We start from the raw sequence: 72,089 nt of genomic DNA on the forward strand, positions 1-72,089 counted from the left end.
GAAGGTTCAATAAACTACCAAAAATAGATAGAAGACCAGTCAATAACCCCAACAACAAAGCCGATCTACAAATGCGATAGGTGTCAAGGGTCAAAAATCGAAGAAAACCAAAAGGAAAGCTAAAACATGAGAGCCCTAAAGTTAGTGAAAATTGAGTTTTCTAACTATAATTAGTTATTGATAAAAGATCCAAGACTTGTGTTTGTTTGAATTTTCTTTTACCTTTTTTTTTATTTTTCTAAGAGGAGGTAGGGAATAGGGTCTCAAGAAAGTTAAAGGTTCAAAGCCCAAGAAGGTGAGACAGACGTCAGATGCTTTTACCAGTCTTATATTCCCAATAGTTATAACCCCTATCATCCATTCATTTCCCATCTAGATGATCCTTTGGTTTGTTCATCTTGTCATTATTGTAGCAATCATGACCTATCTTCGAGAGTAAAATGACCTTTTTCTATCATTTTTCTCCCCATTTTGGGACTTTTAGTTGTTTTACATAATTCCTTTTCACGGACTATTATCCCCCGCGGTCCTCAAATTGACAATGGGATTGCAAATGAATAGATTTTTCTTATTGAGACAATCTCGCCTTTATTTCTAATTGTACTAGTAATGTGTTTCTCTCTTTGTATTTTAGTAGTCTTTTAATTGGATGTTAACTCAGTCCTATTTTTTTTTTGTTTATCTTTCTTGCTTGTCTAGCTTAAGTCAATTGTTGTTGGTTTTTTCTACATCCTTCGAATCCTTTGGTTTACAACTCCAAGGATCTAGTTTTTGTAAAGTTGCTAGCTAGGGTACCTAGTTTAATATTTGTTTTGTTACTTAGCAAAAAGGGAAAAAGTGAGGTGAACATAACTTCAAATGCTAAAAGGAGTATGTAAATGGAAATTTCATAGATGTAGAATTAATTTAGGAGTACATGAAAATGACAATTTGGATATGTCGACAACTTGATGAATTTAAGTTATTGGATTTTAGAACAAAAACTTGATATATCTGTTAGTTGAATGAATCAAAATTGGTTGAGTTCGTTAATCATTGGAATTAGTTTTGGTCGTTGGAGAACACAACTCCAACGGCTAACTCCTAACTATAACCAACTCCTAGAAATTAACGAAGCCAAGATTATTTCTATAAATAGGAACAGATCATGTAAGAGAAAACTATGAAGAAGCTATTGTATCCTACTCTCTAGTGTGAATTGTTGGTTGTTGAGAGTTTTCAAGAGAGTTATGAGTGATTGGATTACTCGGGTTGAGCTTATACTCTGCAAGTTCTTGGAGAGATACTATGAGTCTTCTTGTAGGTGTAATTCTATGATTGATTTGTTCATATTCGAGTGGATTGACTAGGGGAAAAACCCTGCCGTGATGTAGGATTCCATTGAAGGAATCTGAACACATAAATCATTCTATCGTGTGTGTGTGTGAGTGGTTTTCTTGGTTGTCTATGAATGCTATTGATCTTGTTGTTGTCTTCCTAAAAACTCTAACAAGTGGTACCAGGGCCATGCAGGCCTTAAGAATCAAAAGGGTTCTACAAAAGTTCAAGTGAGATCAAGAACAGATAGGAAATGGGCTCTACAAGGATAGAGATTGAGAAGTTTGATGGTGGTACTGACTTCAACATGTGGCGCAAGTAAATGAGGGCTATTCTTATCCAATAGAAATGTGAAAAAGCCTTGAATAGGGAAAAGGGATTTTCTTTGCCACCATGACTGCATAAGAAAGCAAGACACGTTGGACAGAGCGTACATCCTACTGATCTTGAACTTAGCCAAAATTTCCTTCACCAAATTGATGAAGAGTACACAACAACAAAGGTATTATTGAAATTGGAATCCCTTTATATGACTAACACTCTGTCAAATAAAATCTACTTAAAGGGGTAACTTTTTAGTTTTAAGATGGATCCCTCAAAGTCATTAAAAGAGAATCCTGGTGACTTTAAGGTTATCACCATTGGCCTAGCAAACATAGATGGAAAGATCTCGAATGAAAACCAAGCTATACTCCTCCTAAACTCACTGTTAGAATCCCATAAGGACTTAAAGACAACAATCAAGTATGGCAGAGAGTCCCTCACCTTGGAGGATGTTTTAGTAGCCCTAAGATCTAGGGATTTTGAGATCAAGAAAGATAAGAAATCAACACCTATAAAAGGGTTGCAAGTGAAATGGAGACCAGATAAAAGAAGTCAGTTAAGGGGAAGAAGTAGTACTAGATCATAGTCAAGAGGAAGAGGCAACCCAAGAACTATGACCTGTTAGTTTTGTAAAAAGGAAGGCCATCTCCGAAAGCACTATCCATTAAGAAGGAAAGGCTATGAGAATCGAAATGAAAAGGTTGATGTAGCCAATGTCTTAGATGGTTATGAAAGTGGGGAAGGATTAACCATCTTTGAATAAATTTCATGCAAGGAATGGATCATGGACTCTGAATGCACCTTCCATTTGACTCCGAGAAGAGATTGGCTACTCAATTTGAATCCAATTGAAGAAGGTAAAGTGCTGATGGGAAATGACTAATCTTGTTGCATTACAGGTACAGGATCAGTAAGGTTCAAGTATTGGGATGGCACTCAAAAGGTCCTTGATAATATAAGATTAATACCTAATTTAAGAAGAAATCTGATATGATTAGGCATGCTGGATATGAATGGAAGTTCCTACAAGTCTGATAATGGTATAGTAAGAGAGTAATGAAGGGGTCTATGATGGTGTTGGAAGGGATCTTGAAGCAAGGATTATATATCTTTCATGGAGAAGCCATCTCTGGTGCTACTACAATCTCATCTTTTGTTAATGATGAGACTATAATTTGGCACAAGAGATTGGGTCACATAGGTATGAAAGGGCTTCAAGAACTATGTAAGCAAGGTATTTTAGACTCTAAAAGGATCAACACTTTGGATTTTTTATGAAATGTGTAATGGGAAAATCACACGGGTTACAGTTTGTTGCCTCAACACACTAAACCAAAGGTATTCTGGAGTATATACCTCTAATTTGTGGGGCTATCCAAAGGTACCCTATTCTATCTCTGGTGCTCAATATTTTATTTCCTTTGTTGATGATTTTTCAAGGAAGATCTGGGTTTATTTCTTAAAACAGAAAAGTAAAGCCTTTGAAAGATTTCAGGAATGGAAGATCTTATAAGTGGAATATCAAACTGGAAAAGAAATAAAGAACTTAAGGATTGACAACGTCCTAGAGTTTTGTAGTAATGAGTTTACAAATTATTACAAGCAAATTGGCATTGTTAGGCATAGGACTTGTAGTGATGCTCAACAGCAAAATGGAATTGCTGAAAGAATGAATAGAACCATCCTAGACAAGGTAAGATGCATGCTAAATGAATTAGGTTTAACTAAGAAGTTTTTGGTTGAGGTTGTTGCAACTATATGCTACATAATCAACATATCACCATCTTTGTCAATACAATTTAAGACACCAAAACACTTATGGATAGGAAAACCAGCCAAGATTGCTCACTTAAAACCTTTTGGGTGTGTAGGGTATGTCCATAGGAAGGAATGGAAACTTGATCCATGAGCTAAGAAGACAATTTTTCTAGGATATCCTAAGGGAGTAAAAGGTTATAAACTTTGGTTGATTGATGATAAGAAGGTTGTCATAAGCAAAGATGTGGTGTTTTATGAGCTTGAGTTTTTCTAAGACTAATCTGTTGGAATCAGATTCAAATAAGAAGGCTGATAATTTTCAATTTAAGGTGAAAAGAGACAAGTTGAATACCCTTCCAGGTGGAAATTCAAATGGTTCAAACTTTTAAAATTCTCATAATAGTGGTTCTGGTGATCCCACTGAAAACTTAAATGATGATACTGAAAATGCTTTATCGGATGCTACTATTGATCACAGTGATATAGCTGGTGGTTTACCTCTTACTTAGATGACCACTGATGGTCAAGATTTAAGGAATTACCTATTGTCTAGAGATAGAGTAAGAAGAGAAGTTAGGCCACTAGCAAAATATGCTTATGCTAACATTATTGCATATGCACTAAACATTAGAGACTCAATTGAGTTAAATAAGCCTATTAGCTTTAGTGATGCTTATAACAATAAGGATAAGGCACATTAGTTTAAGGCAATGTAGGAAGAGATGGACTCTCTAATTAAGAACAAGACCTGGATCCAAGTAAAGAAACTTGTTAATCAAAAGGTAATAGGTTGTAAGTGGATTTTTAAGAGAAAACTAGGAACACCAGGTGTGGAACCAGCATGGTTCAAAGCAAGAGTAGTTTCCAAAAGGTATTCACATGTTTGGGAATTGATTATTATGAGGTTTTTTCTCCTATTGTAAAACACACCTCAACTAGATTGGTTTTGGCTATGATAGCTCTATATGATTTAGAGCTAAAACAACTTGATGTCAAAATAACATTCCTACATGGAAATTTGGATGAGAGAATATATATGGAGTAGCCTATTGGTTTTGTGAAAAAGGGGACAAAGGAGATGGTGTGTCTACTACAAAGGTAAATGGCCTAAAACAAACCCCAAGGTAATAGTACAAAAGATTTGATGAATTCATGCTTAGGAAAGATTACAGAAAATGTAGTTATAATCATTGTGTACTATAAGCAACTAAGGGAGAATCAATTCATATATCTACTAATCTCTGTTGATGACATGCTTATTGCATGTAAGGACAAATGTGAGATTGGGAAGTTGACAATGACTCTTAAATCGGAATTTGAAATGGAAAACCTAAGTGTAGCCAAAAGGATACTTGGAATTGATATTGTCAGAGATAGGAAGAGAGTTACTTTAACCTTGTCTCAAACCGATTATCTCAAGAAGGTTATAGAATTGTTTGGGATGTGTGACTACAAATCAGTGATGACTTATATACCTCCTCATTTTAAGCTATGTGCTGTAAAAGGAGATTTGTCTAAGGATGAGGAACCTTATATAAAGAAGGTTCCCTATTCCAATCCTGTGGGAAGCCTTATGTATGCAATGATTGGAACTGGGCCTGGCATTACTTATGGAGTTGGCTTAGTAAATAGATTTATGTGTAAGCCTTTCAAGCATCATTGGAATGTTGTCAAATGGCTGTTAAGGTACCTAGAAGGCTATGTGGATATTAACTAGACTAATGTATAGATCTAATAAAGTAGGTGGAAACTAGATTGAAGGCTATTGCGACTCAGATTATGCAATAGATCTTGACAAGATAAGATCGTTAACCGACTATGCCTTCACCACTAAAGGCAATTTGGTAAGGTAGAAATCAAACCTCTAGCATATTGTGGCACTTTCCACAATATAGGCAGAATATGTGGCTCTCACTGAAGACATCAAATAAGCCATTTGGTTGCATAGCATCACTCAAGAGCTTGGAATGAAAGAACTAGTACCTAAGGTGTACTGTGATTCTCAAAGTGTAATACACTTGTCAAAGAACATTGCATTCCATGAGAGAACCAATCATATAGATGTCTGACTACATTTTTTGAGGGACACCATAGCTCTAGGCAGGTCAGAGTCGAGAAGATCTCTATTGAAGTCAATCTAGCTGATATGCTAACCAAATCTATTTCAGTGGCTAAGTTTGAGCACCCATTGGCCTTACTCAATGTGATTCCTACGTAGCCTGATGAGTAATGCAGATCCTCTGGTCAGATCCAACATCGATTTTGAATCAAGGTAAAATTTGTTAGTTGAAGGACTTAAAATTGGTTGAGTCTATTAACTGTTGGAACTGATTTTGGTTATTGGAGATTGCAGCTCCAACGGCTAACTCTTAACTATAACTAACTTCTAGAAACTAACAAAGCCAAGATTATTTCTTTAAATAGGGACAAAGCGTGTAAGAGAAAACTACAAAGAAGCTATTGTATCCAACTCTCTAGTGTGAATTGTTGGGTGTTGAGAGTTTTTAAGGGAGTTATGAGTGCGGGGATTGCTCAGATTGAGCTTGTACTTTGTAAGTTCTTGGAGAGATACTGTGAATCTTCTTGTAAGTGTAATTTTGTGATTGATTTGTTTATATTCAAGTGGATTGACTAGGGAAAAACCTCTATCGTGATGTAGGATTCCTTTAAAGGAATCTGAACATGTAAATCATTATCTCTCGTGTGTGTGTGGTTTTCTTGGTTGTCTATGAATGCTATTGATCCTGTTGTTGGCTAGCTTCCTAAAAACTCTAAAAATATCATTGTTACATATATACAATAGAAAGATGTATATATGACATGTGACATAAAATTTTATAAATGATATGCAACAAGGAGGCAAAAAATATCATGCAACCACCATTGACATACTACCTAATGCACTCAAATAATAAAGTAAATACATGATTGATTGTGATCAATTTCATTTGACGGAAGAGTATCTACTAAGTAGAGGAATGAACAACGATGACGTGTGGTTGGTGAAGGTAGATGACAAGCGAAACTTTGTGGATGGATGATGTTGTAGGACAATAGTGGCATCCATTGTTCTATGTAGGGTTTCTTTGTTAATTCTTGGGTTAAAGATATTGTTGGGCCTTTTGTGGTTTTTTTGGGCCCCTAGTTTATGCTTGCCTTTGATTTACCTTTTTGTCCTGTTTTTTAGTTTTAGATTTGATTTATTTGTTTCTACATGTTAGCCATTAATTTGTTATGACCTTGTTTCCTAGCTTGAGAGAAATCTCAATGCATCTACCGTTTATAGGTTAATAAGATCTATGTAATGATTTAGCAAAAAATAAATAAACAAATAAAGTTCATATGAGTTAACATGTATACTTGCTAAAGGATTAAGATAATGTTGCATTCACATTGATCTTACTTTATCCCATTTCAGGGGAAGCCACTTATGGTGGTTTTTACAATTAGCTATTTGCAATTTTGAGAGCTATCTTTGCTACTTTGTACAACTACTTAATTTGTTTCTCCCATCTTGAATTAATTTCCTAGGAGAGGGTAAACTTAGCATTTCTCTTAGAACCCTAACTATCTTGAATTAATTTCCTTCTTTGGCAATGTGGACAAATTGTGCACAAATTTGAACTTTTGAAATATATTTAGTAGATTTTTTATACCATTGAAATGGTTTTTCAACTTCCAAAGTCCATTGTCATCAATGGAAAGCCAAGTGATAGTATTTGTCAAGTCAAATCTATCATCATATATATTAAAAGCATAGACCTTAGGATTTTCCACGCTAATCTCTAGAACTTTTTTGAGCTAAAATTTTTGGGGCATTCCCAATCATGGCATCCTATTGAAGATAAGAACATACATTTAAAAATAACTAGACCATCACAACAAACTCCACCAACCCTTACAAGTCCTAGTTTGTCATATGTTGAATTGTTAGTATTCCATTTCAAATTGGATTCAATGGGAGGCCAATGTATCATGTCATGTTGACATGACCAATTTAACCAAGGCATCTCGTATTATTTGTTATGTGCCATGTGGCACCAACTCCCTAAAGGGATCGACTTGGCTTTGACCATAGCCCATGGTAAGCTAGGTCGAATGTCATAATGGCCCACAAGCCAAGCGGGCTACGCATGTCAGGCCTATCTTTTTTTTTTTTTTTTTGAATTTTTTTTAATGTGGTTTTGTATATATGCAACATTTATAAATATCAAAATGCATGCCTTTATATATATATATATATATATGTTGATGGTGAAATTGGTGTAGTGGCCAAGCCATGGGTCTCAAGGCTCTACCCCTAGCACGTCCCAACGTCGTGGAGAGAGACATGTCAAACATGATTGAGTTATAGATTAAAATTTATATCTGCCCCACAAGTCGCTATTCAAATACACTCTAATCAATGATACTTTTCCTTAATCAATTTAGATTTGAGTTCGAGTTTAGGGAAAACTCAAAGTGCAAAAAGTGGGCTTGGGTGACGGTGGGGATAGTACTCCATGCCCCAAACCCATGTTTGTTAAGTTAATTTGTAAAGTGTATTAAAAGTATATTATTTTGATTTTTTAATTTTTAATTTTTGTTATCGATCTTAGTTTTTGTTGAATGTTTTAATCTTAATGATAGATATATTTTTTTATTAATTTAGTATTAGTTTGATTTTGTTCACATGTTTGGGGATGGGTTAAGTGCCAATATGGGGTTTTTTCTATATGATTTGTTAAAGTGATTCGACCACCAAGGATCCATAAACCCCATTAGAATGGGATTTGGGTTGTTTTTTCCTCCACAATTGAGTTTAGGCACAAGTTTGGGGATGAGGATGGACACACACCCCATTGACATTCCTAGGACTAGTTCATATCTCTAACTATAAGAGAATTTAATTTTATGACCCTGTCCCTTAGATGATTTTGTTGAAGAAAATAATTGATTTGGCCATGTTGACTTCTTGCCCTGATCAATTTGTTGAATAGCCCTAATTTTAATTAAAAAAATCAGATAAAAAGATTTATGGCATTTCTATTATTAAATGAGGTGCAAAAATATAGCCTAAATAACCTAACCTCACATTTGACACCATTGCAAGAAGATAAATAAAAAGGGAATTAGGAAATGAAGTAAAAAAATTAAATATAGAGAAGTAAAGAAAATGCCAAGTTGTATGAATAGTTTTAGGTCCTCTAATTGATCACTTTGGCAGGGATTTAATTCAGCATGTTCAAAACAAAATAATAAGTATAGGCCAAAAAGTTATTCTTCAAGAAAGAAAAGAAGAAATTGAATGGACCATATATAGCCCATTTGAATTTATTAAACAAATAAGAATATAAAGAAAAGGGGGGGAACTAACAATTTGGTCCACCAAGTTGATCTATAGCTTCGATAAAGCTTTTATGCAACCTAGATGTCCAAAGAAGCCTAGGTCTAGGCTCGTGGTTCAGACGAGGCTGCTTCTCTTCAACTTGATGGTGGTGGCGCTGATGAGTCGGGGTTTGTTGAACGATCTTCTCTTGCTCGTTGGGTTGGTCAGCCATGATTCACCTACTTAATATAACGATTGTCAATTAGAACCATAAATAGTAGAACCACAACTTGAAAGCTGATAAAAAAAAAAAAAAAAAAAAACTAAAACTGATGAGGTAGCTAGAAAGGTTCTTATGAAACATTGAATTGAAATTGAAAAAAAAAATTGAAATGTAACAAAAGATGAGAGAAGCAAAGATAGCATGGTAACATAAAGTTAGTGAACATAACAAATTACAAAAAGGTGAATTATTGGTAAATGCAAGGGTAAAAGGTGTAGCATATATATTGAAGTTGTTGGTGAGAAATTAATCTCAATAGTCTGATACACTTTAAAAATATGCAAATAAAGAACTTAATTTTTGATAATAAATAAAAATTTTACTAATGAGAAATCAATAATATCATTTAAAGATAGGACTTCTTTATCTTGTGCCCTTAGAACACAAGTTAAGATGCATTAACTACACCTCAATTAATGTACCTCAACTAATTAGTCAATAACATACAATTGAGTTATATTTTTACATCTATTAGATACAACTCAATTATGTGTTGTTCTCAACTAATTAGTCAATAACATACAATTGAGTTATATTTTTACATCTATTAGATACAACTCAATTATGTGTTGTTGCCTAATTACTTGAAATGCACTAATTAAGATATATTTAGTACAACTTATCTTATAATCCAAAGAGACAGATAGAGCCCCCTAAAAATTATACAGAAAAGGAAGTTGATTTTGGTAATAAATAAAGATTTGACTGATATAACACTAATAATAAGGATATCTCAATGTTAACTTCTCACCTTTTCCAAAAAATGTTAACTTCTAACAAGGACAATGCGAAGAGAAAGTGCCAAGTTAAAAGTGCAATTTCAGGACCCACAAATGGATCTTTTAGACAGGAATTCAACATGTTCCCTAAAACCCATCTAGGTTTTAAGTACATTTCCAAGAAAAGCCCAGAAAAAGAAGTAAACATGTATGCATATATATTTATATATGGACTTAAGGGTACCAGCTCCTGGATAAATAAGAATCGCGCCCCTGATGAAGAAAGAAGATAGAAAATGGTTAGAAGTGGCAAAGAAACGGGTGTCTGTAGCCGATCTTCGCAGCCTGATGAAAATGGTGATGATCATACATATACAAGTGATCAAAGGCGTAGCTAAACGATCAACAGAATTATACCAAATTTGATGCATTACATATGTAGAATGCTGAATTGAACTTACCCTAGCAATTAAGGGTCGATTGAAGAACTTGTCCAGCCTAAAAGGAAGGGCGGGATAGCCTAAAAGGAAGGGCGGGATACCACTCAAATGCCTCCCCAAGTTTGGGCCGGCTGTCTGAAAAATTGGGGAAGCTCTGAAACCCTAAGTCTGGGCGATCAGTCCTGTCTAGATGGGACTCAACCTGCAATCTCTGTCACTATCAGAAAAAGCTGCAATTTATCCGATTATCGAAGAAAGCTGCACGATCTCTCTCTCACTCAGTCACTTTCTCCGCTCTCTCTCCGATATGTCTCTCACTCAGACTCTGAGTGTTCTCAACCCCCAACTGTCTCTTCTCTCTCTCTCTATCTCTCTCCGTCTCTCCCCCCCTATATGTCTCTCACTCAGACTCCCAGTGTTCTCAACCCCCAACTGTCTCTTCTCTATCTCCCTCTCGTTCTCACTTTCTCCGATCCCTCACTCTCTCTCTCTCAATTTCTCCAATCTCTCTCTCTCTCACAATCTCAATCTCAATCTCAATCTTTCTCTATCTCACTCTCCCGCCCCCCCTTTTTCTCTGATCTCTGCCACTCTCTCTCACTATGTGTCTCTTTATCACTGGATTTTTATTTCTCTCTCCTCTCCTCTCTCTAGGACAGCTGATTCATGGACAAAAAAGGATACATTTTGAATATACGGATTAGAAAGAATTCCAAAGTGGGGCCCACACATACTAAAAACGTGCGTGCACAAGCCCCCAGGTGGTTTTCTGGAGAACGTAAGTGGTTTGGTTTTTTAAGGTAGCTGGCCGCCAGTACTAATGTATTTTAGCTTTTCTTGAAATTAAAAATGCTTCTAATGTAGATTTTTTTTTTCTGGTAATGCAAATTTATTTTTAGAGGAACTAATTTGATATGTTATTTAGTATATAACATTAATTTAATATATTATTTTGAGGTATTATTTTAAAATTTTAAATTAAAAAATATGTATATATTTGTATGCCTTTCTGCATATCCATTTTATTAAAATTTGGGCATGCCACAAAACCCACATCTAATTTGACACCTCTAATTTTTTTTAAAATTAAAAAAATTTATATTCTTATTTTAGGCCTTTTGTTTTGCTAAGTAATAATCTAAATATGCTCTTAATCATCTCATATGTGCACATAGTTTTAGAAGGAGAGTATGACTCAAACACCAACTATACCTAAATTTTTGAAATTATTTATAGAATATAATAGCATCATAGAAAATACGATCGTAGCTAAAAATAATTGGAAGTTCAGAAATTACATAGCCAACTAGAGATTCAAACTTATGATTATTGTTATTGGTTATATATTGTAAATTATAACCCTTTATTTGTCAACACTTTGGAGGAAATAAAAACATTTTGAAGTACTATTTAGTACATATCATTTTGGGGTATTATTTTGAAATTTAAAATTTGAAAAGAAAAATTAATTCTTAGGCCTTCCAGCCCAAGTGGATCAGCCCACCAACACCAAGACACAAGAAGACCCCACTACAGAAAAATTATTGTTTTGTGGCGATTCAATAGACTATAGTAGACACTAGAACGAAAATATTGACAGTTGCTGGCAATTGGTAGTGGCATTTGAACAATTGCCACTAAAAATACAAATATAATGGGTTAATATATAGGATGGCCCGCAACAAATAAAAAATACACCGTTGGTCTCTGAAGCACAAACATTAAAATTTGATATTTTAATTATTAAATTATTAGTTTAAGTCTTTACCAAACTGAAAGTAACAGAACTATTATCTACGCCACAAAGATTCCATATTACATAAAAAAAAAAAAACCACGTTAAGGAAACACATCAAATTAAACTTAATACATATATAAATATGACATTTAGTCCATCAATAATTAAAAAAATTGACATTTGACCCTTGATATGAAAAAAAAAAAAAAGGACCAAGTTTGATTAAAAAAACCTAAATTTCATAATTAAAAATAACTTAAATTTCATAAAACAAGACCTAAAAATATTTTTAAAAAACTTAAATTTTATAAAAAGAACTAAAAATTTCATAAAACATACCTAAAATATTTAATGGATTTATATATATAGTTTCGATGCTATATATATAAATTATCTTTTTATAGTTATCAAATTTACAAATAGTAAGTTGTTCTTTTTTCTATTTGCAAAAGGCTCCCAATGTTCATAGTGTTCATCAAGCAAATTCATAAGACATAGATGCTTTAGCCATTCAAGTAAAAAAGTTTATTATTGTATAAAACCCCAAGACCCAAATGCTTTACCATTCAAGTTAAAAGTTATAACTGTTAACTGAGGCAGCCACTAAATACTATCAATCCTATGGGCGGTGCTATCACCAGCGCACGAGCCTCGTGGACTAACTCTAGGTCAATTTTCGAGTAGCCAAACCAGGCCAGGGCCATATCTCCCAGGGACTTCCATAACCCAACAATCCACCTCCCCAAAATTGTGTTTGTGCATACTCGAACCCGTGACATACTTTGATACCAATAGAACCCCAAGAACCAAGCACTTACCTCTCCAGCTAAAAACTATAGCTGTTAATCGAGACAACCTTAATCCTATAAGTGCTACAGGCAACGCCATTACCAAGCACGAGCCCCGCGGACCAATTCTAGATCAATTTTGGAGTAGCCAAAATAGGCCAAGGCCATCTACCAGAGACTACCATAACCCAACAATCCCCCCCCCCTCGAATTGCATCCTCGTAGACTCAAACCCGTGACCTACTCAAATACTAGTAGAATCTCAGGACCCAAGCATTAACCGAGGCAGCCACTTAATTCTATAAGCACTACAAATAGGCCATCACTAGTCCACGAGTCCTGCAGAGCAACTCTGGGTCAATTTTTGAATAGCCAAAGTCCAGGGCCATTTCCCAAGGAGTGCCATAACCCAACACTATCTTTAGGAATATTTGAAATAGAGTCAATATAAGGATTAGTTTTGGTGGATATTGTAATAGAAGTGACAATGTAAGTCCTTATCTTGATGTTAAATCTCAATGTCATTTGCTTGATCTTATCTCCCAGGTGTTGTGTAATAGGTTTGTCTTTAAGATCAAGTTGTCATCAGATGTTCGTGTTTAGCTAATCAATGACCTAGCTAATACTGAGTATGTATCCATATTTTTCTTTATTTTTCTAAATCATGTCTATTGTGCAAGAGTGTGATCTTTTTAACCACAGTTTCGTTATAGTTTTGATTCTATAAAAGGTACGCAGTTAAGTTAGGATGTAGGTACATCATTTTAGAATGCATATACAAACATAGGTAGAGATACATTTATTCTTTGTTAGAGATGATTTATTTAGAGATATGTTGCATTGATCATGCCATTATCTTTTGATTTGAATTTGAATTTCTTATTTTTTTTTCACAGGTCACACTTTGTGAGGGATTAACACAAAGATTTTGGGAATTGTTATTGTAGTTTGTTATTAAAATGATTTTGTAATTTTTGAATGGAAAATGCTGCTTGAGTTACTCACACACACAAAATGATTCTTTTTGAATTCATACATGCATTAGGAATTTATGTTTCATAATTGCGATTGTACTTTATTTGAATATTATATCCATTTGAATATTGTTGTTTGAATATTATATGAATATTAAATTTTACTCCAACTAATTGTTTATGGCAATATAATGTGGCTTTATTATTTTCCTTATAAAGACTATATGTACTTTTATTTGTCATTGCTTATCCTAAAACATAACACTATAATATCTACATATACGTGCATTTATACATTGATGGAAGCATAGGCAAGAAGTCATTATAATGACCCATGTTGATATTTAAAATTACTGATAAATGATATTTCAAAAAAATGGGACAAATGGAAACTATATTGTTAATTACAAATGCCGCTAAAAGTTATTGAAATTATGTTATGGCTAAAATTTTGTGACTTATAAATTCCAGCATAGGTCATTAGAATTATTTTATAACCAAAAGTTTTTTGAAATTTATAAATGCCACTATAGGTCATTAAAATTATTATATGGCCAAAAGTTTTTGGCATTTATAAATCCCATAGTAAGTCATTTAAATTTTTTTGTCAAGAATTTTTGACGTTTTTAATCACTAATCATACACTATAAATGCCACAAAAGAATCAGTCTTTTAGTGGTATTTGTTTGAATCTACCCTAGAAATTGTTGTTTTGCCGCTAATACACATTGCCGACATAATTGACTCTAGCCTCCAAACCACAAATGCCGGTAAATTTCTTAGCGACAATTACAAATGCTGCTAAAAACCAAAACAAATGCTGCTAAAAACCGATCATGTTGTAGTGAGATATCACAATCATAAGCTATTTTGCAATAGTTTTGAGTAATTGCTGGAGTAATCATCACAAAATAAGTATCTTGTCATGGTTGCTAAACTGCTACAAAATTGCTCATTTTGTGACGGTTTAAAGAGATTTAGTAGTAATTCATGACCTCTGTAAAATTTAAAATGGAATTTTAGACATTATTTTATTTTATTTTTTGTGGTAGTTTACAAACCATCGCTATTTATTTTTCATATTAAATTTATTTTTGGTGATGAATTTTCTGCCATTGCTAATTTAAAATATTATTTTTATTTTTTGGGTGATGGTTAAAGTACTGTCGGTATGTTTTTAATTTTTAACTTTTAGCGGTGGTTTTCTAGCTATATTAAATTAATTAATTTTTATTTATTTTTAGTTGTGATTTATAACCTCCAAATATTTTATATTAATTAAATTTTAAAATTGGTACTAATGTTTAGCAGTGATTATAAATTAAAAGTAAAATTAATTAACTTATTTAGCGAAGGTTGAAAATCACCACTAAATTTTGAGAATTTTCATGGTCCTATTTGTTTGATGTTGTTCACATGTTTGGGTAAGGTTTGGGGATGAGTTAAGTACAAGTTCGAGGTTTCGTCGATATGATTTGTTTAGATGATTCGGCTGGCGAGGATCTATAAACCCTGAGGAAACAGGGTTTGGGTTTATTTTCTCTCTGCAATTGAGTTTTAATTCAAGCTTAGGGAAGAGGATATGGCACTTCCCACTCCCAACACACGACCCATTGCCTTTCCTAAGACTAGTTCATATCTATAGCTATAAGAGACTTTGACTTCTTTGATCTTCTCCATGGATATGTTTTTGTTAACGAAAAAAGTTGATTTGGCCATGTTGAGCTCTTGCCCCGAATAGCCCTAATTTTAATTAATAAAATTAGCTAAAAAGACTAATGCCATTTATATCATTAAATGAGGTAAAGAAAAATAGCAGCCTAAACAACCTAACCCCATATTTGACACCATTAATTGCAAGAAGATAAATTAAAAGGGAGTTAAAGAAATAATGTAAAGAAATTAAATATAGAGAAGTAAAGAAAATACCAAGTTATATGATTATAGCATTAGGCACTAATTGATCACTTTGGCCGGGATTTAACTCAGCATGTTCACAACAAAACAAAAGGTGTGGGACTAAAAGTTATTTTTCAAGAATCAAAGAAGAAATTTAATGGACAAATAACTAAGAACATAAAAAAAATGGAGACTAACAATTTGGTCTGCATGCCAAGTTGATCCATAGCTTTGAGAAATCTTGCATGCAACTCGAATGTCCAAAGAAACCTAGGTTTAGGCTCATGATTTAGACAAGATTGCTTCTCTTCGACTTGACGATGGTGGCACTGATGAGTTAGGGCTTGTTCAATGGTCCTTTCTCGCTCATTGAGTTTCTCAAGCGCAATTCGCTTCCTTAACTGATTAAAAAAAGATTAAAACTAATTATGACATATTGAATTGAAATTGCAAAAATAAAACTTAAAATGTAAAAGAAGAGAGCCTATAGATAAGCAAAGATAGCATGGTAAAACAAAGTTATTGAAGATAACAAATTACCAAGGAGAGAATTGTTAATAAATCCAAGGGCAAATTAAAGGAATAGCATATATATTGAAGTTGTTGATGAGAAATGAATATAATCTGATACTGTAATGACCTAAATTTAATTATTTAATTTTGTGTCATGCTTTGAGGATTGAGTTGGTTAGTCTTGATGTTTAATATGTGTGTTTTTTGTGACTATTAATTAAGTGTTGGGTCTAAGTTTGGATTATCCAATGATATATAATGTCATATTCTAGTTTGGAGTCTTGTATTCGAATGGGGTGAGTCATATTCGAATGTGCCTTTGAAATTTTGAGTCTTGCATTCGAATAGATGGTATAGCATTCGGATATGCTAGATTGGGAAGGTTATCCAGATTACTAGAGGCTTATTTGGATGATCTCTTTGAGATTTTGTGAGTGTCATTCGGATGCTACAGTGATCCATCTAGATAAGGTGTGGTGCATTCGGATAGGAGCATAGTTATTCAGATGACCCATGTTTCAACATTGTGGTTACTACATTGTAGTCCAATTTTGACCTCAATGTATTCCAAATCTCAAAAAACTTAAAACATTAAAGTTGTAGATCTTTTTCTTTTCGTTCCATAGCATCTTCAATCACCTCAATCAGAGCTCAGACAAGAGATTTATACCCAAAATACGAAGATGTGTCAAATCTGTCCAGAATGCCCATTTTCATTTAATTTCTCTCATTCGAATTATCTATTGTAGCATCCAAATGGGTCTTTCTAAGACCAAATTTCCAGGCCATATTCTCGATTCAGAAGCTACTTTTCAAGAGACAAATCAGGAATTAATTTATTCTCCTTTCTTGCCACGTATTTGCACCCATTACCATTTGTCTCTCACCTATATCTATATATTGAGTGTTTGTTAAGAGAAGAAATTATTTACAGAGAGGTGTTGGCCGAGTGTAGATCGAGAAGAAGAAGAAGAGGAAGGGGATTTAATTCTCGGTGCAGGCAAGTTTTTTCCTCTCTCTTGCAAGTTATTTATTTCCTCAAAATTTCCTTGCATTTTGTAAGCTTCAACACCTCCCTTCAATTGATTCAACTCTTCATTTTCGTTGTGAGATGTTGGCTTATTTAGTTATAAAAAAAAAAATCAGTTAATTCTCTTTCATACTCCTCGAAGTAAACTTCTTGAGTTTTTCCTTATTCTTGGCAAGCTCTCCTTCTTTCTTTCTCTTGCATGTGCAAGATCTTACTCTCCTCTTACTTCTATCATCTTCGTTGTTGGCATGTGAAACTCTACCACTCTTCAATAACAATTTATTTTTCTTATTGTTGAATTGCATATGCTATGCCTTGAGGATTTTATGCTTATTTTTGTTAGTTTCCTTTAATTTTGGTTATATCCTTGCCAGATAATGGGTCTCTTCTTGTAATCTTTGAAGGGCTCATTTCTCCCTTTTTTTTGTTTGATGGAATGAAGCTAAGATGATATATAGGTTAGTTCTAGTTGGGTAATAGAGGCATGTGATGTGGCCGAGAGTACACATGTGGTCTCTGTAATTTTATTTCCATATTTTATTATTCCAAATGCATGCAAGGGCTTGGGATTATGCATTTGGGGGTTTCCATGTAATTTGGTGCTTGGACATGGGCATGCTTGGTAGATTTAATACCTAGGGTGACACAAACATTTCATTCGGCATGTGATTTCCTATATGGGCTAGGCTTGGCATGATGCATAGCTTATGGGGGCTTTGTATCACGTTATGGCCTATTACGCTGCCACCCTTATCTGTTATACATTTGCATGGCTCTTGACGTTGATTCTAGTATTACAGTTGTACAGTGTCGGTTAAGCCAAACCAAGTTTATGTTCACAAACGCTTTTATGTGCCAAGCAAGCTTCAACTCAAGTACGGGTATTGGTCACTTCCACCCGAGCGAGCTTCGGCTCGAGTTACAAGTACAGTTTGCCTTCAGGGCAGCAACAGGTTTGTAATATGGACTTCGGTGCTAGTACATTTTATTTGGGCCCCAAGATCCGGTATGTGCATATCTTTGTTATGCAGTTGGTACCTGTTATTTCATATATGATTGGTTGACATGCTCTGCATGAATTTTGTGGCACTTGGGTGTGGGTATTCTTTAACTCTTTATTCTTGTCAGTCTTTCTGTAATACCCCGAGAGCCCAGAGAGGTTAGAATATATTGAGGATAGTGTAAGAAAGGAAACAACACCAGCTGGATACCTTTTGGGTTGAATGTTGGCAAAGAACTCCCAAGTTAAGCGTGCTTGACCTGGGGTAATCCAAGGATGGGTGACCCCCCTGGGAAGTTCGCGTAGGCCCATCAGGGTAAGTTGTTCCGGTTCTTCCTATCGCTCGAGCGGGATGTTACAGGTGGTATCAGAGCCGACCCTTGGCGAAAGCGGTCCGATGAGGGCGGGGAGTGGCGCCGGGGCTTAAGGGCCTGTACAAGGAGCGGCTTCTAGCAGGCTTCTAGGATGGCAGCCCCCAAGGGGAGAAGGTCTGGAACCAGTTGTAAGGTCGCATGACGAGGACGTCATGTGCTCAAGGGGGGGAGAATGTAATACCCCGAGAGCCCAGAGAAGTTAGAATATATTGAGGATAGTGTAAGAAAGGAAACAACACCAGCTGGATACCTTTTGGGTTGAATGTTGGCAAAGAACTCCCAAGTTAAGCGTGCTTGACCTGGGGTAATCCAGGGATGGGTGACCCCCCTGGGAAGTTCGCGTAGGCCCATCAAGGTAAGTTGTTCCGGTTCTTCCTATCGCTCGAGCGGGATGTTACACTTTCCTTCTTGTATACTTGCTAAATCTTGTGACTCACTCTTACTTCTCTTCATTCCAGGTAAGGGCAAGGCCAAAGTTGAGGGTGAGTCTAGTGGTGTCGAACTTACACGAGTAAACGGTGTACAGGGTAGTCCATGTTGACCTTACCATAGGGCAATGTTGTATGACAGGGTCGTTGTTTCTTTTGAGTTGTTTGAGTTGGCTTGTATATATGTAAACCCTGTAGCCCTGTGGAGCAACTGTGTTTTGAAATGCATGCCGAAGATGTGGTGTTTGTTTCTATTGTCTGATTTATTATCAGGTATAGGTGAATCCAACTGTGCATGCATGGCGGGTCTATCATTCCCTTGGCTTTCTCTTTCTTCTAGGCCACCTGCTAGGGTTCTTCAACTTGGCTAGAGGATCCAGGTGGGGGTCCCACAGATACAATTTAAAAATTTGCAAATAATATTAAGTTAATTTTGGCAATGAATAAAAATTTTACCAATTTGTATTTCATAATATAAATAACTGGTCAGTGTAACACAACTCGAACTACCCACCCTCAGCTTTCTAATGAGAAATCAATAATATGATTGAAATATGGGATTTTTCTGTCTTGTGCTCTTAAGATACAAGATAAGACGCAATAGCTTTCAAGACACATGTCAAGTGGTTGGGCCATGATAAATTGAGATTTGTACTAATAGGTCATGGGTTTAACTCCTTGCCATGCGCAGTGAGGCAAAGCTTTCACCTGCGATTTACTTCATCTACTGAAATTGAGAGCACGAGCGGCAGGGGACCTCGCAAGGGCAGTAATCCCAAGATAAGATGCAATAATTGTATGTCAATTAAGGCACCTCAACTAATTAGCAGATGACATACAATTAAGATATATGTATACATTTGTGCTAAATAAAACTCAATTATTTTTGTCGCCTAATTAATCAAGATGCGTTAATTAAGATATATTTGATACAAGAGAAAACCTTAAAGAAACAAGTATTTTAGCATTTCTTGAAATAAAAAATGCTTATAATGTAGATTTGTTTTTATTCTTTTGCTTGGTAATGCAAATTTACTTTGAGAGGAACTAGTTTGAACTGCTATTTAGTATATATATAACATTAATTTAGTATATTATTTTGAGGTATTATTTTAAAATTTTAAATTAAAAAAAAAAAGAAGAAGAAGATATTTTCAGGCCTTCTAGCATTGTGGACACCAATAAACAATACGATCCATATAACCTTGTGTGTCTCTGTCTTTGAGTCAAGCCTAACCGTTTTCTTAAAATTTGGGCACAACACAAGACATATATCTACACCTAGTTTGGCACCTCTGATTTTCTTAAAACATATTAGATTGCGTTTCATTTGTTGTTTTCAAGCCAGTTTTAGTTTTTAGTTTTCTAAAATAATAAAAATGCTTTTATTTTGTCATTTTCAAAAACAAGAAAAAAATTTGTAAAGAAAACCCGAAACAACAAAATGTTGTTTTGGTTGTTTTCAACCAAAATAATCTCTAAATTCAAAACATGAAAAACACAATCCATTTTCTATGTTTTGACTCTAAAAAAGAAAAGTAAAAAAAAAGAAAAATTTATTCTTAAATTTTAAAAATAAAATTATATATTTATTTAAAATTTAAAAATATATAGTATATATATTATAATCAAAAATATAAAGATAACATATAGTATATTATTAAGTATATTACACATATTATGTATAATAATATTTAATATAAATTATCACTAGATGTCAACAATTTATTAATCAAATTTATTATTTTATTTTAATAATAAAATTTTATTAAAAAGAGTAAATTTTATCATTTAATAATAAAATTCATTAAATAAAATATTTTTTCTCAAAATTCTAAAATAAACGCGTTTTCTAATTTTCTGTTTTAAGAAACAGTTTTTTAAAATGACAAAAAGAATACATTTTCAATTTTTTGAAAATAGACTATCAAATCAGAAAATTAAAAATAAATTTAAAACTTAAAACTAAAAATTAAAATACAAAGAGAACGCAACCTTAGTTATTTATTAATATCATTTATTGCAAAATTCAATGATGACTAGTGCTAACTTCAACAAGTCCAATAGTTAAAAATAAGAATCTTTAATAATACTAAACAGAAAACTTATGTAAAATTGTTATATTGAATAGCAATATCGATTCTTTTAATCTCTTTGTATTCAAATATGAAAATATACTCTTCTCCTAGTTTTTCCGTTTTGCTAAGTAATCTAAATATGCTTTTCATTATCTCATATGTTCACATAGTTTTAGAACGAGAGTACCGACTCAAACACCAACTATACCTAAATTTTTCAAATTATATATAAGATATAATGGCATCAAAGAAAATATGATCATAAGTCGAAATAATTGAAAGTTTACAAATTATGTAATCAACGTCTGCAAACTTATCTACAAATCTACTAAATCTTTCTTGCTTCTAATTCTCGTCCTCCTTTTCAGTTCTTGAACGAATTAGTGGCGAATATAGAATTTGTTTTCTCCTTTTTTTTCTTTAACTATTTATCTTATAGTTCCCCTTAACGCACTTCCAATAAACCAAGGAAGACTAGTTTGGGCCCTTATAATGATCGCAAGGTTCAGTTCTCCTTTTCTCTATACCTTGATTGATGGATGGAAGTATCATCAAGTCTGGTAAGCAGTGTTGAAAATCTCATAAATAGAAAATCAATACTCAAAGACTCACATACCTTTCTTGGTTGGACTAACCTAAATGGCGATTCTCTAGAGGATCCACCAAAAGCGTCGTATTTGGGTCTCTTTTTTCACTAGTCTAGGTGAAACTCTGTTGAAAGGCTTATGATTATTGTTATGTCTTAAATTGAGTCGTGTTTAACCAATTTATTAAAAGTTGGGCATGCCACAAAACCCACATCTAGTTTGACACCTCTAATTTTTCTAAAATTAGAAAAAAATTATATTCTTCTTTTAGTTTTTTTGTTTTGCTATATAATCTAAATATACTCTTAATCATCTCATATGTGCAAATAGTTTTAAAAGGAGAGTGTGACTCAAACACCAACTATACCTAAATTTTTGAAATTATTTATAGAATATAATGGTATCATAGAAAATATGATCATAGCTAAAAATAATTGGAAGTTCAGAAATTCCATAGCCAACGAGAGATTCAAACTTATGATTATTGTTATTGGTTATATATTGTAAATTATAACCCTTTATTTGTCAACACTTTAGAGGAAATAAAAATATTTTGAAGTATTATTTAGAACATACCATTTTGGGGTATTATTTTAAAATTTAAAATTTAAAAAGAAAAATTAATTCTTAGGCCTTCCAGCCCAAGTGGGTCAGCCCACCAACACCAAGACACAAGAAGACCCCACTACAGACAAATTATTGTTTTTGGCGATTCAAAAAACTACACTAGACACTACAACGAAAGTATTAATATTTGCTGGCAATTGGTAGTGGCATTTGTACAATTGCCACTAAAAATACAAATATAACGGCTTAATATATAGGACGGCCCCTCATCAGTTAAAAAATCTAGCGTTGATCCCTAAAGTGCAAAACATTAAAATTTGATATTTCAACTATTAAAAATTGTTACTTTAAGTTTTTACTGTGACTAAGAATAAATGAAGTCGTTGTCTACACCATGTAAGATGCCACACACATGTAAGATACCACGTTACATAAAAAAAAAATCATATTAGCAAGACACATCAAATTAGACTTAATACATAAATATGACATTTGATCCCTCCACAATTAAAAAAATTGACATGTGGTCCCTGATATGAGAAAAAAGACCTAGTTTGATTTAAAAAACCTGAATTTCATAAAAAAAAAGACCTAAAAATTTCATAAGACAAGATCTAAAAATATTCAAAAAAAGACCTAAAAATTTCATAAAAAATACCTAAAATATTTAATGGATTTATAAATATAGTTTCTATGCTATATATAAATTATCTTTTAATTATAGTTATCAAATTTACAGATAGAAATTAAATTGTTCTTTTTTCTGTTTGCAAAAGGCTCCCACTGTTCATAGTGTTCATCAAGCAAACTCATAAGACATAGATGCTTTAGCCATTCAGGTAAAAAAGTTTATTACTGTTCTTTTTGTTCTCATCTTTTAGCTATGAACTGTCTTTTAGGAATATTTGCAAGATAAGGATTAGTTTTGGTGGATATTGTAAGAGAAGTGACAATGTAAGTCCTCATCTTGATGTTAACTATGCATGTCATTTGCTTGATCTTATCTCCAAGGTGTTGTGTAACAAGTTTGTCTTTAAGATCAACATGTCATCAGATGTTAGTGTTTAGCTAATCAATGATGTGGCTAATATTGAGTATGTATCCATATTTTTCTCTATTTTTCTACATCATGTGTATTGTTTGAGAGAGTGTGCTATTAGAGTGTTTAGCTAATCAGTGTCATTTTCATTTATAGTTTTGATTCTATAAAAGGTGCATAGTTAAGTTAGGATGTAAGATAATTTAACACCAACTATACCTAAATTTTTCAAATTATATATAAGATATAATGGCATCAAAGAGAATATGATCATAAGTTGAAATAATTGAAAGTTTACAAATTATGTAACCAACGTCTTCAAACTCTATCTGCAAATCTACTAAATCTTCCTTGCTTCTAATTCTCGTCCTCCTTTTCAGTTCTTGAATGACTTAGGCGTTTTCTTTACTTTTTAATTTTGGTAGTCTATTTTTAGAAAATTGAAAGTGCATTCTTTTTGTCATTTTGAAAAATTATTTCTCAAAACAGAAAATTAGAAAACGCGTTCTCTTTAAAATTTTGAAAATAATTTTTTAATAATATTTTATTCAATAAATTCGATTATTCAGTAAATTAGAAATATTTAATGTTAATATATTATTAAAAAAATATATACATTTTAAAGTTAATGAATTTAGTAATATTTTTTTCCATTATAATAATAAAATAAGAATAAATAAATAAATATATTTTGAGTTTAGAGTTTGTTTTGGATGAAAATACTCAAAATAACTTTTTGTTATTTTGAGTTTTCTTTATAATTTTTTTTATTTTTAAAAATACATTTTTAAAAACAGCAAAGAGAAAATGTTTTATTATTTTAGAAAATTAAAAACTAAAAATGACTTGAAAACAACAAAGAGAACATAGTCTTAGTTGTGAATATAGAATTTTTTTTCTTTTTTTTCTTTAACTCTTTATCTTAATTATATTTCACCGTAACGCACATCCAGTAAACTAAGGAAGACTCGCTTGGGCCCTTATAATCATCGCAAGGTTCAGTTCCCCTTTTCTCTACACCTTGATTGACGGATGGAAGTATCAAGTCTGATAAGCAAAATTGAAAATCTCATACATAATCAACAGCCAAAGACTCCCATTCCTTTCTTCGTTGGACAAACCCAAATGGCAATTCTCTAGGAAGATCCATCAAAGAGCGTCATATTTGGGTCTCTTTTTTCACAAGTCTAGGTGAAACTCTGTTGAAAGGCTTATAATTGTTGTTGTTGGTTATATATTATAAATTGTAAACTTTCATTTGTCAACACTTTCAAATAAATAAAAAAAATTTGAAGTATGATTTGATATATTGTTTTTGGGTATTATTTTGAAATTTTAAATTTAAAAACAAAAATTAATTTGTAGGCCTTCCACCCCAAGTGGGCCAACCCACCAACACCAGGGCACAAGAAGACCCACTGCCACAATAGATATGGCCGTCGTAAGTTATTTTGTGATGGTTTTGAGAGTAACCATTAGAGTAACTGCGAAATTGCTCATTTTACAACGGTTTAAAAGATTTAGCGGCGGGTCACATCCCAATAAAATTTAAAATGGTACTTCAGACATTATTTTCTTTTATTTTTAACGGTGGTTTGCAAATTGCCGCTAATTTAAAATATTATTTTTTATTTCTTTTGGTGGTGGCAAAAGTAACTTTTAGCAGTGACTTCCTAGCTATATTAAAAATTAATTAATTAATTTCATAATTTTTTTTTAATTTTAGCAGCAATTTCTAATCATCACTATATTAGAAATTAATTATTTTTTAAATTTTTATCTATTTTCAGTGGTGGTTTATAACTGCCTTTATATTTTATCTTAATTAGCTTTTAAAATTTGTACTGATTTTTAGAGCCAATTATAAATTAAAAGTAAAATCAATTGACTTATTATTTAGCGATGGTTCAAAATCCTCACTAAATTTTGAGAATCTTTCATGTTCCAACTTGTTTATTTGGGTCCCCAAAACAAATAAAATAAGGTCATATCACTCTTAGTAACCTATACACCCAACTCACAACACAATACCTCGACTTGTTTAACTATCAAACGACAAATATAAGGATATAAGTTAAATAGTAATTTGTTTGTCTAAAATCTTAACATTAAAGTATAATCAAACATACATTAAATATCCAATTAAGTTAAACATACACTATGCTACAATCAAAGGAGGTCTTGTCATATCCAAATATATTCATATCCAACCATTTCAAATGACAAATTAAGTACCTATTGGTTTGGAGATTGTTGTGACTCATGAAGGTGACTAGCACCAAAAGAGCATCTCGTACTTCCTGAGAATTTTCTATTATGCATGTTTGATGGTTGAAATTAAAAATATTAAAATGTATTAAATGTGCACCAAATCTAAGAGATATATCTAAAGACTATTTCTGAAGAAAAACATGAATAATTACTTAAAATCAAGTATCAAAATTCATACATTAAAAACTAACTATTAATTAACATACCACTAGATTTACTATAACAACAAATTCTAGTGGCATATTTCCCATAAAATTTCTATAAAGGAAAGTGATTGCCCCTTCTTAAATTTGCACCTTTTGATTACTTGTGCCTAATTTAAACATGGGTTTATCAAGGACCACACCACCCATGAATCATATGTTCCCTCTTTACATCAAATCAAATCCCAACTACATAGTAACAAAAGAAAAAGAAAAAAGAAAACAAATCACAATCTTCAAATCCCTTTTAGTTCATTATTATCATCACTACACCATCACCATCTTAATTAATTATTTCCAAGCTCTTTTTCTTTTCCTACTTCAAATCCCTCATAGCTCATTTGGTTGGGGATGATAAGAATATGGGTCTTCACTTCATATGCAAAGCATCCAGACACTTGGTGCTCTCCAAAAACATTTCGACTTTTAATTTTCAAAAAAGGTAATTCAAGAAGAGAGCAAAAATGTAACGCTTAAAATTTTGGAAAGAGGCAAATAAGAGGGGAAAAAAGCTTGAAGAGAAAATAGAATTTCTAAAATTATTGTGGATTATAATAATTTAAAGTTTCAAAAAAAAAATAGAATTGAGTTCAGATTTTTAATGGAAATTGAGATGATTCTAGAAGGATTTAATTGAGTTAGAAGTTTGAATTGTGGATAAACTTGATTTTATAAATTAAGTATCTTACAAATTAGGACAAATCAGAATGATGCATGTGTGTGTACGTACGTACGTATGTATGTATGTATGCATTATTAGAAGAGAAATTGAGAAGGATTGGGATTTATTAAAGAATTGGAAAGAAACCAATTCCTTGTTGTTAAAGAGGGATTAAGATCAAAGATATAGATTTTGAGGGTAAATGAAAAGAAAGACCTATGTTATTATCTTATTAGGGTTTAATAAGAAATATCATTAATTGTTGAATTAGAAGTTACAAAAGAGTAAATTAAATCCAAAATTAAAAAAAGAAACTACAGATTGTTACTCTGCTCCACCTCTAGTATTGAGACTGCCTTGATCGTTAGAGATTATTCTGGGAGATCAAGCCCTACCCTTGCAGGTTGGGTAGATCTTAGACAAGCTCAAGATTGAGAAAAGCTACTAAATGTACTCAGTTTTAGACATACTTGATGGTGACTGACCCCAACTATCATCAATTAATGCTATTTCAACAACTGTTATACCTAGTATGCAACGACCGCTATTGGGTCTATGGCATTAATGATATTTTTATTTTATTTTGATGCATATATAAATTGGCATTATAAAGAAAATTAAGGGATTATAAATTTACTAAAATGGGTTGAGTTTAATGTATAGAGTTGGGCCAATGTGAAAAGCCCAAAGACTTGGGATAGCTAAAAATTAAATAAAACTCATTTTTAATGAATTGGGCCTGAGCTATGTGGGTTGTGGATTTAGTTAAATTCAAATGTAATGAATTGGGCCAATTTAGAAAATAAATTCTTTGGGCTTATGTGAGTTGGGCTTAATTAATAAAAGTTGAATTAATGGGTTGGGTTTGACCCATTTGCAAAATGATGAGACAAATTTAAATGGAAATGAAATTAATTGTGAAATGTCCAAGAGGGGCATGAGAATAATTGTGGTTGTGTGTGCAAGTGAAGGGCAAAAGGATCATTTGGTGAGAGACATATGGCCCTTTCTTTTCCCTATTTTCCTCTCATTTGTCTCTCAATCATTCTTCTCTCTCTCCTTTCCCTCTTCCGAGAAGTCTTCTTCTTCTTGATTTTCTTCTTCTTCTTCTTCTTCATTTCCATCTCCTTCATTTGGAGTTTCAAGGGTGAATTCTCAAGTTTGAAAGACAAGTTCTCCTTGGTTTCTCTCCATCAAAAGAAAGGTAAGTTCTCCTTGCATCTCTTCTTGATATGCAAGTTCTCTTCTTCTTCTTTATTTGTGCAAGTTCCCTTATTTCATTCTTGTTAATGCAAGTTCTTAAACCCCCTTCCTATTCTGGAAAATTTCTCCTTCCATCTATGATACTTAAAGCCCTTATTTTTGGATTTTGGAATGTCGTACATAGAACTCTTATTTTTGGCATATTTGCGCATGCTCTATTGTTTTGGGCATAACATTCAGTAAAAATATCCGATTCAATATCCGTTTATCGTGTTGTAAACTAGAATTCATGGGTTGGATTTGATATGGGGCTTGAATTTGTTTGCTTGGATTTGAGCCCCCAGTGGCCTTGTTAATTTCTGTCAAAAAAATTCATAACTTACTGCTCCATGTAATTCGACCTTGCTTGGGTTTTTGTAGTATAAATTTTTATGGTTATATTTGATTTGCAATCCATTTGTTTCTATGTAAACTAGACATCATAGGCTTCGTTTAAGTATAGGATTCGAATTTTTTGGTTATGATTTGAACCCATAAAAGCCTTGTTAAATTCTGTTCAGAATGCCAGTTCTGCCTTGCTTCAGTTTTTAGGCAATAACTCATTGTGATTATTTTCGATTATAAATCTGATTGTTGTTTCAAAAACTAGAGATCTAAATTTTTGATTTGATATATCTTTCATGAAATTTTACTGAGAAATGAGCCCAAAATAGGCCTTTGAAGTTACCCTTCAAAATCCAAAAATTTTCTAAAATTTTGTCTAATTAATCCTTTGTGTTGGATACTCCTTCTATGATTGAGATGATGTTAACCATTCTAATTTACATACATATTTTATGAATTTTATTCGAAAGCCTCAATAGGGGTTTCGATTCACCCTATATTTCTTAAGGAAATGACACAGTTCTTGATTAGGGTCTAGGGCATGCAAGATTTGGTGTTTCTTGCATATATAAATTTTGGCTTCTTGCAGTTGTTGTTGGGGTAAAAATATACCGTGAATATTGGCTGGGCATTTCTATAAGTATGAATGAGTAAATAAATGTATTAAAATTTACCATATGATCATGAGATAATGCACACCTTAATTTATGTAATTGTGCATGATAAGCATGATGTGGAATTTTTCCTAATCATTAAGGATTGACATGAAATTGAGATATGTATATGTAATACATTATTATATTGATTTGCACACCTATTATTTTGCACGGCGACTATGTCCACTAGTGAGAAAAATATATCCTATGAGTGTTTGACGTGGGTCGAGGTGGCCATAGCTCGGTAGGTAAGGCTCAAATTGTTATTGCTTATTGAAGTATTTTCATGATATATATATATATAAATTCATGTATGGATATATTGGTCGTGGGAGTCTTGGGAATTATGTGAAAAATTCCTTACTATAGATGCATGTGCATAATACATGGTATGTATAATAATCACGGCATGGGAAATAGTTGTAAATGAAAAACTTATGAGTTGTGTTTACTGATATCTTTTCATAGAATCGTTGTTTACTCTATCTTGATTATCCATACCTTTGATTCTATATCTCTATGCTTTATATATATATATATATACTTGTTGAGTCTTGTGGCTTATCTTGTACTCTCATGTCATTCCAGGTAAAGGTAAAGCAATGGTTGAGGGCGAGTCTAGTAAGGTTAGAGCCCAGGATTAGAAGTGTATAGAGACATCCGAGACTAGATGATCTATGTTAGTGGTTGATGAGGTCATGTTGTAAGGAAATTTTATGTTGTAAATTTCATTAGTGCCCTTGTATTTAATTTTGTGTAGGCCATGGTGCCAAGATGTTGTAAACCTTCATGTTGGCTTCTACTTAATTTATCTAAGGATAGTAACATGGTGTTGTATGTTATTATTCTATATCATCTTTGTGATGACCTTGTTTTAGATATCCTATGCTAGCGGAGACTATTTGGGAGTGGGCCACTACATAGTAAAAATAAGAATTTTGTATTTCCCTAGCAAAAAACAAATAATAATAATATGAATCTTTAGTAACACTAAATAAACAAAAACTTCAATATAAATGCTTATACTGAATAATAATATAGCCTCAAAGAGAGTATCCTCTCAACCTGCAACGACAACTAAATTTTTTAAATTATACAAAGGATACAATGGCCTCAAATAAAATATGATCATAAATGGAGACGAGGTTTAGAATTTATGTAGCCAACTGAAAATCTGGTGGAGTTAAGCCTTATGATGGTTGTTGTCGTTGGTTATAATCACAAATTGTAGCCCTTTCATTTGTCAACATTTTGAGAAAATAAAAGTGTTTTAAATTATTATTTAGTATATAGCATTTTTGGAATATATATTAGTTTGAAGTATTATTTTGTAATTTTAAATTCAAAATAATTGTTAAGCCTTTAAGCCCTAAAGGGTGTAACAAATGTGCAACAATGACTTGTGTCTTTACGTCGTGCCTAACCATTTCCTTAAAATTTGGGCACAACTCTAGCCTAGGCTATGTGACACCTCTAGTTCCCTGATATATTAGTAGCATTTCACAAGAATACTGAATGAGGCTTGCCGACAACATCAACCAAAGTGAGCATCCGACACTATAACAAAAACAGGTTTTAACGACTAGAAAATCAGTCGTTGAAAGTTGATTTTCGGTCGTTAAAAAGTTGTAACGATAGGAATTTTCCTGTCGTCGGTCGTCATTGCCTCCGAGGATAAAAGTCTTTAACGACAGGAATGATAAACCCGTCGTTAATTGTATTAGCGACCGTATGATTCCCATCGGTAAAAATAATTATTAACTATCAAATTATAACCCAATAACGACAATATTTCTCATTGCTAATAGTCTAAACAATTAGCGACCGTATGATTCATGTCGTTAAAAATAACTTTTTAATTATCAAAACACAAACCAATAACGACAATATTTCCTCTCGTTAATAATGTGAACAATTAGCGACGGTATGATTCCTATCGTTAAAAAAATATTTTTTTATTTTTTTATTTATTATTATTTTTTAATAGTATGAAAATAATTGCTAATCATCAATGACAAAAACATCTTGTTTTGATATAAACCATCAAACCTATATATCATTATCTATATCAAATTGGAATAACACTTATAAAATTAAACATGTCATTCAAATAACACCAAAGTAATTATTATCCATTAGCATTTACACACCAAAAGTAGTATATATATAAGTGTTAATTTGCCAACAAATTACACCAAAAAATATGTTCAACTAAAAATAACACTTTGACAATTGTATATATACTATTCAAAAATGTACACCAAAAAAGATATTCAACTAAAAGTAACACTTTAACAATCATATATACTATTCAAAACTAATGTACAAAAAAGCACTATATATAGACATAAAACTGTTCATGTACTCCAAGACAGTAGTTGCTTCCTTTAGAGTCTTGTTGTCTCATTACCCTATAAAAAAAATATGAAATTAGAGTCAAAAAAGTGTTCATGTTTTCTTTATAAAATGTTAGAAATAGAATTAACAAAGCCCAAAACGTCTCCATCACAAACTACATAACATACAATCACTAAAATATACCAAAACATAGAAACCCTTAAATATAGAGTAGATTGAGATGTAGATTAACAAAAACACCAAGCCTTAGTTTTATGGAATGAGGCCACCTATATGAATTCTAGTTTGTGAATTATCTTTATCCGTGACCATATCTTCTATAAGATCATTAGTCCTATGACCCAACATAAAATATTTGGAAGATGGCAAGTATATCATTTTTTGCATTCATGGCTAATCTCACAAATCAAAAAGCCATTTTCTCTTGATGCAACAACTTTCAAACATAAAATCTCCTTTCAACAATCCATGAATCCATATTGGAAGAATTGAGATCCTATATTTCAAAATTCTCTCTTTTTTTTTTTTTACAGCATTAGAAATCACTAAATCAAATCCTATATTAAAGTTTTAAAGGCTTTTTAGGTTTTATATAGATATATATGTATGAATCATGATTGACACATTAATTCTATCTCTACGAAGACTCAAAATTTTAGAAAAGAATGGAGCATGAGTTGTTTATTAAAGACATACCCTATGTAATATAATTAATCATTGGACAACAATTTGTGTTAGGATTTATGAAGAAGAATTTGAAACTTTTTTCAATAATAAGTGGATTACATCAATTATAAGTGGATTATATTATAAATACAAATATAATAAAGCAAACACCTTTCAAGTGTAGTATACCTGAAACTCAAGTGAGCTCAACCAATGCACGAAATATCTCCATTGCTATCTCTCAATGTCTACTAGACCCACTTGATTTCTCTCCTCATCTGTGGTGTACACGTCATAGTATTTTGCGCCATTTAACCTCTTATTCACCCATAACTTACTTTTGGCATCTAACAAGTCCAAATACAACACACTATATAAAAATATAATTAACATCTAAGGCTCACTAGACAAGTCGTTACATATTAAATCTTATTACTCACAGGATACATATAGTATTAAGCATTAAAAATTTAAAATAATGGGTAATTACCCACCACCCGGAGGGAGTGATTAAATCCTATCACTCACAGGATACATATAGTACTAAGCATTAATAATAAAAAATAATGGGTGATCACCCACCATCCGGAAGGAGTGATTAAATCTTATCACTCACAAGATACATATAATACTAAGCATTCAAAATTTTAAAAAATGGGTGATCACCCACCACCCGGAGGGAGTGATTAAATCCTATCACTCACAGGATACATACCTCAAACAATGTTGGTATCACAAATAATTATCAACTCCATTAACTGGTAAGAAAGTCTATCATCCAATTGCATCCAATTCCTATCCATCATACTAGATACAACAAAAATTGATAGTATTAGAGATAGATTAAATTACAGAGCACGAGAATATGGGATAAAAGCACTACCAATATTCATGTACATATATATATACATATACATATACATATACATATACATATATATATCTACCAACCTAAAAGAAACAAAGCTCTTATATTAGTATTCTCTACATATATATTAATAATTCAAAAAAGTTAAAACTTTTAGCATATAGCAGTTCTTCAATAAAATAAATTACTTACAACACTTCTTCAATAAATTAAAGATGAACATAGAAAAGCTTTTGAGCACTAATACTTCTCCTATTTTCTTTAACACATGAGATAACTAGTAAGCCAAAAATCTCATTTACTTCTATTAGTTTGATTTTGATAGTGTTTTGATGATAAATGTTTCAACACAAAACTTTAATAAATGATGACTAAATCTTAAATTACTCTGAATGATATTTAAAAATGGCTTTTAGAAATAATGAGCCAAGGATTAATATATTCAAACAGTAGCTAGTTATCTGCCGGGGATGTCAAAGGCTATATAAATACAAGACCCTTGACCTAGACCCATGACCTTTTGATCCCAGAGCAACCATACTGTTGCAACCAAGGCTCTGCCTCTCACATAAAATATATTAACAAAAATTAATTAATTGGCTACTAAAATTCTTTTAAAGGTTGTTATCAATAATATGCTTTATAATTATATTAAAATAACCTATTATTACAAGTGAACAATAGGGAGGTCAAAGCAACTAAAAAGGTAGTAAAACCAATTGTTTTGCAATGTTAGTCAAGAAAATATAAAAGCCATAATGGACTTGCCAACTTATATATCAAACATAGAAAATTCACTTGTTTCACATAAACTTGTTCCAGTATGAGGTAATAACAAAAGGCTTACATAGATGGGATCATGGGACTGCAACAAATACATAGGTATCATTTATCTGAATACAGTTTGACCTAAAAGCCAATAATTAAGACATAACTCACCTGCCCAGCTCCCTCTACCACATAGACAACAGTTGATCTCTTTGTCTCAATTAGGTACTTCAAATGCCTCAGGACACCATGCAATCCATGTAAAGTAAAAGGTACCTGAAGTGCATGCAAACATCAAGTAAATATCTAAGCTCAAGTAAAAGAAATTTTATTAAACATCCTGATTAAGTACCTCTGGGATCAAACATATATCAATTTGTCCACTAGCAAGCGCGACATGCATGGCTATAAATCCACTACTACACCCCATCAATTTGACTATGCCAATACCATGATAAGCACTATGTGTCTGTTGGAAGATTGAAAGAAAACTCAAAAATCAAGGTACTAATACTAGGAAGGATTGTAAACTATAGGTACATAACTCCAAAAAATGAAGGATGATTTAATAATTACACCAAATTCACAACAAACAAAATAAGGGCAGCTGTAAGAATTAAAAGCAACTTGCACCAATGCACAACAAACAAAATAAGAACTAAATGAAACTTGCACCTCAATGTACGTTGAATTTATCTCATAAAAGAATGACAAAATCTTATACTTCACCTAAACAATATAACAATAATATCGTTTAGCTAAGCCTTAAGAAATAAAGTTGGCAATTCATAACAAAATTTAGCTTCTCATTATCAGAGTTGGACTTTAAACTTGTATGAACTTTTAGAAAACTAAACTTTAAAAGCAAGTAAACAAAAGTTTAGGCCAACTTATTACTTGAACAATTAAAAGCTTGTTGAATCAATTAAAAGCTTGTGTGTGTGTGTGTGTGTGAAAATTATAATGTAACTTAACTTTTTGAGCATGTAAAAGTCAATCACTGTAAATTTGTTGAGGAGGTGGGGAGCTCTGAAATTAGAGAATTATTAGGCTTGGGAGAAGAAACAAATCATTTTTTTTAAAGTAATTATTGTAAAATTATCACATTTCAAAAATAATTCTTATAGTAGTATCAAAAATTTCAACTATATCAACTACGCATTTAATCTTATCACTAGTGAAGTGGCTCGCACTATATACATTTAAATAAAAAAAATTCAAATAAATGTTCACAAAGTGTCACTTAATATTTACAAGCAATGCAAACACTCCCTTACGTTTATACACTTTCCAATTGATGGAAAGGAAATGTCAAATGGGCTAAAACAGGATATAGATACAGTTGTGTTAAGAAAAGAAAAGGCAGCCACTACAAAAAAATCAACATATAGCGACGGTCTTTTTTGCATTTAGCGGTGGTTTTTAACCGCTGCTAAGTATTTTAGCGGCGGTTTTGAAAACTGCTGCCAAGTCAGTTGTCGCAGAGCGTTTAGCGGCGATTTTTTGCAACCGCTGGAATAACCACCGCTAATTTTAAATTTTACGGCAGTTTTAAAAACCGCCGCTAAATAAGTGATTTGGCAACGGTTTCTATAATATTTAGCGGCGGTTTTGAAACCGCCACTAAAATTAAAATTTTATTTTTTTTAATGTTTTTTAAAATTTTATTTTTAAAAATTAAAAAAAATATTTAATTTTAGCGACGGTTACAAAATCGCAGCGAAAATTAATAAAAAAAATAATTTTTTAATTTTAGCAGCGGTTTCAAAACCGCCGCTAAAATTAATAAAAAAATTAATTTTTTAATTTTAGCGGCGGTTTCAAAACCGCCGCAAAAATTAAAAATTTAAACCGCCACTAAAATTAATAAAAAAATTAAATTTTTAATTTTAGCAGCGATTTCAAAATCGTCGCTAAAATAAAAAAATTAATTTTTTAATTACCTACGCCGGCCAGCCCAGCCCGCACCCGACGGCTCGACCCGCGCCCGCGAACCCTGCTCTCGCCCAACCCTTGCACGCCACGTGGCCATCTGTGCGCACGCCACGTGGCGATGCTGGAAATTAAATCCTAGCACCATCCCCCTTCCCAAGTTTCAAACCCAGAACCCTTACTGTGCATGCGCGCTCGCGAACCACTTGATCTGCGAAACACCCATTGACACATGTGGACATATATATATTATATACATTAGCAAAATTATATTTTATATATTTTAAAAACAAATATATAAAAGAATAATAGAATAAATTAAAAATAGATTTTTAATTTATTAAAAATCTATATTAAAATTTCATAATTCTAAAAATAAGTTTCTAAAATCTAATTTTATATTTATTAAAATAAGTTTATTTAAATTTCAGAATTATATTTTAGAATTATATTTATAAATAGATTTTTAACATTTAATAAGTTTATTTATAAATAAATTTCAGAATTATATTTATTAAAATTTCAGAATTATATTTTATATTTTTTAATATATATTAAAAACATTTATTAATTGATTATTTTTTAAAAGAATAATAGAATAAATTAAAAATAAATTAATTGAGTTAAATTAAATAAATTATAAAAAAAATATTAAATTAGATTTTTAATTAATTTTGCTATTAATTTAAATGCAATTTTAAATTTATTTTTAAGATTTTTTATTTAATTTTATTAATTTAATTTTTAATTATTTTCTTAAGCTAAATTTAATTTTTTTAATGAAAAAAATGAATTTTAATATTTAAGATTTTTATTTAATTTTAATTATATGATAATTATAAATATAAATTAAAACTCTTAAATATGAGTAAGAATAAGTTTTTTCAATAATAACAAAATTTTAAAAAAATAATTTTGATTTCTTCCATAGTCTTAAAAATGTGATACCATAAATATTAATTAGCATTGAAAAACCGTAGCATTTGACAACCTTAAATAATTTTTTATAAATTTGTTAAGACATCACATTTTCAAAACTATAATATAATTATTAAAATAATTAATAATTAATTAATCACTATCTTTGATTTAATGCAAGTTCTTGATAATTATAAATATAAATTAAAACTCTTAAATATGAGTAAGAATAAGTTTTTTCAATAATAACAAAATTTTAAAAAAATAATTTTGATTTCTTCCATAGTCTTAAAAATGTGATACCATAAATATTAATTAGCATTGAAAAACCGTAGCATTGAAAAATCGTAGCATTTGACAACCTTAAATATTTTTTTATAAATTTGTTAAGACATCATATTTTCAAAACTATAATATAATTATTAAAGTAATTAATAATTAATTAATCACTACCTTTGATTTAATGCAAGTTCCTGATAATTATAAATATAAATTAAAACTCTTAAATATGAGTAAGAATAAGTTTTTTCAATAATAACAAAATTTTAAAAAAAATAATTTTGATTTCTTCCATAGTCTTAAAAATGTGATACCATAAATATTAATTAGCATTGAAAAACCGTAACATTGAAAAACCATAGCATTTGACAACCTTAAATAATTTTTTATAAATTTGTTAAGACATCACATTTTCAAAACTATAATATAATTATTAAAGTAATTAATAATTAATTAATCACTACCTTTGATTTAATGCAAGTTTTTGAGGGAAAAAATTCATCATTGATTGACACTTGGTAAAATACTTTATTTGACTATCATATTTTAATATTATATAAATATACATAGAATAAAGATATAAAAATAATATTTTAAATAAATGAATAATTTTCTATGACTTAATTAATAGTTTAAGTTGTCTATTAATATTTCTCATAAAACTCATGCAAATTTAATACAAAACAATTAGCATTGAAAAACTCGTATATTTAAAATTTATTATTAATTTTACAATAATTAGTATATATTATTTCAAAACAATTGAAAGATTTAAATTATTAATGCAAATTACAAAATATAAATTATTAATGTGATAAGTAGTAAACGCAAATCATTAATGTAAATTTTGGGGAAAAATTTTATTACTACTTATTATTTCAAAGCAATTGAAAGACTTAAATTATTAATGCAAATTACAAAATGCAAATTATTAATGCAAGTTTTGGAGGAAAATTTCTTTTTTCAAGACTATCCTATTTTTATATATATAAAGATGCAAATTACAAAATGTAAATTATTAATATAATAAGTACTAAATGCAAATCATTAATGCAAGTTTTGGGAGAAAATTTTATTACTACTTATTACTTCAAAGTAATTGAAAATTTTAAATTATTAATGCAAATTACAAAATGTAAATTATTAATATAATAAGTGTTAATTGCAAATCAATAATTAATGCAAGTTTTAGGAGAAATTTTTTTTTTTCAAGACTATCCTACTTTTATATATATAAAGATGCAAATTACAAAATATAAATTATTAATGCAATAAGTACTAAATGCAAATCATTAATGCAAGTTTGGGAGAAAATTTTATTACTACTTATTACTTCAAAGCAATTAAATATTTTAAATTATTAATGCAAATTACAAAATGTAAATTATTAATACAATAAGTATTAATTGCAAATCATTAATTAATGCAAGTTTTAGGAGGAAATTTCTTTTTTCAAGACTATCCTACTTTTATATGTATAAAGATTTTGTAATTAATTTAAATTAAAATTTTAATTTCTTTTTAAGATTTTATATTTCTTTTTATTAATTTAATTCAATTTAATTTTAATTTTGAATTATTTAATTATTTTTAAATTTAGCGGCGGTTAAAAACTGTCGCTAAATTAAAATTTTTAATGAATTTTGCGGTAGTTTTTAAAAATCGCCGTTAAATTAAATTATTTAATGAATTTATAATTTAATTTTAATTTTAAATTATTTAATTATTTTTGAATTTAGCGGCGGTTTTTCAAAACCGCCGTTAAATTAAATTTTTTGATGAATTTTGTGACGGTTTTCAAAATCGTCGCAAATATTAATTTAATTTTAATTATAAATTATTTAATTATTTTTGAATTTGAAAAACCGCCGCTAAATTAAATTTTTTAATTAATTTTGCGGCGGTTTCAAAAATCGCCGCAAATATTAATTTAATTTTAAATTTTAAATTATTTAATTATTTTTAATTTAGCGGCAGTTTCTCAAAAATCGCTGCTAAATTTAATTTTATTTTTTAATTATTTAATTATTTTCTAAATTTAGCAACGGTTTTTTGAAAACCGCCGCAAAATTGAATGTTTTAATGAATTTTGCGACGGTTTTTCAAAACTGTCGCAAAATGTTAAAAAAAACCGCCGCTAAAATAGTATTTTGCGGCAGTTTACAAATCGCTACAAAATTTCATTTTTTGCGACGGTTTTAAAAATCGCCGCTAAAAATCAATTTTTTTGTAGTGAGCGCCTTAATCCAATCCCAATACCAGCACAGAACAGGATCAGATTCAGAGTTGATAAATTGCATAATTTCATAATATATCGTGTAGATTGATAATTTGAATTATGCTTCCATTCAAGAACTAGTATTAGTATTAGATGCACTAAAAATTAAACCAGTATATTTTGCAAGTTATCAAGAAGAAGTCCATTATTCAGAAACAAACCCATGTAAATACGCCTGCAAAGCAGTATATTATGCAACATTGTACTGTGTTTGATGCTTAGGATGATGACTATATATGATGCTTAGGATGATGACTATATATGATGGAGCTCTCTTTAACTTACATATGCAATACAAATGCAAATGAAAATGTAGGTTAGATGAGGCAAGGCAGCCACTCTCAAGAAAAGTACCAATTGCATCCAGCAAGGTGAATCCTTATCGAAATGATTTTACTGTAAAATCATTAACTTACTGTAAAATCATTAAATGGAAAATAAATTCACAAAGCCCACAATGGACCCACGAATCACTTAAATACTCACACAGAATATATATACACATATATATACATATACATATACTCTGTAATATATTTAAAAGTACCATCATAAATAAATGTCAAATTTAAATGAAGCAACAACAATAGTATATCGCATTTAATGTAGTACATATCTTGTGTTGGATATATGTATAGAAGCAATTCATTACTGAAATCACAGGATATGAATGGTGCCCGGTAACTTTAGATTTCTCAACTCCAATAATGTATTAATGGCAACTGGATGACGGAACATTTGCATTGCATGGTCCTCAAGCTCCCACTTCTCCCTCCCTTATCTCCTCTCCTCTATATTAAACAAACATATCTACGTACTTTCTTTGTTTTTGAGTTAGATTCATCAAACATCACAAAAGGTTACCTGCAGTGTTCGTGCCAATTCATATATTTAAAAATTTAATTTAATGGACTTTGTAGTTTCGGCCCTGTTTAGTTCAGATTTTATTTATTTTTTTAACTCAATTGATATCAGGAAGGAAGGGCGCTCCCGTAGAGGGGAAAAAGTTTTCTGTGCACTTGACGTATTTTAATATTATTATGTACCAAATTAAATTAATTACACACTATTATTATGTGTTCGTTATTAAAATGTATTTATAATGATAATAATTTATAAATATACGTTTATAACTAACACGTAAAACTAATTTAGAACATAATGAGTGAGGATCTGGGGACACAAAATACTTTATCCAGAGAGAAGAGAAAGAGAGAGGCATCTTGAATGCTTGCAGATCTTCATACTCTGTAATACATATACACACAGAGTTACATATTCACACATATATATACATATACATATACTCACATAGAATATATATATACACGCAGACTACATACACACAGAATATATATATATATACATATACCTTCTTTGAGGCGGCGAAGGCGGAGGATAATTTGGCCGCTGTGAACGCGGAGGCAAAGCCCGATCGAGCTGGAGGCGACAGCAACTGGAGGCGGAGGCAGCGGCAATGGGTCAATTGCGAGAGTACTTCACAGATAGATTGAGACAGAGAGAAAAATTGGGGGGGGGGGTGAGTTAGGGTTAGATTTAGGGATTTGAGGAAGGAGGAGGGGAAAGGGAGAGAGAGAGATACGACGAGAGTGTTCTCACCCATCTTTTTAGTTTTTATTTTTTAATATTTATTTGTTAAATAAAAAATAATAATTTATACAAATAATATTATTAATAATTTAATTGATAGAAATAAAATAATTTATGAAAATAATTATTACTTATTTAATTGATAAAAATAAAATAATTTATGATTATGATAACTAATAAAATAATAATTTGAAATAATAATCTAAAATATAAAATAATAATAATTTATGATTATGATAATTAATAAAATAATAATTTAAAATAACAATTTGTGCAGTTATAAAAAAATATAATTATATTGGAATTGCTTATATAAGTAGTACTTAAATCTTAATAATTTTTTTTTATTATTTCATGGTTAGAATTAAACAATTTAGTCAATAGTGACGGGAAAATAATTTATTAACGACGACTTATTTAGCCCATCTTTAAAATTTATTTTATGACGACAGGATTTATATTTCCCGCCAAACATTTTGGTTTTTTTTTATTTTTTAAAAATATTGAATTGTTAATTAATAAAAATTAAAATAATTTATAAAAAAATATTAATAATTATTGGATTGATAAAAATAAAATAATTTAAGATTATGATAATTGATCAAATAATTTAAATGATTGTATTAAATTAATAATTATTTAAAAATAAAATTATATTATAAATAAATCTAATAATTATAATAAATTAGTTTGATAAATTGTATTGTTTTTAATATGTTCATATTTTTTTACTATATTATATTATCAATAAATAACTAATGCTCAATTATCATAGTTTAATAATTATATTTGTGCATTTATAGAAAAATATAATTATATTTAGAATTGCTTATATAAGTGTTAGTTAAATTTTAATAATTTTTTATTATTTTATGGTTTGAATTAAAAATTTTAGTCATTAACGACGGGAAAATAATATATTAACAACGAAAACTAATGTCATCGCTAATTTTTAGTCGTTAATGACTGTTTTTGTTGTAGTGCGAACAGGTAGAAGGATAATGTATTAACAATCATTGTCATTCTGATTGTTAATTCAAGGGAAAGTTTCTTCTTTTACTTGAATAAACATACAGTTCGGCCGATAGTTTTGGCACCATTGCAATATCAAAGTTGATTAATGCTATAGTCAAAATAGGAATAAATTCTTATATTGAATGGTAATAATATGACCTTTTTAATAAGGTCTATTTGATGTTTTTTTTTTCTATAAATAAAAATTCATTGAAAAAACCCTAAAGAGTCTACATTTTTAGCTAGGACATACCGCAGGCATTACAAAGAAAATTGAATCAAAATTGAAACAGCAAAGTCTAAACTACAATTCAAGATGATACACTGGAGGTTGCCAATAAAGTTGCACTTGTAAGTTTGAAAACAAAGGCCATACTTGATTTCACCTCCCAGAGCATTTTTAGGGTTTAGACACCAATGTTAGTATTTTATGATGAAGACACCTAATTGCTCTCCTAAAAATTACTTAGAGATCACAAAGACCACACATTTTTCTTTTGCTCATTCCTAAGCATCATTTGATATTATTGTGTAGTGTCAGTCATTGTGTCGTGATATTTTTTTTTTTTTTTTTTTGTGTTGAGAAATAAGTGTTGATAAAAGTATTGTTTGGTAATTGAGTGTGGTGTTATGTTTATTAATATTAAATGTAAATAATAAATATTTTTTTAATAATTAATTATTTCATTGTAGATATGAAAAAAGGCATTTTACAATATTAAATAAGCATTTAAACAAATATTTTAAACTATGGCTGTGTTTCTTTTTTGGGAAAAAATTAGTATGTTGTTTTTTAAAAAATGAAGCCAACATAAAAATAGAAGCGGATATTATTTTATAAATAAAAATAATAAATAAAACTTTTAGGACAATATTGATAGGATATCAATTAAATCATATTCAAAGATCGAGGAAAGTTATGCCTAAAAATGCCAAAGACTTCGGACGAACAACCTTTGATAAAAAGTCTAGGCGTCGAACATCATATCAATGGAGATGCTGAAATTCCTTCTTCATTTATGGATGGTGAGGGTGAAACAAAAACCATCAATCCAGAGTTTGTCTCATGGACAAATAAGGACGGATTATTGATGACATGGCTCACAGAAATGATGAATGAAGATATTGTAAGCATGGCCATTCGATGCAATTTTGCTCCTGAGGTCTAGCTGACAATTCAAGAAAACATGCTACCCGTAGCAAAAGAAAGAGAATCATGGCTAAAAGATAGTCTATATACTTTGAAAAAGGGAGAGATGTCAATGGACGCCTTCCTAAAATAGTTCAAAGGCCTTTCTAATAACCTTGCTGCCATTGGAAAGCCTTTATCTGATGAAAACAAGATGTTCCAAATATGTAGAGCTCTTGGTCCAAAATATGTAGATTTCAAAATTGCTTTGTTGGCCAAACCTCCTTTTCCAAACTATAATCAGTTTATCCTTGCCTTACAAAGTCATGAAATGACTCTCAATACTCAGAAAGAAGAAAAGGCAACCATAGAGGGGGGGGGGGGGGGGGGGTGTTAGGAGCTTGTGGAAATGGTTTTCAAGCACATGGAGGCAAGCAAAATTTTTCCTATCATCAGAAAAACGTCTCCAATAACCATTTTGTTGAGAACTCTCAACAAAAAAACACATCAAAATATCAAGAAACAAGACGAAGACTCATCTTCATGTCAGATTTGCCACTGGAAAAATCATACAAGAGATGTATGTTGGCACAAGTATGACTTTACTAAAGATGAAACTACCAGAGCATTAATATTGAACAATTGATCGATCCAAAGTTCTATGCTGATACTGGGGCAACTTCTCACATGATAAATAATCCTAGTAAGCTTGAAAAACCCTTCCCTCACAAAGAAAAAGACAAAGCTTTTGTTGGTAATGGACAAGGACTGTTTATTTCACATATTGGAAAAACTAATTTAAACACAGAATATGGTAAACTAAAATTAAATAGGGTGCTCGTTGTTCTTCATCTTCGTAAAAATCTTTTGTCCATGATAATAGGTGTTCTGTTGTTTTTAATGATAATATTTTGTTGTTAAGGATCAGAAAAATAGAGTAGTGGCGAACGGAACTAAGCAAGATGGTTTGTATGCATTAGAAGAATGCACTGAACAAGTATATCAAGCTACTACAAGACCTTATATATGTTCATCTAGCTTATGGCATCAAAGACTTGGCCACCCAAGTAAAAAGTTTTACAAATTTTAAATTCTAGTAAAGACATCTATATTTTCAGTTGGACTATCAAACCAAAAATATGTATTTCATGTTAACAAGGGAAAAGTTGCAAACATAGTTTTTCTCTGTGTAATGAAATTTCAGTTGTTCCTTTAGAAAAAGTTCACTATGATTTAAGCGGACCTGCGCCAATTACTTCCTCACAAAATTTTTGGTATTATGCTCTTTTATTGAGGATTGTACTAGATTTTCTTGGTTATTTCCCCTTCATAGAATATCTGACTTTTTTTTAATGCTTTTTGAAGTTTCAAAGACAAGTAGAAAATCTCTTAGAAAGAAAGATAAAACTCTTCCAATTTGATGATGGATGAGAATTTACTAATCAAAATTTATTAACTCATCTTGATCAATGTGGCATCGTCAAGCAAATTTCTTGTCCTTATAATATGCAGGCAATAATGGAGAAATCAAAAGAAAAAGGTAAAAAGCTTAGTGCAAATGAGGTATGTGATCAATTAAATCCTTAGCACTCAGTCAGATTTTGTTAATGGACTAGGCTATAGTCCCAAGCCAAGTGCATCTACATCCACAAACCAAATAGTTATTAGAATACAGCAAAAGGAGAATAACAATTTAAAGATTGCATTAGAAGTTGAAATTGCAAAAAGTGAAAAAACACGTGCACAATTGGCAAAACATGATTTTTTGTTCAAAAAATTGCTTGAAGACAAGTATGATGACTTCATTGAGGATGAAGGGTAAGATTCTTAAAGTTTATGTGTTGTGTTTGCTCATTTAGAAATTTAAAGTCACTTATTTTGAACAATTTTTTTTTCTTTTTTTGCACAGGGGTTGATGAAAATGCAAGTACTTCATAAGAGTTCAATGGAATTCGTGCATCGAGTGGGTATACTTTTGGCAAATTATGTTATGCATTTGTGTTGACGACTTGAACATTGAGACATTGAAATGGTCATTGGTGTGTTTTAATGACTTGAACATTTGTAAATATTAATGTGTTTATATTTTTCTTATTTTGTGCCTTTTTGTTTAAATTTCAATGGAATTCATGTTTATATTAATACGAAAATAAAAAATCGTTGCAAAATAGGTAGGGATATTGCCAAATTTTTACTAAAATAAATTAGCAACTATTCTAAGAAAACATAACTAAAAGGTCTTTCATGCCACAAAAAAGGGAAACCTAGCAAAAAGATTTATTAGCAACATTTGCTACATTTTTAACTGAAACGTAAATGCCTTTCAAAAGCACCTCATGCTTGGTTTGAATGCCTTTCAAAAGCTCTTTTCACACTTGGATTTCATAGTAGTAAGGCTGACTCCTCTTTGTTTAATTATTTTTAAAACCTCTTCAATTCTTGTACTAATTTTAGTTTATGTTGATGATGTGATCATAACAGGTTCTAGCATTTATGTTATTAATAATATCATCAACACTCTCAGCTCTCAATTTGCTCTCAAAGATCTTGGTAGACTTTATTATTTTCTTGGCATTGAAGTTAAATATTTTAACAATGGACTTTTCTTATCTCAGGTGAAATATATCAATGATCGATTAGGTAAAACTCACATGTTGGATTGCTCACCGAGGTCCACTACTCCTATGGTGGTTAAAGCTCCTCCAAAGTCCAATGATCACCAACCTGTTGATGCTACTCATTTTCATGCCATTGTTGGGAGTTTACAATACCTCACTTTCACTCAACCAGACATCCAACATGCTATCAACCGTGTATGTCAACATTTTCAAAATCCAACTAAAACACACCTCAGTGAAGTTAAACGAATTCTTTGCCATATATTTCAAAGGCACTTCTCAATATAGCCTACAATATCTATCTCAGAGTGCTCCCAAACTTTACGCCTTTTTTTCTAATTGGGTAGGTTGCCTTATCAGGTGTAGCACTTCGAGTTTTTGTGTTTATTTGGATGCCAATTGCATCTCTTGGAGTTCTAAGAAACAAACCATAGTTTCTCACTCTAGTATTGAAACTGGGTTTCGCTTGTTAGCCTCTACTACTGTCAAGGCCTGCTTCTGGATTTTCTCGCTAGCACAGGAAGTCCGAGAAAATGTCCATTAAGGATAGATACAGATACTCAAAATTTTCAAAGAAGTTTTTTTTTTTTGAGCTTGCTCACTAGCAATAGGAGCCAGAATCAATTACATGACATTCATGACATCATCATCTTGGGCTTACCGCCCATACATTTTGAAAATAAAAGGGCACTAAGGCTTTAAAAATAAAATAACCCTTTATTTCTTGCCCTCAACATATACCCATGAATCTTTGAGGTCGGAACATCTCTGTACACAACAAACCAGAATTTGCCCCAAAAATATCTATCTTCCATTACTTGGAATGACAAAAGAAATAACGTGAGCCATGAGGCTCAGCAAGTATATAGCAAAGGAAAGTATCCATAGAACGTATATGAAGGCATGAATAATTCAAAGCCAAAGAAAATCATTACCCAACATCTACATACCCATTGAGTTCATGACTTCTAGACTGGACAACAACATCCTCAAAGAAATACACTTTCTTATATTCATCAAAACCCATATTGCAAAGTGAGTCATAAGGCTCGACAAGTAAACATATATAATACTGAAAACACGAATAAAGGGATGGATAACAAAATAGAGTGCACCCGACTCTCCAATACAATTTAAACCCATCCTTCAATTCTCATTAATAATATTATTCCATAAGCAATCATATATTACGACAAATGGAGCGATAGAGTTAAGGCATGGATAAATCAAAGTGGAATAAACCCGACTTACTAAGTACGAGTAGTATTTCCCATTAGTTCTCATCATTAAAATCATTCCCATGTCATTGCCATTATGCATTTATTTCATCTTTTCATTTCTCATGAATACATAGATCTCCATACATCATATTGGCTCACACAGCCTTCCGTATACATGGATCACATTGGCTCTCAAAGCCCTTTATTCACATGCATGAATGCATACATATATATATATAATCAATTTGCCACTCGTTGGCTTGAGCATCGCCTACCGGGTTTATGGCCACCTTACCTGCGCCAGGCGCTCCTTAGGATATCCTTTTATTTTTTCGTTTGCGGAACATAGCTGTAGAGCCAAAATAATAATAATAGGGGCGCAAATCATAATGCCATGCAATGCTCATGAGATCTCACATAAGTATCACATGCATGCTCTATTATAAAAATGTACACATCATGGACATCATGCAAATTTAAACATTTCAATAACATATTCACTCATGAGCCCATGCATGCACATATGCATATCTTCAATCACGTCCTAGCATTTTGAAGGGTTGAGTGATGCTAGAGGAAGCAATTAATGGCAACTTAGATCAATAATCATGCTTAGTTGGATTAAGGAAATCCTTGACCAACTTAAATCATAAGTAAAATATATGATATTATATATCAAATCAAATCCCTCAAATTCTAGTTTATGACGCTTCAAACAGATCGCAATTTCGAGTTTTACATCAAAAGTTATGGTCAAAATAGCGCAACATGTGCAGTGCTAAAAAAAGTTGATTAGTTGACTTTTGAGGAAGGAATAGTCGACTTTTGATGAGTTCGACTGATCAACCCCCATTAGTCGACTAGACCGAGGCTAGCACCAAAAATCTGAGAAAACAGACTTCTGTTGAGTCGACTAAGCCCCAAAAATAGTCAACTCAACGCACACAAAACACACGAAATAAACCCACACTACAAGAAATTTAGACATTAGTGGCTACACAAAATCGTCACATATGATTAGAATTTTGTCACAAAACTGTATTGGTGACGATTTTATAGCGTCAAAGCCATCGTCAAGTTAGGTCCGTAGGGAAAAGTAATTAGTGACGTTTTTATATTTCGTCACAAATGCATAAAGAAAAGGTGACGAAATTTTTGTCGTCATCGAAAGAATCTCCTTTAGTGACGCGTAATTTTGCCACTAAAATCAATAAAATTGTGTCATCTTAGAGTTCGAATCATCACAAATATGCAGTGATGGGGTTTCTTATAGATAAAACTTTCTATCGTCACTAAATACTATGACAACAGTGACGTTAACATCGTCACTATAGTCTCTTTATATTTCGTCACTATTAGATAAAATCGTCGCTGAATAATTTGATCAAAGTTTGATTTGGTGACGCAAACTAAAACGTCACAAAATATCATGTAATTGGTGACACAAAAGATCGTTGTGAAAGGCAACTACCTTTAGTCACAAATATTGATTTCGTCACTAATAAATTAGGTTGGTATGTTAATTAGTGATGCATAAATATCGTCACGTATCAAATTTTTTTTTTTTCAAACTTTTTTGTCAAAAAAAATAAAATTTTGTTGTCACATATATACATTTTCGTCACTATAGGCATGACTTCGTTAATTTTGTGACAAAAATAAGTCATCACCTAAAATTGCACAATCTAACAAGTGACAATTATTTTTGTAGCAAATTGTATAAATCTGTAATTGTTTTTTTTGACAAATATTATACTCACTATCAATTGGTCCAAATTTTGAAATTAAAAATACTAAAATCATATTACATACACAAAATGGATTGATATATGATGAACAAATCTTTGTCACAAAAAATAAATCCCAATATGACACATCCAAAAACATAAAAGTAATTGACATCTAATTAGTATCTCAATAAAAGTTTTGCATTAAAGAAATAGATTTCACAAAACTTGTTCAAACGTGACGATGCAAGTACCACCACAATATACATCAACCTCTTCACTTCAACCCTTCAATTGATTGTGCATGTGATTCACTTGAACCTGAAATCAATCACAATGGTAATTGTATTACGGTCATAATAGTAATTATTTACATTCTTTGCACATCTTTCTTATAATTTTAGTCAATATTTATAAATAATGTAGTGGAACATTTAATTTAAAAGACTTAGTGATATGTGTCTTGATATATATATATATATATATATGTAAGAATAAATCAAATGTAATATCACATACTTGGAATTTGGGATCACTCCACATGTCACATAATTTGTCCCAATTTTTTTTACTCAAGTTAAAGTTGGTAGGCGCCCTGTTTCGGCGAAACCTAATCTAAAATGATTAAGACATGTAGCAAACAATTAATTTTCATAGGTGAAATAGTTTAAACAAAAATAGATTTTCATATAAAACCATTACTTACTTCATAAATGAACGAACTCCCACCGTATATTTGTCGAAGAACCTATGTTCCATCATCCAGCTTTATCCATGTTCCAATATGAATACCTAACAATCATTAAAAAAGAAACGATTAAAAGAAGAAATAATTAAAAAAAATACTCTTGTAAACAATTTGCTCTTCAATTCTTTTAAACCCAGGTCAAGGGCATGTAATTAAACACAAACAACATCAAAAATATGTTCACAGTATGCAACAACTGGAAAATGAAAAGAAGAATGAGCAATCTTCTAAGTAAATCTATTTTGAGAGAATAGGTTGGGTGGAAAACAAAATTTCACAAAACTAAAAAAATAAAATCGTATGATTTATATTACTTGTGCAAGTGTTTTGGGTGTGTTTCTTTTTTTTCTAAGAGGAGTTCATTTCATAAAAGAACATAACAAAGTACGTCTTGCAGAACATAAACCTAACGCCAACTAGTAGCAACAGAACAAGAAGTAAAGCATGCAGGCATATGGCTACAAACCCATGTGTTATAGCATTTGAACAAAATACAAGCATAAGGTGGTAAAGCAGTGAGTCAGTGCGCCAGTTGACATCCCTTCATAAAGTTTGAAGCTTTGTGTTGCAATAAAGAAGTAGCATAGCAAGAGCAAGAACAAATAGAGAGACTATTGTTCTGGACAATTTCATTTCTCAATATATGGACTGACAATAGCAAAGCTATTTTCAAATGAAAATTCCATTCACAATGTGTACATCACGCAATCAGCATCCAGTTTGGACTAGGCTAAACACACACACATATATATAAACTGGACTAGGCTAAAAATAAAACATGCACGTGATAAACAATATCTTGAGTTAAGGATTTCAAACGCTAACTACAAATCTCAATAACTCTTGCTACCTTGCAACAAAAATGCTTGCTAGCTAAAATTGTTCTCAAATGATCCCAAAAGCAGTTTCAAAAAAACAAAAAATAAATAAATAAATAACAAAAACTGTAAAGTGAACAAATAATCAGATAAAATGTTGAACATATATGCATGACCAGAAGAGGGATCCCAGAAAATGGGCCCAAATCATCTACATTTATGCTTGCTGAACGAAAATTAAATGAATAAAATACAATAAAAATCTAACCCTAATTTGTTTTTGAATCTTACCAATTCTCCCCCAATTGAGTTTTTTTTGGACTCTCGCTGCTCAATCACTGAACCACGAGGACCTGCAAACAACTAATCGCGTCAAGGAAAGGTAAGCAGTTAAAGATCAAGGAAAGCGAAGACCAGTCTGCAATAGCAGCAACAACAGGCGATGATAATGTTCTTCTTCCTTTCTTGCGACTGTAGGAATATTCGACTCTGTCCGCCATTGATTGCTCTGTTCACCGTAGACAAAATCCAAGGGTTTCAAAGATCTGAATTAAATGATGCATATGTAATAGAAGAAGAAATTTAGCGTTTAGGGAGGTTTCTGTTTCCAGCAGCAACCCTTGCCGCCGAATATATAAAAGTAGAAAAAGGAAAAACGACAAGGAAAAGAAGGTTACCTGCGGCCGCTTCTTCTTCCTCCACTCTCTCTCTCTCTCTCTCACGCACACATGCATACGCAATGAGCCTATAGACCGTTGGGCTTCACTTAAGTGGGCTGATTATAATATATCTTATTTTATTTTTATTTTTGTTTTTCTATAACATGTCAGAAAAATAAATAAAAATACGTAACAAAATTGGGTTTTTGATCAAATAAGTTTTTAATAAAATTATCAAAATTGTGTTACATCATAATTGATTAAAAATAATATTAATTATTATTTTAATAATTAAATAATAATTAAACGAAGACCACAAAACATCTACAGATTATCAGGGTAGAGCTTGAGTCTCACAAAAAAATAATGAAACAAAACTTGTAAGCAACAAAAGTAAAACTAAACACTGAAAAGAGAATAAATTTTCAAAACTAATGATATACAATTGTCATATAAAGAGGTCAAGCGATGATCAACAAAACAATGAAGAGCTCAACGCACAAAAACGAGAATTGAGAGATTTTAGAAATGGTTTTGATAATACTTTATAAAACATAAGGAGACATTTTTTGAATTTATTTTAAAAATAATTTCTTTCTAATAAAAAAGTTAAGTTTTAAGAATCATTATTATATGTTGAATTTACACTATTATTGTTAAGATATAATAATGAATTTTTTTTTATGCAAGAAAATGTCAAAATCAAGATGCAAGAGAGTATCTCTTGGCATATCCGAGAGGCTTGCAAAGAGAAAAACAAGTTTAAGGCGTGAATGAAATCACCTGCAAACCTTTTGATGCATAAGTCAGCCTTGTGTTTGAAATGAAATTATAATTTTACTAAGATTGTGGGCATATTTTAGCTTAACAGAAAGTTCTCTTATTTATAGAGAAAAAGAGACTACTAAGGTATCCCCTTGACTTCTTTCTGTCGCTAAATCCCGAATTTCTTGTACTGAAAATTATTTCAATTTTAAAAATAAAATACAATAAATGCATATAATCTAACAAAAAATAAATAAATTTATCGATACTTAAACATTGCCCTAGTCATTTAACTTAAAGTTTCTTTTCTAAAATAAAATTATATTATTATCAATAAATCATTATTTATTCGTCTCACTTGTTTCTGTCTTAGACAAAAAACAAGAACTTCAACATGAATACTAATAAATTTCAAAGATAGTAAGATTGTATAAAATAATAAATGATATAAATGTTATTTAGAATAAATTTTAATATTTTGTTTAAAATTTAGTATTAATAGTCAAAAAATTATTAATAATTATTTATTAACAAGTAATTAATTACTCATTATTTGACGAATAACTATACGTGACAAATTTTTTCATCACCCAATATGATACGTAATAGTGACAATTAATGTTTTGTTAACTTATGTACAACACAAAAATTATCCATAACTATTGGTGACGAAACTCAACATCACTCAATGATACTCACAAATGTGACTATTTGTAATGTGTCACAAATAGGTATTCTTTCATATCTGACACAAATAAATCGTCACCTAATGTCTTCACCTTATATACATTGGGTGATGAAACTCACCGTCACCTAATACTATTCACCAATTAATATGATGATATGGAATGTGTCACAAATAGGTATTTTTGAATACGTGACGCAATAAATCATCACCAAATGTAATACTAATTAGTGACATTTCTAAAATCATCACCATATGCATCAAATTAAAATATTACTAACAAGGGGTGACGAAACGTAATGTCACCTAATACTATTCACACATGTGACGATATGTAATGCGTCACAAATAGGTATTCTTGCATACATGACAAAAAGAAAATCGTCATGGACTGTAATACTCGTTATTGACATTTCAAAAGTCGTCACCTTATGCATCAAACTATAATATGCTAACAATGGGTGTCGAAACTGAACATCACCTAATATTATTCACAATGTGACAATATGTAACGTATCACAAATAGGTTATTCTTATATACGTGACGCATATCATATCGTCCCAAATGTAACACTCATTAGTGACATTTCTAATGTCGTCATCTTATGCAACAAACTAAAAAATTACTATTAATGGGTGACAAAAGTTAACGTCACCTAATACTATTTACAGTTATGACAATATCTAATGCGTCACAGATAGTCATCCATTCATTTGTGACACAAATATATCGTCACCCAATATAATATTAATATGATGATGTTTTATTTTTCGTCATCTACATATATAAAGCGTCACGAAATCATTTTTAGTAATCAGGTGTTGGTGCTAAAAGTTGGTGCCAACTTATGCATGACGTTTTTTTGTGACGAAATCTCAAAATCATCACCAAAAAATAACAGTTCACGAATTTTGGTGACGAAATGCTTATATCGTCACAAAAAGAGTATTTTTTGTGACGAAAATTCATAGCGCCACTAAAAAATTGTCACTAATAGCAAAATCTGTTGTAGTGCCAAAATACCCCAAAACAAACACCACTAGCTTCCTAACCCACAAATGTCATTCCTTGAATGAAAAATAGGGTGAACAAGTGTAACGGCCCGTTAGTGAGTCTAGAAGTTTATTAATATTTTAATTATAGAAATTTAGAAATTTGCCCTATTAAATTAAATGTTTGGAAATATTCTTATGTGTTAAAATGTATGTATTTAAATTAATGAATTGGGTTGCCCATTTGGGCCAAATGTTTAAGGTCAATGAATGTGATAGGTTTAGAGAAATCCCATGGGCCATTAGTAAAGTGGGCCTTTGAATTATGTGTGTGTGTGTGTGTGCGCGCACGCGCGCGCATGATTTTGTGTGTGCAAAATTTTTGAATATAGAAAAAGAGATAAGAAAATGGAAAATATGGCAAATGTTAAAAGTGGACTTAAGGATTTGTTGAGGCCCTTTGAGTTGGGCTAATGAAATGGGCTTGGGCCTATGTGTTTATATGAGTGGAATGAAATAAATGGGAAAATGAAATGAAAATAGCAAAAGTCAAAAATGGGTTTGGATATTTGTGGGTTGTGTGTGTTGTAAGTGAGGGTAAAATGGGAAGAATGAGAGATTGAGTGAGATGGTTGGGGGGGGGGTAGGTGGGGTGGACGGCTAAGCCATCCTTTTCCTTGTCTCTTCTTCATTATTCATCTTCTCATTCTTCTTTCATCTTTTTCTTCTTCTTCCATTTTCTTCTCTTTTCCCTTGGCTTGGAGCTTCAAGAAAGATTTTCAGATTTTCAGGGCAAGTAAGCAAGCTTCTTCTTCTCCTTTTGGTTGTTCTTCAAAGGCAAGTTCTACTTGCACTTTAAATCTTATTTTGTGCAAGTTTCTTTTCTCTATTTTTCCATTTGATGCAAGATGTTGTCTTTTCCATTGTGTTAAAATCATTCTTAGTATAATGGTTTCTCTCATTTGGTTGTAAGTGTTGTAGTAATTTCTTAGTTTAAGATGGTTTCGAGTCCCTTTGAGAGTCTCCATGGGGTATATTTCATCCCATTTTTTCTTTCATGGAATGACATTGTGGGTCAAGAAGCTAGAATGAGAGTTTTGGCGTGATTGGTGTCCATTTTGAGGGTTTTCGGTGGATTTTTGGCCCTTTTTCTTCGTTCTCGGACAAGTCAACTCGTCCAGGAGGTCAAGTTGATTTGGGAAGAGTTGACTCGATTTTGGGCGAGTCGACTCGAGCTAAGTCGACTCGATTTTTCGCCGAGTCGACTCGGCCGCAACTTGACTACTCTGCGCATGTCTTGCTGTTTCAGCCATAACTTTTGATGTAGAACTCGAAATTGAGATCCGTTTAAAGAATCATAAACTAGACTTCAAGGGATTCGATTTGATATATAACATCATATATTTTGGTTATGATTTTAGTGGGTTAAGGCTCTTCTTATTCCAAATCAAGTAAGATAGTTAAAGTAAATTATTTATAAATGCTTCCTTTGATATCCCTCAATCCCATAAAATGATAAGATGTGTTTGAAGATATATATATGTAAGTACATGGGACTTATGAGATAAAAATATAATTGTCTTTCATGAGGAAGTATAATAATAATCATTAGGTGGTTGTTATGAAATGTTTTTGATTGGTATGTCCATGTAGTCTCATGGGTGATGCATTGCTAAAACTATATGAATGATTGCCCTTAACTGATGTGGTTGCCATAAATGGATGTGAATGAAGTTATATGCATGATCATGATGTGATGTGGCCTAGAATCCTAGTGGGTGATTTTAGGCATGTTATTGTGAAGTTGTGAAAATGATGGAATGTGTATGCATATGTATGTATATATATATTGCCTTTGCACACCTTTTATTTTGCGGGGAAGAAAGTAAATGGATATCCTCAAGGCATGCCATGGCAAGAAAGGCGATTCGTCCACAAGGAAAGAAATATGGAAAAAGGGCAGCTCATCTGCAAGAAAGAAAGAAATGGGGATATCCTATCAAGGCAACTCGTCCGCATTTGTTTTTATGTGTGCATCCTGTATTTTCGTATGCTATGGATTATGTTAATTGAGTGCATTGCACTATGGCATCAAGAATGTGAATGTTGTTGTAATTGTGCTTGCAATTGTGATGCATAGCATTATGTTCTATATTGCAAAAGGGAGGTGTATCCGCAAAAGGCGATGTGTCCGCATGATTGATTCATATGTGTATTACCCATTTTTTCACCATAAGTTATGTCGATAAAATGGCGTTATGCTATGGTCTAAGTGGGTGAATGTTACCTTCCTTGGTAAAGTGTGTGAATTGTGATATTTTACTCTTGTGTTTAGTTTTGATGATGAAAAATTTCAAATGTATTTTTTTCTCAATCAAAGCATATGGTTTGGAAACAAAAATCAATTTCAAAGTGCTTTGTTAAAATGATCTATGATCTTTTATATTATTTGGAGATTAGCATAAACAAGTTTTAAGATCTAAAAAGAATCTCCTTGAAATCGTTGGTCAAAATAATTCTAAGGCAAAAGACCAACTAGAACATGTTTTTGAAAGTGTGTTCATTTTAGAAAGTGTTCATTTTAAAAAACTATCTCCTAGTATTTTGATATCTAATATCTCTTGGTAATGAATGGTTTTGATAAATGACTATATGAAAATCAATTTCTACTATGTGGATTATATGAATGAGAAAATGAATTTTTAGTATATAAGTTTTGAAGCAAGATATGAAAACTTATAGAAGAAATATTGAGTATGGATGAAAGATTGATTTGTTAAGAATAATTTGTTTCAAATCATACTTTTGATAATCTCAACTTGCTTTAAAGATAATCAAAATGAGTTTCTAACATAATCAATTAAGGATGTATTAAAAATTCAAGATTTTCTATAGAATAGTCGACTATCAGGATCATTCTGTTGACTATGCTTCAAAATAGTCGACTATTTTTTGATGTTCTGTCGACTATTTAAGCATCTGTTGACTATTTTAGCATCTGTCGACTATCGAGTAAAAATAGTCGACTATGTATTCTGATCTGTCGACTATTTTTGTTCATGAAATTCAAAAATTTCTTCATATCTCAGCATCTGTCGACTATTGGAATGTGTCTGTCGACTATTGAAATTTTGTGTTATAAAATAGTCGACTATTCGTTTTGTCTGTCTACTATTTCTTGCTTTAGTTGTAAAAATAGTCAACTATATATTTCTTCTGTCGACTATTTCTTTTTGCAGAAAGCTCCAACGGCTATTTTTTCAAATCCCAACGGCTCCAAACGGCTATATTTCTCTTCAACTTCATGGGACACTTATATATACATGTCATAGATGATCAAGAGAAGGCTAATGGACGGGAATGAATTGAATTGAGCTTACATTTTACACTCGTTTCTATTTACATTCACTGTGCTTCAATTTTCTCTCTTCAAGGCTGTGATCTTAATTTGTTTACATTCATTTAAGCCTTGTATCATTTTTGAAAGACATTGTAACTAAGAGATTCATCTCTTAGATTCTCTCCAACTATATATTTCTTGTTTTCCTAGCTTGTATAGCTAGAGGGCTCATTTGAGTGGGAGGTTTTGTAATTCCTAGTCTCGGACTAGAGGACTTACTTGGTTTAAGTAGCGGGGTTTTAGTGAATGGTTTGAAAAATCCTTAGTGAGAAGCTAAGGTAGTGGATTAGGCTTGGGTTAAGCCGAACCACTATAAATCTTGGTGTTCTTGTGTGCTTGTGTTCTTTAAATCATCTTTATCTTTCCAAGCATTCCTTAATTCCTCACTTGATTCACATTTGTCATTTTATATGCTTCACGTTTTAAATCATTAAAACTTCAACCTGTATTAAAAAGTTTTTTTTAAAATAACCAATTCACCCCCCCTCTTGGTGTGTGCCATAGCATCTCCCGTTCTAACAAATTGTTGAAAGAAAAGAAAGCATGATATATATATATATATTAATTGAATCACGATTAATATAGAAGGCGTGGATTTGTGTTTCACCTATGTTTTTTAGATTGGCAAGTGTCCATATGTGGCATGATATGCATGATATTCAGGGATAGTTTGGTCATATTCAGTTTTCATTGTTTATAAACACTTGTCAAGCCTTATGGCTCACTTTGAAAAATGTATTTCGATAGAAAGTAAGAAATTGTCTTCTTGGGGAGATGATGTTGTCAAGCGTAAAAGGCATGGATTCAAGTGAGGTTTAGTTGTCGGGATTGTGATTTTCCTTGGCTCTGAATTACTCATGCCTTCATATATTATCCTATTGATGTCTCCCTTGCTATATATATATATATATATACTTGCTGAGCCTTGTGGCTCACTCTTATTTTTTTTGCCATTCCATGTAAATGGAAGATAAGTAAGTGGACCGAGTTCTAATAGATATGTACGGAAATGTTTCGGCCTCAAAGATCTATGGGTAGAATTTTATAAGGCTTTAATAATGGGCTTCATTTTGTATTTATAGTATTGGAGCCTTTAAATTCGAAATTGTACGAATGGTAAGCCCTAGATGAATTATGTAATATCTATTATGGCTCATTTTGATAGTGAACAAAAAATTTTACTGATGTCTTGTATCTATATCCATCTTGTATATGGACCTTCTCACGGATTTCCTATGCTAACGGGTAATCCGAAAGCGGGCCTTGACAACAAGCCCCAACGAGACTATCATAAAGACCCGACACAACCTTTAACATAACATGCGGTTCAAAGAAAATATATATAACCGATAACAAAAATAATTTTTCAATGAGGGGATTAAGAACCATGAAACATTACAACATCACAATGGAAAATAAGGGAAGCTTGCACAAATAAAATAAGAGTGCAAGAAGAACTTGCCTTTAAAGAGGGTTGATCCGAAGAAGAAGCTTGCCTCTCCCCAAAATCTGAAAATCCTTCCTCTTGAAGCTTCACCCAAGAGTAGAAAATGGAGAAAATAACAAAGAAATAAATGAAGAGGAAGAGGTTCACAAGAAGGAGAGCAATGGAATTGGAGAGGAGAGAGGGAAAAATTAACTAAAGAAGCAAGAAGGAATGGGGGAGATGGGCTGCATGTCCCTTCTCCAACCACCTGATTAGTGGTTAATTTTGTAAAAATTTTGTTATAATTATACCCTTCTTTCGATCTTAAATATGGTTTAAATTAGATATTAATATATATTTTATGGTTATATATAAATTTAAATTGAAAGATGAATGAAATGAAGTTCTAAAGTAAATAATAATAATATATAAAATTATATATAATACATATATATCATTATATGCATGCATGTAATATATATATAATATAATATAATATATATATGTGCCATGTGTAATACATATATATAATATATAATTTATTAATAACATTAAATTATTTTTATTTTTTTTAGGCATGAAGAATTCAAGCCCATGAAGACTTAAAGTCCATGAAGAATTCAAGTCCATGAAGAAATCAAAGCCATGGAGAAATCAAGTCCATGAAGAAATCAAACCCATGAAAAATTAAAGTCCATGAAGAATTCAAGCCCATGAAGAATTAAGGCCCAATTTGAGCAACCCATGGAAAATATTATTTGGAGAAGGCCCAAGGATTATTTTTAATCCTAATGAAGATTAAAAACCAATTTATAGAAATCTATTTTTATTTTTTATGTGAGAGCTTTATTAGGTGTGTTTTTTAGCTAAAATCCATTTAACCATTAGGTGGATATTATAGCTAAAATCCATTTAACTTTATGAGTGCTTTATTAGGTATGTATTATAGCTAAAATCCATTTAACTTTAAGTGTGTGAGTGCCCATTAGATATAATTATGTCTAATTGAATAATTGAAATTGTGTGGTTTGTATTGCATCTTGTGGCCTATAAATAGCTCACTTGATTGCATTTGTAAGTGTGATTATTATTCTTGAATCAAAGTTTAGTTATTTCCTTAGAATTCTCTCTTTGAGAATTGCTTTTGTTCTCTCTCATTTTCTTTAGTATTTTCTCTTGTGATCTTACTACCTTCATTTCTTTCTTCTTTTAAATTCTTATGTCATTTATTATTACTTTATTATTCACCGCCTAAATGGACGGTTAGTTTATGCCTTTAAATTCTTGCAATTTTAATTCTTGTATTTTAATTATCTACCGCCTAAATGGCCGGTTAGTTTCTTCTATTTTAATTCCTGTCATTTAAATTCTGTTATTTAAATTATGTCATTTAAATTGTTGTCAATTAATTTAATAGAGATGAGTAGCTAAATCTAATCTTGGGTTAAGGCAAGGACAGTGTCTAACGCCAATGATTCCCAAAGAAAGCTACGCTTTAAATGAGTAACATTGGTTTAAACTTCAATATGAGTTTGTTTTGATTATTGAAAAATCACTAGGTTTGGATTGGAGCGTAAACCTAACTTAGAGCTTTCATGTCACGCATGAGAGTTACTAGAACTGGAAACGCTATCATACCCAAACCCGGATGATTAATTTAGTTGTTTTGTGTATTAATTGTAATTAAATTTATGGTAGTTTTTTAAATTAGAATCCCGCATATCATGTATGGGGATTGCTTAAACTAAAGCTATCATTATCTTTAATTGCATTTAATAACAAATCCTCATATATGAAATTAAATTAATGTTGCTAATCTTTTATGCTAATATTTGGGAATCAACGGGTTGGCACTGAAATTGTCTTAACTCAAGTACTTTCCAATTTCATATTCTCACGTTTAGTATTTATTTCAACTTCTGTCTTGCTTTATTTTCTAGTATTTGTTATCTAAAAAATTATAAAAAAATCATGTTATCAATCCATCTAAATGCGTGTGCGTGTGTGTGACATTCTTTTTTTTTCTTTTGCCATAAATAAATCTCTCAGTGGACGACCTGGACTTATCCAGAAAGTATAAATTTAAATTTGAACTACAACTGCACTCGTACACTGACGAGTATAAACCTCTCGCCTAAATAAATAAAAAAAATATAAAAGTTTTATTATGATTTGTTTTTATTGTGTTTTAATTGCAGGGTGAGAGTGCAGTCAAATTTTGGCGCCGTTGCCGGGGAGATTAAGGCAAAAACAAAAAGAAAAAAAAATAAATAAAAAAAATAAAAGAATAAGCATCTCTTGATAAAATCGGTAACTCTATTTCTCTTTTACTTTATTTTTGTTTGTACATTGTATATGAAACTGAGATCAGGTAGAATTTTGAAACAGTATTTTCATATCATTCTGAGTCTTTACATGCAATTGGATTGTCAACTTTACACTCATGTCTCAAAATTACTACAATCTGTCTGCACAAGATATTTATCATGATGAAAATTATCATTTTGAATCTGATTTGTCTAGACCTCTTAAGGATTATCTATACCCTCTTAGGCAAACCACTTTTGATTTGCAATCAGACACTACCCATTTGTTACCCACTTACCATGAAATTGAGGTTTGGTGTGCTGTGTGTGAGACTTCAGCTCATTTAACAGATGACTGCCCTATAATACCTGCTTTTAAGGAGGTATTGTATGGTCAATCCAGTTACACACACACACACAACTATGAGAGAATGTATTACCAGAACCATGAGGAAAACTACCATTCGGACTTTGATGCATATCACCTTAATTCACACTTTCATCCAAATTTCTCATGGGAAAATGATTTTGTAGCCCAACCACATGAGCACTTCCTTTCCCAGCCTCAATCATTTCAAACTAATGAAGGGTCTACATTCGATGCATATCAACCCCCTCATGGGAGTTCATTAGAAGATACCTTCAATCTATTTATGCAAGGCCAAATGGAAATTTTTACACAAATGTCCAAATGTCAAGAACATACTATTAGAGTTACAGAGGACATTAGGAACCAATTGACACAGCTAACACAGACTTTGAGCATGTCAGAGCCTATCCATCCCAACTCACTCCAAATCCCATTAATAAAACCCATCATCAAAAGTGAAAGTCAGGAGCAGGACATAGGAGTGACTATCTTAAGGAATGGAGAAATAATTGAGAAACTTGATGCCCCTAGGACAGTACACCCTTTGGTGCAAGAAAAGAGAGTGGTTGATCACAGTGAGGTAGATGTCAATGAAGCCTTGGAGGAAGAAAAAGACCAAAATGATGTAAGAAAAGAAGAAACATGGGAGGAAGAAGAGGATAAAATTCGAGAGCCAAAATGTGAAAAAATCATAAGTTTATCCACATTTACCCCTCAATTTCTATCTTTTAGGTTAGTCGATATTATTGAGGATCAAATTAAACCAAACACGTGTGAGATGTTTGTGCAAATTAATGTGCCATACGCGGATATAATAAAACCAACACCTTCGGACGATATATTTTCAAAATATATATGTGCATTCATGAGAAAAATCAATTTATATAATTTTGAAAATAACTTTAAAAGTGGTGTAGTGAATGGGAGATATTATACGATTAGGTGGGCAACCACTCATTTGATCCTTAATTGGAAGAAAAGAAAAAAAAAATTCTAAAAAAAAAAAAAATAAATAAAAATATAATAAAATAATTTTATATATATATATATATACATATAAGTTGTTCCTTTTCTTCATTACTTAACTAGTGTTTCTCTATGTGCAGTCTAAATAAAATTTCTCCATACGAGTTTATGTATTGAAGACCGCCAGGTATGCCTATCTTCTATCCTTTTATTGCCAATTGAGGACAATACGCAATTTAAGTTTGGGGGTAAGGTGTCTACAAAATTTTACCTAAAAAAAAAAAAAAAAATTAAAACAAAATTAATTAAAAAAAAAATTGAATTGAGAGAGACAGAATTGACGCTGGTGGTAGCCATCTTTTCTTGGGCAGTGCAATCACACTGCCCTATAAAGAAAGAAGGCACACTGCCAAATGTTGAAAACAGAGGCGCCGAGCGTTGAAAAAAAAAAGGGCACACTGCCAAATGTTGAAAAATGAGACGCTAAACGACGTCAAGTCTGACGGTGCAATTATGGCATGCCTCGACTCAAGTGTAGAATAGTGATGCCCATTGCTCTATAAGAGGCTCCATATCTGTATGAGGCAAGTCACCCCTCTTGAGCTCAATCTTCTCTCCTTTGTGTTATTCTCCGATCAGGTACTCTCATCCCTTTTGTAAAGTTTATAGTTCTTTACTTTCTTCTTAGTATAATTTTTTTTTAAAAAAAAAAAAAAATGGATCTTTATCTCTCAAAAATTCACAAGTACTATCCATCTCTCCCGCAGAATGATTTGAAAAAAATTTATGTTGCTAGGTGTGAAAGACTTAGGTTGTTGATGCTTAATAACATCCCTGAAGATATTCGTTGGCTGATCGAAGCAAAAGTTCGATTAGCTGGTGAAACTTCACCTAGTTTTAAGCATTTTCCAGGCTTAGGGAAGAGTAGTTTTGCGAAGAAAAGAAGAGCGAAAAGAGTGAATGGTTGTTACAAATGTGCTCGATGGACCTGTAACACACGATGCAAATCTGTGGGGTTTACGTCCATAAATCGAGAAGATAAAATTAGTTTCATAAAGGATGGACTGAGTAAGGAGTCTCTGGATGATATCCGATTGACTCTTGAGACGCATCCATGTGGAATAGTGCAAAGAGAACTTCTTGCTTTATGGACCCAGTTTAGAAGTGACCACCAACGCTATAGTCTTGGGAATCTGACTAAAAACGACCCTGTTTGCCAATCTATAAGAAAATTGGATGGGAAGCTTATCCCCGCTTCATAGAAAGTGTTTAAGCCGTTTCTGGACGTAAAACCAGAAGAAGATGTGAGCCACAATCACAACTACTTATACATACGCATGATTTTTGTTTGTTGAATTGTTGTATAGCTACTTTTGATCGCCAAACTTCTTTTCAGGACATACAAAAGGAACAAACATGGAAGGCCAGTTAGTTCGTCGAATCAATACCATATGTGTACTTTGTGGCTCTCAACTTGGGAGTGATATTTGTTACGCACTTGCAGCGAGCGAACTTGGTAAAAAATTAGGAGAGAAAAAAATTAATTTGGTATATGGGGGGGGGAGTCGTGGATTGAATGGTTATGTTTCACAAGCTGTACATCTTGGAAATTCATCTGTGGTAGGTGTAATGCCAATCCCTTTAGCTGAACCACATATTTCCGGGATTACACGCGGTCAACTTATAGAAACGACTTCTATGTCTGAGCGCATGGCTTGTAAGATTTATCAGTCAGATGCCTTCATTGCTTTACCAGGAGGTTTTGGAACACTTGAAGAAATCTTTTGTATAATCTCCTGGGCCAAGAGTAATCTCCATACCAAACCCATTGGACTTTTAAATGTTAACCATTTTTTCGATGGGTTACTCTCTTTTCTTGATCAGGCTGTGGACCAACAGTTCATTTCTCGTTCAGCAAGAAAGATTCTCATTTCTGCATCCACCATTGATAAGCTGCTAGAGAAATTACATGCTTATGTTCCACAGTACGATCCTCATGAGCCTCGGATAGACTGGTCTAAGGCAATTAGTAACAAGCGCCAAAGGGGTCCGATTAATTTAGATTTATCACTGTGAGAAATGCTCTTTATTAAGATGGCTGAGTAAGGAGTACTTTTTGTACTCTTGAGACGCATCTAGTTATTGTACACCTTGCAGAATTTTTCTTAGTTGTTTCCTTAAAAAAAAAAAAAAAAAAAAAAAAACTGTGGAATGTTGTTAGCAAAGTCTTTGATAAGGTGGCTGAGTAAGGAGTACTTTTTGTACTCTTGAGACGCATTTTTTTTATCTTATGACTTGCATCAATTTTTATTTTGGTATGAAAATATAAATATATATATATGGTGTGCTCATTTGTTGTTTAAGTTTTAGCAGTTCACAGCAAAATGAACTTATGGAGTTACAGGTATTCCTAACAACCCTAATTTATTACTGCAATTCAAGTTGGGGGGTGTAAGGTTTAGTTATGAATTATCTGGTTCATATTTAACTGTGAGTTTGCTATTGCTAGTTTGTAGTCTTGTGTGAATTGATTATCTTTATCTGCTCTTATTAAAAAAAAAAAATTGTGTTTCAAATAACGCTATTCCTAAAGTTTTGAAGTTATGCACTGATAGCCGGCTAAGTTTGCAATACGAAACATGGATGCATTGATTTCTTATTTGAAAACGTATGTGCATTAGAATAAGTAATTTGCATTCATCGGGGATTCAAAATTTAAAAATTGGTTATCGGTCATAAAGTCAAAGGTAGCAGTAATTAGCTGATTAGTACATTGTATGATCCCTCAACAGAAGTGGAGACTATTACCCAAGCAAGTGTTTGAGCTTAATAACCGTTAATTCTGAGTGAAATAACACTTACTCTAAATATGCTCTCTTGTTTATCTTATCTTTTCAATGGCTTCAAAATATCAATTCGCTTTGAATGTCTAGTATGATAGCGGATGAATTTGACTGGTTTCAAACTATGAATTAGATGACTGAGAAGCATGATAGGGGGATCAATTTCTTTCATTTTGAGCCTATTTTTTTTCTTTAAATCAACCTCTTGTTAGCCCATTTGAGCCATTTGTAGTACAACTTCTTTCGTTACCCTCGTTTAACCCATAACCATATGAATTTTATCCAACCTGGTGTGATTTTGGGAATTAGTCTGTTTATCTATTTTCATATTTAAAAAGAAAAAGAAAAAAAAAAGAGTAAAAAAAAAGAAGAAAAAAAAAAGTGAAAAAAAAGGGGGGCAAATTCTCTTAGCTATTCAGCATAACTGTTTCAAAATGAATGCTAAAAAAAAAAAAAAAAAAAAATCCCGACACACCCTTTGCACACTCTACCTTTTCTTTGACAACCCGTATTAACCTTATAGCCCCATTACAACCCAGTCCGGTCCCTTTTGATGCTATAAATCATGTGATCTCAGAATTCGAGTTTGGAGTAGGGAATCATGTTTAAATTCAGAAGTTACTCATCTAGAGCATTATTCCAATCATGAAGCTATGTCAATTTCCTTGTTCTTTCATGAAAATACGTTCCTTGTATTTGGGATGGCACCGAGTTTTGAACTTGTTCTGCATTTACTCTTATAACGGTGCACCCCCTTGTGTGTACACCTGAGGAATCCTTTTTATTGGAGAGAAAATTCATAGTGAGATTTGAAGTCAAAACTTTGAGGGAGTAAGTCTGTGTGTTGGTTATCCTAATTTCTATTCCTGAGATTGTATGACCTTTAACCAAAAATCTGATTTAGAATGCTAAATTACTTATTCGATTTTATGCATTTTGGTTTCGAATTTGAAATTTTTACATTCATATAGTTATTGTGAATAAAGTTTGGCAGGTGTATAGTCTGATTGCTAAGGGACTAGCAATGTTTAAGTTGGGGGGTATGATTAGTGGTTAATTTTGTAAAAATTTTGTTATAATTATACCCTTCTTTCGATCTTAAATATGGTTTAAATTAGATATTAATATATATTTTATGGTTATATATAAATTTAAATTGAAAGATGAATGAAATGAAGTTCTAAAGTAAATAATAATAATATATAAAATTATATATAATACATATATATCATTATATGCATGCATGTAATATATATATAATATAATATAATATATATATGTGCCATGTGTAATACATATATATAATATATAATTTATTAATAACATTAAATTATTTTTATTTTTTTTAGGCATGAAGAATTCAAGCCCATGAAGACTTAAAGTCCATGAAGAATTCAAGTCCATGAAGAAATCAAAGCCATGGAGAAATCAAGTCCATGAAGAAATCAAACCCATGAAAAATTAAAGTCCATGAAGAATTCAAGCCCATGAAGAATTAAGGCCCAATTTGAGCAACCCATGGAAAATATTATTTGGAGAAGGCCCAAGGATTATTTTTAATCCTAATGAAGATTAAAAACCAATTTATAGAAATCTATTTTTATTTTTTATGTGAGAGCTTTATTAGGTGTGTTTTTTAGCTAAAATCCATTTAACCATTAGGTGGATATTATAGCTAAAATCCATTTAACTTTATGAGTGCTTTATTAGGTATGTATTATAGCTAAAATCCATTTAACTTTAAGTGTGTGAGTGCCCATTAGATATAATTATGTCTAATTGAATAATTGAAATTGTGTGGTTTGTATTGCATCTTGTGGCCTATAAATAGCTCACTTGATTGCATTTGTAAGTGTGATTATTATTCTTGAATCAAAGTTTAGTTATTTCCTTAGAATTCTCTCTTTGAGAATTGCTTTTGTTCTCTCTCATTTTCTTTAGTATTTTCTCTTGTGATCTTACTACCTTCATTTCTTTCTTCTTTTAAATTCTTATGTCATTTATTATTACTTTATTATTCACCGCCTAAATGGACGGTTAGTTTATGCCTTTAAATTCTTGCAATTTTAATTCTTGTATTTTAATTATCTACCGCCTAAATGGCCGGTTAGTTTCTTCTATTTTAATTCCTGTCATTTAAATTCTGTTATTTAAATTATGTCATTTAAATTGTTGTCAATTAATTTAATAGAGATGAGTAGCTAAATCTAATCTTGGGTTAAGGCAAGGACAGTGTCTAACGCCAATGATTCCCAAAGAAAGCTACGCTTTAAATGAGTAACATTGGTTTAAACTTCAATATGAGTTTGTTTTGATTATTGAAAAATCACTAGGTTTGGATTGGAGCGTAAACCTAACTTAGAGCTTTCATGTCACGCATGAGAGTTACTAGAACTGGAAACGCTATCATACCCAAACCCGGATGATTAATTTAGTTGTTTTGTGTATTAATTGTAATTAAATTTATGGTAGTTTTTTAAATTAGAATCCCGCATATCATGTATGGGGATTGCTTAAACTAAAGCTATCATTATCTTTAATTGCATTTAATAACAAATCCTCATATATGAAATTAAATTAATGTTGCTAATCTTTTATGCTAATATTTGGGAATCAACGGGTTGGCACTGAAATTGTCTTAACTCAAGTACTTTCCAATTTCATATTCTCACGTTTAGTATTTATTTCAACTTCTGTCTTGCTTTATTTTCTAGTATTTGTTATCTAAAAAATTATAAAAAAATCATGTTATCAATCCATCTAAATGCGTGTGCGTGTGTGTGACATTCTTTTTTTTTCTTTTGCCATAAATAAATCTCTCAGTGGACGACCTGGACTTATCCAGAAAGTATAAATTTAAATTTGAACTACAACTGCACTCGTACACTGACGAGTATAAACCTCTCGCCTAAATAAATAAAAAAAATATAAAAGTTTTATTATGATTTGTTTTTATTGTGTTTTAATTGCAGGGTGAGAGTGCAGTCACCACCCCATCTCAAATTTCCAATTTTGCCCCTACCTCATACACATATAAAAATATCCTCATGCCTTATATGGTCATTTTGTATTTTCTTATTTCTTTTTCCATTTATTCAATTCAGCTCACTTAAATACATGGGCTCAAGCCCACTCACTAGCCCAATCATAATGGCCCAAAGGGAAACCCAATCCATTTCATTTATTTAAATAAAATACCACATAACTTGCACTTGGATTAACCCAATTTCAAAGCCCCAATTCATTAGAGATGGGCTTATTTTTGCTTCCCACATATAATAATAACACTTATAATTTATCCACAAAATTTACTTACATAAATTAGCCACATAAAAAAAATATTTTTCACATTTATTCTAATAGACAAAATTTTCAATGCTCTAAAATAAAATATCCATAACGTCTAGGCCCACTAACGGGTCTTTACAACTACTGTTAAAACTTTTATGGCTCACATCTTCTAAAAGAAATTGGTTTTTCACTTGCCAATCTTGCGCTGCTCCTTTGTGACAATCAAAATGCTCTCCATATGACAAAAAATCCCATATTCCATACTCGATTCCATACTCGTACAAAGCACATCAAGTCAGATTTCCATTTTATCCTAGAAAAGATACATGAAGAGATTATCAAAAGTCGTTATGTTCCTACTAACCTCCAAAGTGCCGATGTTCTCACAAAACCTTTGCCTCAAGCCTTATTTTCAGCTTTTCTCACCAAGTTAGGAGTTCACTCAATTAAACCATATTCAAAAACAGAGGAAGCTTTGCCCAAAAATGCCAAAGACTCGGGACAAACAACTTGTGCATTCTATTACAATTAATATTCTTCAATGCTTTGCCTACCATTGGATAGATGATTAATGATTTTGCACACCCATTTCAATTCTCTAGGAGACCAACGATCAAGACAAGTAATTCCTTTTTTACTGTTGTGGATATTTTCAAGGAAAGTTTAATTGCTATTCCTTTATTGCTCTTGTATAAATATTTCTTCCCTTTTGTATGGTGAGCAGAAAAGATCAAATAAAAATTATTGTACAATCTCTTTATCTTTAAATATATATGTATTATGTTTTATTTACTAAAACATTTTATGCTATAGTGAATAATATAGAGAAGATACTAAGTTTCTGGCCAGAAATCAACATTCAATATTTTTTTAAAATATGCAAATAAGTTAGTTTTGGATAATAAATTAAAAATATGTTTTAAAAAATATCCAAACATTATGCACAAAAATAGACATACCAATATATAGTCAACAACTAAAAAGAATAAGATATGTTAAAAAAGGGGTTCTTGTCGACTTACACAGGACAAGCTTGTGCCCCCATATGGCAAAAGAGTAAATTTTTCTTTGTAAGAATCAAGAATTCAAAAGTCACTTACAACAAAGCAACTAAGGGTAAAAAAAAAAAAATTGTTAAAGAATGAAAAGAAAAAAGTTAAAAATAATAAAACTAAAGTAAAATGAATAGTCTATCTTCTCCAATTTTCCATCATTTCAATAAATCTAGCTATTTGTTTCTTCCACTAATGACTACAAGCAGCAGCATCTCAACTCCATCCCCAAGCTTCTCCAAAAGGCTTATGTTGGATCTTTAATCCAACATTGGGCTTATATGTGAATAATTATGCATTGCGGACTATCAAATATCGTTAAACCCAATTAAAAGTGATCTATTAAGTTTTGGCCTATTTGGGCTTTAATATATCTGATATGGTGCAAGTCTTTAATGTGTAGAGACCTAAAAGGTAATTTCTATTTTCTTGATGGGTTGAAATAGAAATACCAAAAGATAACAGGGAAGTTATCTATATATAAATAGCGGTTATGGTACTCGGATCACACAAATCATTTTTACTATTTTTGCATCCCATCATCAGAGACAGGTTGCAAAGAGAAAGTTAAAGAGTTCTCTCAGAAATTGTGTTGATCTGGAAGGCTAACTACACGACTCTGGAAAGAATAATTTTTATGGATTCAGGTACGCTTCCGCTTGTTATTTTATTTATTCTTGGTGGTTTGACATGAATGTTCTTGAGATTTGGGTGATAGTTTTTCACAAAGGTTTATTTCTCTCCAACAAGTGGTATAAGGGCCCTTTCATGTTGAATCATCGATAATTGTATTATTTTTCGATCCATGATTTACTTTTGGTGTTATGGCATTTGAGTTCTTTTTGGATATACCAGTTTTTAAAATAAAATTTTTGGATTCAGTAATGGCGTAGGCCTCTGGTCACGCTAATAAGAAAAACTTCGGCCATATGGCCGCGACATAAAGCAAAGCAGTTGCCAATGGCTGCATCAAAGAGAGTCGCGGCCATGTGGTCGCGGCGTTAAAGTCTCCCTAAGGAAGGAAACCCCTAATGTTTCCAAACACAGGCCCATGAGGCCTGTGAAGGTTTTGGGCTACGGACTAAGCCCGCAGTAAATTAGTTAATTAATTACTTAAATTCATTAAATTAGTTTAAAACAGTTTTTTATTAATTAGTTTTTACCATTTTTTAATAATTTTTATTAAAAAAACTATTTTACGGAAATAAGGGACTAAGCGGGGCTGGTACAGGACCCTGGATGAGTTAACCCAACCCGATCCAATCCTGAACCAATCAACAGTCAACTCGATCAACTTTTGACCATTGACTTTGACCCAAAAAAATTATTTTAATTAAGGGATTATTTTGGTGCAATTTTAAATTCAGATATTGGCATGCATGGTTTTATATATATTTTTTGAAATAAATTAATTGAAACAACATGTCACCAAAATGACCTCTCTTGTGGAAATTAATTTGTTTTGAAATATAAATGGTTGCGTGCATGTAACTTGTGTGAATATTTATTAGCCCAAAGGTAAATGTTTAACAGAATTGCATGTGCACCTGTGGTAATAAATGCGTGATAATTGTCCAATTTTTCATGTGACCAATAAATCGGCCCAAAAGAAGATTTATTATTTGATATGTTATTATTAGCAGTGGTTGATTACTACACTAAGATATCACTTACAAGTTAATATTTTGTCCAAAGAAAAAATTATTAATGGAGTGCCCGATATCTTGAGATGGGATTTGCCTTTATTTGAATTTGTTTTTGTTTTGAGACTTATATGAGCTTGTTTTGTTTGTTTGTTGTTCTCTGTTTAGAAATCACTCCTACTAATATAACTACCACCATCAATTCTATTCCTATGTTAAATGGCTCTAACTTTAAGTCATGGCAAGAGAACCTCAAGATAGTTCTCTGAGTCATGGATCTTGACCTTGCGATAAGGGTTGATTCTCTTGCACCTCTTACGAATACGAGTACCTTTCATCAAAGGATAGAGATGGAAAAGTGGGAGAGATCGAATCGCATGTGCATGATGATCATGAAGAAGGCCATTTTGGAAGCATTAAGGGGCACAATATCTGAAAAGATCACTACAGTTAAGGATTTCCTTGCTGATATTGAAAAGATGTTTGCTAAGAATGAAAAGGATAAAATTGGTACACTCTTGACAAACGTAATTTCAATGAGGTATAGGGGCAAAGGCAATATCATGAAGTGCATCATGGAGATGTCTCATCTTGCTTCTATGTAACGACCCGTTTAATGGGTCTTAGATGATATTTGCATTGTGGGTAGAGCATGTCAGGGGGCCTTAATTATTAGTTGTAATTAAATTAATAATAGAATTTTTGGTTAAATTTTTATTGAAAGTAAATTATTTTGAGTGTGAAAAATTAAAGTATAAATGTGATATGAAGTGGGATTAGACCAAGGGTTTGTAGTCCAAAGGAAGTGATGGGTTAAGTGGTTTCATGGGCCTAGCATGGATGGGCTTTGAATAGGCTTGGGCCATTAATGTAAGTGGGCCTTTGCATGTGTGTGTGTGTGTGTGTGTGTTATTGTGTGTGTAAATGGGAGATTAAAGAAAAGGATTAAGAAAATGGAAATAAAAGCAAAAGACCTAAATGGGCTTCATAAAGTAGTGTGTGTGTGTGTGTGTGTGGTGTAAGGGGCAAATGAGGAATGAAAAGTGAGAATTTGGTGGATTAGGTGGCTGGTAGAAGGGCTGCCATGCCCTCTTACTTCCTCTTCAATTTTTCTTTTCTTTTATCTCTCTTTCTCTCATTCTCTCGGCAACTTCTTCTTCTTATCTCTCTTTCTCTCATTCTCTCGGCAACTTCTTCTTCTTCTTCTACTATTTTTTTTCTTCCTTTGAGTGTGAGGATCAAGTTCTAAAGGTGGGGAGATTTGAGGCTCTTGAGGTGTTCATCTTCTCGTTGGTTTCTTCATCAAGAAAAGGCAAGCATCTTTTTTTGTTCATCATATCTTTTGTTGCAAGATTATATTTTTATGCTTGGCCAAGATTATATGTTCATGGCTTCATTGAGTCTTGTTCTTGGTCTCTTTGGGGCTTGTTTTTCCCATCTTTATTTCATGGAATGGCAACTTGGGGGTAGGAGATTAGCCATGGTTTGTTTTGGGATTGTTTTGGGGTGTTTTGAGGTCATTTCGTGTGTTTGTAGGTGATGAGTTGACTATTTTTGGGGCTTAGTCGACTCATCGGAGGCCTATTTTTGCATGTTTTTGGTGCCAGCCTCGGCCCAGTCGACTAATGGGTGTTAATGAGTTGACTAAGCATAAGTCGACTAAGCATTTTCCTAACTCAACTAAGCTTTAGTCAACTATTCCCTCTCATAAGTCGACTAATCAACATTTTTCAGCACTGCGCAGGTTGCACTATTTTGACCATAACTTTTGATGTAAAACTCGGAATTATGATATGTTTGAAGTTTCATAAACTAGACTTTGAGAGATTTAATTTGATATATAATATAATATATTTTGGATATATTTTGAGTCACTTGAGGCTTTCTTAAATCTATACTAACCATAACAAGCTTGTTTGGGAAGTAGATAAGTAATGTTTTTGGGTGGCATGCCCACGGAAATCTCTTCTCTTGTATGATGCATTGCTATCATTATTTTTGAATCTCTTATTATTATTTTGGTGAGGCGGTTAAGTCCTCAAGTGTGAGTTGGGATATCCCATTGAGCGCCTGGCGCGGGTGAGATGGCCATAAACCCAGCAGGTGATGCTCCTTCCACTGTGGTGGCTGATGAATTTTGATATATATATATATATGTATACATTCTAGTCATGGATGTGGAGGCCTAGAGGGCCA

This window comes from Diospyros lotus, chromosome 15 (assembly GCF_014633365.1).
Source record: "Diospyros lotus cultivar Yz01 chromosome 15, ASM1463336v1, whole genome shotgun sequence".
Taxonomy (NCBI): domain Eukaryota; kingdom Viridiplantae; phylum Streptophyta; class Magnoliopsida; order Ericales; family Ebenaceae; genus Diospyros; species Diospyros lotus.